The following is a 52,845-nucleotide window of genomic DNA, read 5'->3' as shown; positions in this document are numbered from 1 at the left end:
AACTTGGGACCAGTACAAAATTGGAAATCAATCAATAAATAATAAGATAATAATTTTTTTGAAACCCCAATGTAAATATATTAGTCCCAATAAAACTATAAATTAATAATTGCTTAAATATTTTAAAATTCTAACATTGTCTAATTTTTTTTTTTGGAACATGGAATCTATATTGAGTTCAACTTTAAATATTCTCATTACATTTAAGAGTTGAGGCATTGTCTTCTTGTATTATAACAAAAAGTTGTGAAGTGTTGTAGCCGATAATCTCTTGAGAGTTTTTGATATTGTAGTTTGACTAACTTTCTGATCGAAAGTTTTGTCACCCCATTACACCAAATCTTGTTGAGTACACCATTGATGATCTCTCTTATACTTGCATAACAATTTTCTTTGTTGATTGGTCATGGTTGATTTCTTTACACCTTTTAGTTTATAAGCCATATTTTATGTGATTTTAAAATTTATCTGTTGGCATATTATAATGAAAAATCTAAAATCATGTACATTGAACTATCTATCTTTAACTTAAAACAATGAACTTGACAAGTTCATTTAATTTTATGTATGAACATAAATTGAAAATGAAAGTTAAAAAGGGAATTTTTGAAGGTCATACATGAACATCTTTAAATTAATAATTTATTAATTTATCGATATAGTAATATCTTGATAAATTTATAAAAAACATTGGTCCCGTCATTATTAATTTATAGAAGTTTTACTGTAGAAAGAAAAATCATTGATGACGGTTGTTGTCCCAGTTTGCGACTATAATCAAATCTCCTCAATATGGGAAGAAAATCCATTCAAATGAAAGCCACCTTCTCCATCAACTTGCATAGTACAATGTGTTTCTTCAGTTATGGGATGTAAGGAAGACATCACGGTGACTTGAGTCTGATGAATAGAAAAGAAAAATAACAGGGATCAAACTTGATAATATGGTATTTCAAAGGGATATAATGAAATTAATTCTTATTTTTTTTATACACATAAAATAAAAACCTAAAAGAATAGACTTAAATAATTGGTGGTTACAACCGAAAGGAAAAAGGTAAAATCCCTTTTATCCATGTTTTGGGCAATCCGTAAAAGGCAAAAAGCAAAAGTTTGGCTTTTTGTGATTTTGATATATTGTTTGTAATGTATTCGTCTACTATTGAATATCTGATTCAATACAGGTATTCACCTATCTATAAAGGTATATTTTCTAATTAATCAGATAAAATTGGATCTTGGTTAGAACACTTTAATTTTAGAGTGATCGACACAAATTGTTCTTGTGGTTTATACAAACAGTCAGGTTTCATCCTTTAACTTTTGAAACCTCTGAGACAATTCTTTATAGGCGGATAGTGTTCACATTTCGTCCTTTATGATAACAGACGTCAATTGGAATCTGTTAAGTCCCTCATGTGCATACCACGTGAGGGTATTCTCGTATTTTCGACGCCCATCGACTCCAGTATCCCCTTTTTTCTTTCTTCCTCTAAAACATATATATATGTAACACCCCAAACCTTTCAAGTTTGACTTTTGACGTTGACCGTTAACTTGTCGTTGGTGACTGTTAATTACTATGTGAATTATATGTAATTGTGTGATTTAAATGATTTACATGAGATATGTGTTAAAGTGATTTAAATTAATGAAGTTAAAGTTGAAGATGATTAATAAAGTCAATTAATGTGATCATTAAGATATAAGCGTCGATAAGTGTTCACGGTGGCGTTAAACGAGTCGTTAAGTGCCTAAACGAGTTATAACGAAGTGCGAGGGCCTAGATGTAAAGTTGTGAAAGTTGTTTCAGTATAAATAGGACTCAAAATTCGTGCATAAGGCTGGAGAAACAGATCTGAACCCTAAGAAAGCTTCACACACAAACCCTAGGTTAATTCTTCAAGTTCTAGGCGATTTCGGGGGATTTCGGAAGGGTTTTTGCTTGGTTTTCAATCTGTTGATCAATCGACAGGTAATTGAGGTATTATTACATGGATTTTATGTCCTTTCAATCATATAATCAGATCCATAACTGGTCTAGGTTATTAGAGGATCAATTGATGTCAAAAACGTGTGTTTTGATCGATTCGGTAACCTAAAACGTTTGTTGTTATGATGCAAATCAAGTAGGGGTTAATCAATGATTTCATTGCATCATTATGGTCTTAAAATGATGAAATTTGAGGTACAAAAGTCGTTCATAAGGTTATGGGTCGTTTGCGATGTGTTTGGTTAGGTTTTGGAGTTGTTTTTCACGTCTGGTCGTCGTAACTCCCGTTACGATTGTGTAACTCCCGTTAGCTGGGTAACTTGTGATACACCTGCACTGTAACTCCAATTACAATTTTCGTAACTCCCGTTATTCCTGTAACTCCCGTTACAGATTTTCGTAACTCCCATTAGGGACTAATTTTGTTAACATTTTTAAACGACCATAACTTTTGAACCGTAACTTCATTTTTGACAAATAAGCTATCCACGAAATCGTGAGAAGGTCTAATCTCTAATGGTAATGGTTTTAAAAGATGATTAAAATGTCAAGTTTCCACAAAGGTCTAAGGTGTCTTTAAGTGTCTAGTTGACTTATGATTTATTCATACTCGTTATAGGTTGTCAGAAACACTTGTCAAGCACGGTAAACTCGATTGTGATTGTTGAGTACTCCATTGAGGTAAGATACATAACTTTTCTCACGCTGGAGGCACAACAAAATGTGGTTTTCTATAAATAACCTCTTAATCGGATTATCTTATGTGTGTTGGATTTTTCGGGTTATGCGGGGGGTTATGTGGTAATATATGCATGTTGAAACGATTTATGTTGATATGATGACGTTTAAAGTAGAAGTATATATGTGCATATGAAGTATGATGCTTATAATGACGTTGCTATGATATGTTTAAGATATGTGTTGTTGATAATGTCGTTGATATGCCTTAATGTTGATATGTGATGGCTTGTATGTAGGACTTAAGTATGACATGTCTAGTTCACTAGATACACGTGGGAATTGCTATGAGTTGTGCACGTTAGTGGGATTAAACGTTAAAGTAGATGTGGGATTACTTAGGTAATGAATATGCCTAATGTTAAAGTAAAGTGTGAAATGTGGGAAATCGTTCTAGCCTTAGTGTTAGTGCGTAAAAGTAAGAAAGAGAAATACGTGGGAAATGCTATAGCTAAATACATGAGATTGACGTGGGAAGTGTTAAGCTTAACCCATGCTAGTTGTAAAGCTAGTGCGTAAGACGTGGGAAACTGTGCTAGTTGTAAAGCTAGTGCGTAAGACGTGGGAAATCGTGCTAGTTGTAATGCTAGTGCGTAAGACGTGGGAAATTGCTCTAGTTGTAATGCTAGTGTGTAAGACGTGGGAAATCGTGCTAGTTGTAAAGCTAGTGCGTAATATGTAAAGATGTAAGACGTGAGGATAAGTCGATTAAGATAGATATATGAATATGTGAGAAAGATGTACATGTAATTTAAGACGTGGGATTACAAGGTGACGTGGGATTTAATAAGATATGTTGAGACGTGTGATAAGAACGATGCATAGGCACAATTAGGAGTATATGTCCTACATGTGCTATGCATATATGTGCGATGTGTTTATGTGTGATATGTAAGACGTAAGATGAAGCTGATTAAGATAATAATAAGATATGTGTGGAAGAAGTATATGTGCTTTACGTTGTGAGACCACCATGTGATGTGAGAATATGTGCTAATATGAATACGTGTGACAAGTTTATGCGTGATATGCCAAAATATGATATGAAGTTACGTTTAAGTGGTAAGTCTATGTTGATATGATATAAGATACTCATTAAGATGTGGGTATATGATAATATGATGTATATGTTGATATGAAATGAAATGTGATGCAATGTGGGAAAAGGGAAGTATGGGTTGATCTATGATAATTGTGAATGAAGTGTAATGTAATCATGTTTTGATAAGTAAGATATGACGAAGATTTATGAAAGTAAAATGAAGAACGTTTTATCAAAATGTGTGTATCTTACTTAGCTAATTTTATTAGCTAACACTTGCTTTTATGAAAATGTTGTGTCCTTCAGGATAAGCAGGTTTGAGCTAGGAAAAGATTAGCTCAGTGAGATGGGTAGATGCAATAAAGAAGACTAACATAGTTTGTTGAATGCTTAGACTTCCTCTTTTAGCCTTATGTCTTGGCTACTTTCGTTCATGATTTATGAACATGTATTAATGATGGCATTTATGTTGGTGCCATAACTTGGATTTCATTTATATTGTTTTGATGATGCACTTTAGTAACACCATTTTATAAAGGTACCATTCGGTTACGGATGGAGTAGTTTTAAAGTGATCCTTTTTCGCTACTTTTTATACGCCGTTTGGCAAAGTTTTTGAAATCCAGGTTTTTTAAAATGACGGGTGTTACAATATATGTATATCTATGTACATTTTCCAACCCTATCAAATGGATCGGAGTTACAAACACATGGATCTGAGGTATTGTTGCCATTTAAGAAGATAATAATTAAACTTAAAAAGAAAGGTCAATCTAGTGTATCGGTTGACATTTTTTTTGGTTGGGGATAAAGAAAATCCGTAATTGAACTTTCACATATACGACAGAAAAGTCGCAACCTGTAGCCTTCGTCTTCAAAGCACTAGATACGAGCTCCGCGATAGATATATATAGATCGATATATCTATCTGGATGGTGACAACGAACATGGGGAGATTGGCGATGTGGTAGCCAGATTATATAGATATAGATCTGGATATAGAAATCGATTCTTATTTTAAACCCGTTGCCATTCACGCCATCGCCACACAAAAATCGATTTCATAGATGATTCAGAGCATACCAAATCTCTTTTATGTTCTTGTGTCGTGAAATCACCATACAACAATCAAAATTCTCCTATCTATATTTTTGTTTCTCTTAATTTTGTATATGGCTAGGTATATGCAAGTATATATGTACATGAGAGGTATATATGTATTTGAGGTTGGTTAAGTGGTTATTGAATGAATCATTGTGGCGATGTTGATACTTATGTACAATTTATTTTATGTTTTTTTCTTAGCATAAAAAACACCCCACATATGAGTTACCGGTGTTGGTGTTTACAGCCCATGACAGTATTTCTGATCCTCTTTTGTCCGGTTTCAAATATATATGCAGATCTAAGCCTATGACCCCCAAATTGGTAGAATAAAGATCTAGATGGATGAATGGATCCATGATTTATGGTACACATGTATATCAACCGTAAGTGCATATAAGAATTGTGGGTAAAAAAAGATGAGGAAAGAAGAAAGAAAAAAAAGGAAAGTGACGAAAAAACTATCACCGGTAGTCCTTTAAAGGTGAAAATGACCATTATACCCTCACGTGGTATGTACGTGAGGGACTTAACAGATTCCAATTGACGTCCGTTATCGTAAAGGACGAAATGTAAACATTATCCGCCTATAAAGGATTGTCTATGAGGTTTCAAAAGTTAAAGGATGAAACATGACTGTTTGTACAAACCACAAGGACGATTTGTGTCGATCACTCTTAATTTTATGATGTAAAACAGATAGAATATACTTATTTATTTATTTTTTTGTTTATAAAATTTAGAAGTATATACGGTTTTTCTTCTTTATCTTTATGTTCCTTATACAAGGTTGTTTGTTTCATATATGAAGTCATTATGACTTTTGTATGTCTCCTTGTTCAATCCTTCAACCAAAACATCCACATTATTTATATTTCTTTTTCTTAACAGTAAATCTTTACATCGCACATTGAAAAAAACAAATCCAATGAATATATCTTATATATGTATATGTTAAAACTTGACCCGGTTGTTAAACCGGGCTGGCCTAAGTCGGCTGATTTAGTGTCGTTCAATTCCATTTTCTACAAGTTTGACTAGCGGATGTCTATGCACCATCAGGAGAAGATATGTATATTGTCAATTACGTACTCTCACGGTCTCATTAGAATTCTTTTGTTTTGAGTTTCTAATTTTTTTTCCAACTTTTATCTTAAATATATATTTTTATTATATTGTACGAGACAAAGTACCTACACGTTGCGGCAATGAGATGGTGGGGGTGATAAGTCATACAGTATGATAGGTCATAGGAGGTTATAGGTCATAGAGTGTGATAGCCAAATGCCTTAGCTGTACAGGCTTCGCCCCCAGATTTAAAAATTCGTCGAAAATATATGGAATGACATCTCTAATGAAAGACCATAAAATTTTAGAACCACTAATATAACTTTTATAACTTACCGATGTATGGTTTTTGAAATAAAATTTTTTGAATGGATTAGATAAATAAAATGATCTATGGAAGAGAGAAAAATGAGTGGTTGATATTTAAGGAGATAAAAAAAATAAGTGGTTGAGATTTTTTTTAAAGGTATTATGAACAAGTGACAGAGATATTTTGGGTTGAAAAATGGAAAGAACAATCAAAAACTCAATAAATTTATATAACTTTCATAAAATTATATAACATTATTAAAAAAGATAGATTTTCAAAATTAATATTATAGATACTAATTGTAATAGTGGTAGTGAATTCAATAGCTTTGTCATGAATATAAATTGAATAAAAGTGGAAATTTGGGAAAGATAAGTAAACTTTCTTGCCGTGGGGTGCAAGTACTGCCTCCAATAAATACTCCTTATAAACTTCACAAACCGTTACATCAATTAAATCTGCAGATACATATTACTTGAATTCGATTTCACTCAACAAATCGTTACATCAATTAAATCTGCAGGTACATATTACTTGAATTCGATTTCACTCAAAATCTATCGATGGCCATGAAATTAAAGGATGGTAGTCAATTACCACGAAACTACAACCATCAATTTTATGTCGACAAGTATCGCTCGTTGAGTACTACTACTCAACGTATCAATGGAGAAATTGACGAGTTAAAGGTTCGTACCTACAACTTCCTTAATTGTCTACATATATCTTCTTCTTTTTTTGTTTAGATCAGTCAATGACTTAATGATGCAAATACGAGTAGCTAGTTGAAAACTCACATTATATATGACTATTTACGAGTGTCTTAATAATTAAATTAATAAAAACAGGCACATGAAAAAGAGATAAACCAGAAATTAGCAGCCATCCGCAAATGAGTGAAAAGTGAGCTTATTAAAAAGTGGAGTTTTGTTTGGGGGAGGCGTTCCAAAAATTCAATGCCTATAAGACCAGGTCAAAAACGTTGTCAAAAAGGCTGATAAATAATAAAGGGCAAATGGACATGAAATATTTGCAAGAAGTTCAGGAAGAATTACTTTCCTCAATAAAAATTGGTGGTGGAATGACCACAACGTCTTGTGGTACACAAGAGCTTAACGATATGGTATATATATATATCTAATGGTTTCATTATATGCATATGTATGAAAAAGTTAAATTAGGGACTCCTTATTTTAGAGACCATTAGGGACACTTTTAATCATTCATTTTTGACCATCTCCGACCACCAGTACCACCATCATCTCCGATCACCACCATAATCCTCCTGCGACGCAACCACCGTCACCACGACTTACACATATGTAAGTACAACTTACACATGTGTAACACATGTGTAAGTTATACAACCACCACCGCTACCACCACCACCATCATCTCCAACCACCACCATGATCCCCGCCGACGGCGGCCACCGCCACCACGATTTACAGATGTATAAGTTACATGTCCCTAATGGTTCCTAATTTAAGTAGTCCCTAAAATATATATAGACTTTCCAAGAAATTTTTTTGAATAACATTCAAAATAGCCTTTTGTGAACTTGTGAATGAATATGTTCACATTTTCGTTCACATGTGATTAAACCGATATATATAAGGTTATTAAAAAAACTTTCTTCTGCAACTTATATTTTTATAACGTTTCACATGTGAATTAACAAAAAAAAAACATGTGATTAAAAACATAATTTAAGAGTTTTCGAGAATCTTTAAAAAAAAATCTCAAAATAAGGGTGCTATATATATATAATAGTACTAGATACTTTAAGTAAGTAATTAATCACATTTTTTTATAATTTAATTTTTGGATGGAAAGATCAAAAGCATGGCTCAAAGGATTCAACATGGGAGCAAAAATAGGAAAGAAGAAATGAAAATTCATGACAAACTAAAAGAGTTAAAGATAACAAAGGAAAAAATGTATACAGCACCAGAACCACCCATAAAATATAGTTATGGCAAAGGGTATATTTGGCAAGGCCCTTATTGGGGAGAAGAAAGAGCACGTGCACGGAAACAATCTCTTCGTAGAGAGTTTAAGGTAACTCATTTCCGTCGTCTTCATATGTAGGTACTACTTTTTGGATGTTACTAACAAAATCTTAATTCATTTTTAGAATTACTTATTTGACGTTGAGGTACTTCATGGGGATCAAATAAAAGTCATGAGACTTGAAACAAAGTTGCGTCTTGTGAAACAACACATTAGCTCTTTACAGACTTACGATCTTAAAGAAGTTAATTCCGAGAGGAGAATAACATACAATCTTATTCAAATGCTTCGCCACCTAAAGGTACGTGAACGTATGTAGAAAACACGCAATATATGCAGTTTTTTCGTTTCACACTACTAACTATGAATGCAATTCATTATGTATGTACTGGTTGATTCAGGAAACATGCTATGATGCGTATCAATCGCTATCGCCAGGTAAGAGATATCTTGCAGAAGATATTCCAAAAGTAAAACAACTATGTGGTATCGAGGTTTGTTCTGAAACAACCATAAAGCGTTATATATATATATATATATATATAGGTATGTCCAGCAGGAGCTTGCATTCACCTTTTGCAAACACTTAATTGATGTTATATGTAAATGTAGGTTGAAGGGTTCATGGCAAAGCGGAATGAGAATGAAGCATTTGGGGACAACGTTTACTGATGGGCGCTTAAATAGTTAAATCACTATTGTTTGTTATCATGAAAATTTGTTGTTTGAAACATTTTCCTGTGGGTGTCTCGGTGACCATCATATTTTACACTTAAATGTTAAGAAGCAATTGGGAGAGTTTTACCAATGCACACCTAAGTTTGCACAACAATTCCTCTTCTAAAGTATTGGGTTATAGTTTACATTTAGAAACTTCGTTTTAAGTACATATTCTGGTAAGTCTATATGCATAGACCCATCATGTATAGAAAGAGGTGGAAACATGGATGGGTTGGGTAATGGGTAGTTTTGTCTCTAAATTGTTATTTTTATTTGAGTTAAATGATTTTGAAGGTTTTGTACTCTAGGTATTCACTAGATAACTTTCTACTGTTTGACCAAGTTGACTCATTTGACTAATTACTTTAGACCGTGCGGAGTAGCCTGTCTCTTATCGAAAATGTCATCCGGAACGCCTGGTCTCGGTCCCAGGGGGCGTTCCGGCCGTTAAAAATGAGAGCCCTTCTGATTTTGAATGCGTCGATTTGGCCATCCTTTTTTTTGTTTTTTCCTGCCTTTTGCCATCCCAATGCATTATTTTTTTTTAACCCCTAATTAAACACTATATATACATACACATACCATTTAACAAATCAATCCTCATTTTATCTCATATTCTTCTTATTTCCTTCATTCTTCTCCTAATATTTATACACTCAAACAACAAATGGCTAGAGTTTGGACAGCAAACGAGACTATGAATTTAGCGAGAGCTTGGCTTGACGTAGCCGAAGATCCAAACGCAGAGACTTACGAACAACAAAGAACATTTTGGAGTCGTGTAAGGGAAGTCTTTATTAATCTTGAAAATCATCAAGGCGAGCAAAGGAGCATTGAGAGTTTGCAAGGGAAATGGCGGAAGATGCACTCCTCAATTCAGGCGTAGGAGCACATCTATGCTCGTTTGAACAACAAAGAACACGAGATGGTTCTCGAAGCTGCTATATAACCAAGTACAATAACACGCATCCGACTTTTATGTACATCACCGAGTGGGGATTGCTACGAACCAGTCCAAAATTTATGATGTGATTTTACCGAGTATAATCTATGTTTTTTATGTACGTTTTATCCAATGTTTTAGTTATTTTGTGTGTGTTTTAAAATAAATGTATGTTTTATCATATTTTATGTATGATTAAAATAAAAGTGTGTTTAATGTATATATGTTTTACTTGTTTTATTTAATATATCACACAAAATTAAACACAAAACATAAAACATTACATTTATTCTTCACCAACATTACATTTATTTTAAACACATCACATGAAATTAAAACATTACATAACACTTAACACAAAAAACATTAAATAAAAATTAAACACTAACACGAATTATGGGCTCAAACACCAACCATAAAGGGAAATGTCATTGTCACCGTCATTACGGCGCTGGTATTGTAACACCCGTCGTTTAAAAATATGGATTTCCAAAAACTTTCGTCTAACGGCGTCAAAAGAAAGCGGAAGTAAACTTTAAAAGTCCAAACCAGCAAAACCTGTTAGGTTTATTCATTTAATGGCGTTACTAGCCATATCATCAAAATAAGTTCAAATGGAAACCCAGCGGTTGCCCAACATTAAACAACCGACCGCATCATCAATACAAGTCATTATTATCTAAACATAAAGCAAATGTATAAAGCGAGCAGCTACTATGGGTAAACTATAGCTAGCTTTAAGATCATCTACCCATGCCTCACATCTTCTCACATCAACCTGATCACTAATGTTGGACCTGAGGGAACAACACATTTTAAAAGAGCAAGTGTTAGCTAACGAATTAGTTAAGTAAGATAACACATAGTTCATAAAACGTTTGTCCATTTAAAACATTATATAAAAGTCATATTAAGTCGTTAAGGCACATATCATCAAACAGATCATGTCACATACATATCATAGCATCCACATCTTTTATATTAGGATGAGTCATCCTAAATGTGCCTAGTCATCTTTTGCATCTCCACATATCACATCCATACATCTTTATAGTTGTGACATAAGTCACGCATCTCATATAACATATGCATCTTTATAAGTGTGACATAAGTCACACCCGACTGGATGGACAAACCTTACGGCTATACATAATTGTCGTTAAGGAATGGCAAGCTAATCCCTGAGTAATCCGTATGTTCAAGACAAGTGGGGTTGGTAAGACCTCTCGTATTACTCTTCACGTTGTACCTCGTTGCAAGGTGTCACCCAAGCAACCACATCAAACGTTCTACCCTGGAAAAGGCACGTACGGGTTAAGCTTAACACTTTCATCTCTGTAAAATAGCTCGAGCATTTTCATCACATGTAGTTTAGGTTTTCATGCTACCTAAACACTAATCACATATCACATCACATCTCATTAACGTTTGGGCCCTTAAACGTGCACGTGTCATGGCAACTTACAAAGTCTAGTGAACTAGATGTACAAGCCATGTAATCATCATATCTCACATTCACATTCACACATGCACATTTACATATTAAGCATCATTACATATCAAGCATGGTAACATAACGTACATTATCATATATCTCATATGATCATATCGTTATTCATCATATGTCATTGCATTGCATATATAATTACATATCATCTTTCATTGCATAACACATTTAATTACATATCGTATTTCATAACACCTCAAGCATTGCATAGCAGTTCATGGCCTCTCATATAAGAACACATTATCTCATATCATTGGGGTAGCATTTCAGGCATCAATATACATTTACATAGCCCATATCACCTCCCATATAATCCCGAGCATCCATAAGCAAACAAGATATCATTAGGGGAAGTTATTATATGAAAACTATGTTTTTGTTGAACTCTCAGCGTGTCAAAGTAGTGTATCTTACCTTGGTGCTGCTTACAATGAGTTATGAGTATCTTATTGTGCTTGCTAAGTGCTCCCGACAACCTAGAATGAGTATAAGATCGATCTATAAGCTAAACAAAACTTAAGTACCAACTGGACCCATTTGTGCTCCGCACAGAAATCCTGTGCGCCGCACAGAACCAAAAATAGCATTGTGCTCCGCTCAAAAAGTCTGTGCTACGCACAAATCGACAAATTCTGACACAGAAACTTTGCAAAAATCTGAGAATTGCATCTGTGCACCGCACAGCCAATATGTGCGCCGCATATCGGGCATTTATCTGAAAACTACTTTGAAAACTTGCTTTTGTGCGCCGCATAAAGCCCAGTTCGACCAAAAACCAACTTTTTAACCCTTTAATCAAAATCCATACGAACACCAAGCATTAATCCGACCTGGAGACATAAAATTAACCTTTTTGACAACACTTTTATTTACTTTAATCCATCAATCAATCCTTTAATCCTTTACAACTTAGATCAATCATTGAATCACTCGAATAACATGAAATCGATAAACGTTAAATCAAATAACCCAACCCACACCCCATGGCCTGGGTTGAATACCAACCTATGACTTTAATAATCAGATTTCAAAGAGGATTGTACCTATATTACCTGTAGATGACTTAGGGGATTGAAGATCTAAACAATACTTGATCAAAATGGCACGAAACGATTGAATCTTGAGGTAACTTGCTTGGAGAGGGAAAGGATCAGCTAGGGCTTTTCTCACACACTAGTTACAGAAGATTTGTGACAATTAGGGCTGCCTAATTGCCCTCTAATCCCTGGCCAGCCATTACAAATCTTACACCTTGGACCCCTCAACTTCTTAACTTAACTTTCTTAGCTTATCTTTCTACCGGGAGTCTTATCACACTAACAAGCACTTAATTACTTAACGTCACTTTGATTACTTTCATTAAACATCACATTTACATATTTATATTAAATACATAAGCATTTAATCATATAATCACATATAAGGCACATTTACTTAACGAACCTAACGTTAACTGACGGAGGTCAAATAGTCAAACATGAAAAGTTCGGGATGTTATAGGTATTCGTAGTGATAATCTTCCTCTTCTAAGGGAAAATCGTTGACGTATTCTTCAACAGGGTTGGTCTCGTATCCTTCAGGTTTCCCGTCATCGTGAATTCGGTTCTGACCACATGTAACTGGCCCAAGTTCTTTGCTTTCAATTCGAGCCATGGTATCATCAAATGCCTCATTGAATTCTTCATCAGTCATGTCGTTCGTTGCTTGCAAGTTTGGTCCGACAGAAATTTCCGCCGTCAGGGTGAATTGAAGGTGTCGTGGGTGTAGCCGACGAGTCAGGTTGATGCTGAATGGGTGATTGAATGGGAGTACGAATGGGTGACTGAATGGGAGTACGACTTGATTTGCCTCGTGTTTTTCCTTGCCCGGTTTGCCCTCGTGCTCTGCCCCATCCTCTGCCTCGCGTGGGTTGCAATTGTCTGATAGGACGGGTTGGTTCATTTCGTGCTCACCCTTGCCCAAAGTTCATGGTTATAGGGGTGTGTGTGGTATGTGGATTTTTTTAAATTTTTAGTTGTGTTTTTGTAATGAGATGGTGAAAGTACTTATAGGTGAAAAAGTATAAATTTGAAAACTAGCCGAACTGTTCAATCTATCCGTTATTATTTAAATTTTGTATTTATTTTTAGATTTAATTACGAGTACATTACTGCAAAAAATTAATTAAAAAAAATAAGGGGAATGCCCTACTCCAAGGGAATGCCCCAAAAAAAAAGGGAATGTCTCTAATAATTGTAAAATGTCACATGTCATCTTGTGAGTAGTGGAGGGGCATTCCCAAAAAAGGGGAATGTTTCCACTCCTCATAGTCTTATAGCTAGTTTTTATAATGTCACCTATTCGACCCATTTGAGTGAAAAGATAAGCTAAATTGGTTCACACATAAATAAGTCTAACCCACAACCTCCCCTTGAAACCCATACATCCATTTGCTGCTTAAGTGACTAAAGAAGATGTTTGCTCCTATGCCACAAACCACCCATCCCCCTACAAGTCATTCTCTTTATTAAAAATAGAAAAAATTGTATTAATTATGTAATTCTATGCAGTTTCAAAAAAATTATGTAATTCTGATGACACATAGCTTAATTGACCTATATTGACCCATTAACGCCAAATAATAAAAACTTAAAAGAATGAGGTGGTGACCTTGAATCTTCATCCCACCAATTTTAAAATACAGATAGTTTTTCTATAAATGTTTGATTTTGGTATACCCTAGTTCAAGTCTAAAGGGACAGGACCCCTATTAATCGTCAGGTTTTCCCTCATTGGTTATTTGAAGTAGGCATTTTTACTTCAAAGGGACTCTTTAGCGCAGAGTCAGTTAAAACAATGTAAATTAGACCTCTTACTGTCGAATCACGACAAAAAATTTCAAGCCAAATTCTAACTTAAAAAAAAAATAAACACGTACTCAACGAATCTAAAATAACATATCCTTTTCAATAATTACTTTATACTTTCTAAGACTATTACACATTTCCTCATCAACAAAAAGCAAGAAAAAAAATCTCCCATGCCTAATCCCCATATCCCTGAATAATATAATATCTATATACACAACCTATACATATACACAGATCTGTTCACTTCTACCACCAAATCACCGCCACATTTTTCATTTCTTTGATGACGTCACCCTCTATTTAACCCCCCCTCCCACCTATACATATAAAAAAAACTGTATCTATATCTGTAACTGTCCGCCTATACATACACAAAAAACCTGTAACTATATCTATAGATCTATTTATCTACTTATAACAACGAAATAACCGTTATGCATTTCCATTACAGTTTCAGTATCTGATTGAGTTTTAGGAATTAACTAATTCCGTACGGATGACGTCACCGCCGGTTGAGAATTCCGGTGACCGTCGGCCGGAAAACTGTTGTAATCCGGTGAAGAAGCCAGGACCGGTATCAATTGATCATGTATTATCGGCATTAGGCGAAACGAAAGAAGAACGCGAAACACGGATACGTAGTTTGTTTAATTTCTTCGATACAGCAAACGCAGGTTATTTGGATTCCGTACAGATAGAATCAGGTTTATCAGGTTTACAAATTCCAGCGGATTATAAGTATGCGAAAGAATTGCTTAGGGTTTGCGATGCGAATCGAGACGGTAGAGTCGATTTTCACGAGTTTAAGAGATATATGGATGATAAGGAGCTTGAATTGTATAATATTTTTCAAGCTATTGATGTTGAACATAATGGATGTATTTTACCTGAAGAACTTTATGATGCTCTTCTTAAGGCTGGTATAATTTTATTTTTCGCTACTTTTTTCGTTTATATGATTTCGATGTTTATTAGTTAATATTTGAAGATTTAGTGGTGTGAAGTTGGATATAATGTTGATAAGATTGTGCGCTTACTTTAGTTTATGAAGTGTAAATATGTGAATAGATGGGGTTTATTGCGCGAAAATGTAACCATTTTTTGCACTTTATGGATTTTAGTTTAAGTTTGTGAATGAGTAGTTTTGAAATCGGATAATATTGATAAGATTTTGTGCTTTATTTAGTTTATGAAATGTGAATAAGTGGATAGGTCGGGTTTATTGCGCCAAAATGTAACAAATTTTTGCACTTTTGGTGTTTGTTACTTTATGCATTTTAGTATAAGTTTGTGTATGAGTTTATTTAAGATTGGATAAGGTTGATAAGGTATTGGGGTTACTTTGGTGTATTTAGTGTAGTGTGTAGAGATGTAGATAAATGAGATTTATTGCACCAAAATGTGATCAGCTTTTGTCAAATTGTAACTATTCTTTTCTTTTGACCTTTTGATGCTACAAACTTGTATTCCATTACTAGTGTACATAAGTGACTTTATATACATCGCACTAGTATATTGGTGACATGCAGAGTGCCACATCAGTTTTCTTTCAAAATACGGTCATTAGGTACATTGCAGTGAAATAACATAAAAAGGCATTTTGGGGAAGTGACCCCATTTTAGGGTTGATGATGATATTGTAGCTTTACAAAGTGATTCATAAAGGGCAGAATTTTTGTTTGAAAGTTATTTTTTTTGGGACCTCAAATTGTTGGTTAATAGTTAGTATGTCTATAGCTATGTACCTCACTAAATGTTTTCACTAGTCTGACCGTGACTATGAAGATAGGAACCTCCTACATTGCATAATGATGTATTTAACTAGACCAAACTGGCTTGATTCTTTTTTTGTCGATACGTTCTCAATTGCATATTTGTAGTGGTGACAACTTCAACCCTCTTACTGACCTAACTATGAAATTGGATGGTGCTATGGAAGTATGGAATTGATCAAATGGGCAACATGGGTTGGAACTTTTCGAGAATCATTTGATTCTTTTCTAATGGATTCAATCTGCTAAATCGTTTATTTAAAGAGTAAGATCATTACTGTAGCATATTATCTTTGTAATCATAATTGACACACTGAAGTTAAAAGAATGGAAAAAAAAAATTGTGGGTCAACTCAACCTGGATCATTACCCGTACTGGAAGATGACTTGATTCACGTTGAATTCCTCTTGACTCATAATTTGACCTGGCTGGGCTACATATTTGTCACCTCTACATTTCTATGCAGTTGGATCGTTGTATGCTTATGAATGCTTGTGTTGGTATACTGAGTTCTAGCAGTGCTCCTTTTCATTGAATTGTCTACATCTTATAAGCCATGGCAGCTTTTCTTCCGCAGGGATAGAACTTGATGATGATGAACTAGCTAGTTTTGTGGAGCGTGTCGACAAAGATAACAACGGCATCATAACTTTTGAAGAATGGCGAGATTTTCTTTTTCTTTATCCTCACGAAGCTACAATTGTAAACATCTACCAATATTGGGAACGGGTTTCACTTGTTGATATAGGAGAACAAGCTGTAATACCAGCTGGTATTAGTAAACATGTTCACGCAAGCAAGTATTTGATTGCTGGTGGGGTGGCAGGAGCCGCTTCCCGTACTGCAACTGCCCCTCTTGACCGCCTCAAAGTGATGCTTCAAGTTCAGACTACTAAGGCTTCAGTCGGTCCTGCAATCAAATGTATATGGAAGGACGGTGGGATTTTATCGTTTTTTAGAGGTAATGGATTAAATATTTTGAAAGTCGCCCCTGAGAGTGCAATGAAGTTCTACACTTACGAGTTGCTGAAGGATTTCATCGGAGGAGGAGATAAGGATGATATAGGAACTTCTGGGCGGCTCCTTGCTGGTGGTTTGGCTGGGGCGGTTGCACAAACTGCTATTTATCCAATGGATTTAGTAAAGACCCGATTACAGACTTATGTTTGTCATGATGGAAAGGCTCCTAATTTGGGGAAGCTATCAAAGGATATATGGATTAAAGAGGGACCTCGGGCTTTTTACAAGGGAATTATTCCTTCACTTCTTGGAATTGTTCCTTATGCAGGAATTGATCTGGCGGTGTATGAAACGTTGAAAGAGATGACAAGAACATATATTTTCATTGATAAGGGTATGACTCCACCCTGCAGCCTGTGCACATGAATATCTTGGATATTGAAATTTGATTTTTCTTTTTTTGGTTGTCTTCCAGACCCTGGACCTTTAGCGCAATTGGGTTGTGGGACAGTTTCGGGTGCCCTTGGAGCCACCTGCGTGTACCCATTGCAGGTTGTCAGGACAAGGTAATTGTTAATTTATACTAGAGATGGCGAAATGGGTGGGTGGGTGGGTCGTTTAACAGGTCAACAGATAATTTTGAATGTATTGGGCTTATCTGAAACATTTTCTGCACAAAAGATTAGGTTTGGTTTCTTTTTGTTGATACGAATAATTAGTTTGTCCAGTATGATTACAAATACTTCCTTACTACAGTAACACTCTGATCTTTTTAACAAAATGATTTCAGTGGTTTTGTGCTTACAAATTTCTGCTGATGGCTTTCTTCTTTCCACATGTTCTATCAACTCGAGCGCTTTTTTATCACTTAGTCTACTTGAGCAACTCATAAAAGAGGAACATTAATAGTCTATATTTTTCTTACAATATTTTGAATTGGTAATGTTTTAAATTTTTAGCTTAGCACATTTAGAATGGACAAAAAGTGTTCAACAATCTGACCCGCTCCTTTTGAACTACCTGTTTGAATTTTTACTCGTTTTGACTTAATACCTGACCCACCGGCCCACCCTTCTGCACTAGTTTTGCCCTTTTCATATCAACTAGTTAAAATTGCCCCCTCTAATCTTTGATGGCATTCTTGATTTTTGTTTTCAAGGGTTCTGAAACACTGAAATCCTTATGAGTCCTATAAAATGTTTAACTAAAGTATTATTGTTGCTTCATGGATGATGATGGAGTTATGCATTTCAGGATGCAAGCACATCAAGCTGAAGGAAGTACTGCATACAAAGGGATGACAGACGTCTTCATGAGAACCTATAGAAATGAAGGGGTTCGGGGTTTTTACAAAGGAATTTTTCCAAATCTTTTGAAAGTCATACCAGCAGCAAGCATCACATATATGGTTTATGAAGCAACGAAAAAGACGCTAGATCTTGAGTGATGCAAATGATGATGACGATGAAAATTAGAATAAGAAAGTAGATGATTAGGTGATGCCCATTGTTAAGTTACATGATGATTGATGATAATAGGTTTTCTACTTCCCACTTGGAAAGATGGGGGAATTTTGTAAAGGGAAGAAGCATATTAATCAAGGGGTACACCTGGAGCATTTTATTCTTGTTCCATGTATATGTTATGTTTCTCGAGATTATGTCCACAAATCGAGTATATTGGACTTGCCAATTCTTTGCTACATCGATACATGTTGAATTGTGAAATGCTTAACTTTAAAGGATTGTTTAATCTTGTTTCGAATCATTGTTGCATAGATCTGAGATTAACATCCTTTTTTCTTCGTGTTCTTACTACATTCTAGTGATTTGCTGTGTGGACTGTGTAAACGCAATGAGGACAAGAACGCATTTGTATGAAAATCAACTGAAGTAGTCTAGCAAATTTCTTTGCCAAACAAGGTTGTGTTTTGAAACATGAACACGGAGCTGATATCTTTGGGAGGGTTACTTTTCCATAGCGATCGAACTGCTTTGTCTCAATATTTTGGACACAAATAAGTGAATAACCAACAGAAATCGAAGCTGGTGGACAACTTCCAAGTTCAAGAGACTGGCCCGAAAAGGGGCTGGCAAACGAGGTTCCACCGGAGGCATAACACAACCTCAATCCGTATGAGCATAAAACAAGACCAAAATGAATTGATAAATGTTTTGGCTCTTGATATACTAATTTGATTTGATTAAAAAAAAGATTTAGTATCTCTATTTAAATAAAACCCATTTGACAGATTCTTTAACCTTTCGATTTCATAATTCTGATTTTATTATTCTTTATTAATTAATTGATTTTGGTTTTAACCCTGTTAGGTTCTAACCTAGTAGAAGAATCATTGTTCCCATCATGGCCTACAACTAAGAAATTCAACCCCAAGTACTTTGTACTTATTTTTCAAATGTGCATCGTCCATGATAAGAACATGGGATAATTGATTTTTTAAACCTTTATTGTACTGTATATGATGTTTAAACTTTCAACGTTACATTCTTTAATTCGCAAATATGAAACGATTTTTCACAAGTTAAAAGATTTCTTTTTTCTAAGATGAGCAGGATGATGACTATTTTGGATATATCCCCGGGATAAATTTCTAACGAAATTCTCACCATAAAAGAATAAAGAAAAATAATAGGGGAAACAATTGGTTCTACTAAGTGATCATAAGAAAATAAAATTTCATATTGTCCGGGAAGATTTATTAAATGTATACCTTTTACCAATTTATAAACAAATGATTACAAACACACGTGACATTTTTGTAGAAAAAAATGACTTGATTTGATTGGTTGAATATTTATTTATAGAATTTTATTTGCAAATTATTTATCAATCTAACATTTTTCTTATAAAAATAACAAATAAAAAATAAATATTGCATACATCTTTTTATTTTGAAAGTTCAATTTTATTTACACAACCCAACAACTTGCTGGCAGTCAATATACTACACTTACATTAGATTGAAATGACACCATTTCATCCAAGTATCCAACTAATGCTAGGATTCTTCGCTCTGTATACCAGAGAGACCCAAAAGTCCTAATGTTTTAAGTGATCATGTTTACATTCACAGCACCATTCGCGAACTTCTTCTCGTTTCTTGATAACCAGATACACCAATAATAATGATGCCTTTAGGAGCTGCCTTCTCCTTCCGATTCAAACTCGACAACTCATGAAATTCCAGCAGGTCTTTGATGATGAAGATAAAGAACGGCGGAGCAAGACACCAATTACTTACAAAATGCCACACCTCCGCCGCCACTCGACATTCACAGAATAAGTGTTCCACGTTCTCAGCCCCGTCCCCACATAGCACGCAATCAATAACAGAGGAGACACAATTACACTCCAGAAGTGCCGGCATGGTAGGGATACGGTTCATTGGTAAGTATGGATACATCTGATCCTTGGTATGTAAATGTTTTGCCCATAATAATAATAATAATATCAATACAATAATACACCAAAAGTCATGGGATGCTTTTGTCACCATATTACATATTTTCCTCTATGAACACATTAATAAAAAATCATTAAAATTGATAAATAAACATATAATTGAGCATAATAATACAACCTTGTGACATATTTAGTTCATACATTTCAACAAGGAGAAATTAATCTCAAATCATTCATTGGACTAAATTCATCTACATTTGCAGTAAATTATATGGGATCAACTTTATACTGCATTTGCATCATCCCATACTATTCTCTAAACAACAATTTACTATTCAATTGACAACAAAGATTAATTGAAGTTTATGAAAATTTCCTAAAAATGAGATTTAATATATCTCGCAACGTAATTAAACCCAACACAAAGTGCGTGCCGGCATCAACAACCACAATGCGTCGCATCCCTATTTCAAAATAACAAAAGTTTCAACACATACAAGTAATATGGATTGTTTTGATGTGGATATGAAATCAACTATAAACAATACAACCGTAACGTTGTTATATATTGTTAAAAGTACTTGTACTAAAAAAGGCCAATTAATTTTCTATTAACAATAAAGAATCACTTTATCCAAACACTTGTTGAATGTTTTACCTGGATTAGAAAGAAGACTGATAACCCTGTACAAGGAATCCGAGCGTGTGCAGATGCCATACCTAGCACGGGCATTTGTGTCTACAAGCTGTAGTGCCTATATCACATGATACAAACCAAAAATTAATGGAAACTCTTGTTTGATTGATGTTCGGTTGTAGATTTGATAAAGATAAAAACAACGCTTACTTGCGATATTGTTGTCTGGTCAAGTTGAACACGAACATAGGCATTACCCTTCGCTAATGAAATGACATCACTGATAAGACAAAATAAGTTAAGTTTTTTCGGATTAAGAAAGGGCTACTTTCAACTCATTTTTATCCATAATTAGTCAGCCTGAGTTATACTGTATATCCAACAGGCCAAATGGGCAAAACTCAAAAACTAAGCTTAAAATGGAACAGGTTGAATGGGTCAAAGAGATCGCTGAAAGTGTATTGAAGTGCTTACAGCCTCTTAAATGACTTTATTGAAATCAGAATGGAGCGTGTGCAGATCGGGTATTAGTTCAAAACAGATAATTCTTTGGTTCAGGTCAGGTCTAATTAACCAGAAACACTTTGTTTTGGTCTATATTTCAAAGTGTTCATAAGAAATGCATTATATATGACCATGCAAATTATATTTTTTACCCTTAATAAATATTTACAGGAAAAAATGATTTCAGAGGTTGTATGATAAAAAGACATGCACTTTGGACGATAAAAAAACGATACTGTATTATGTAACTCATTTCATATGTAAATGGGTCAAAAGTGCCACTGCTGGTCGATTGGTAAAGGGTAAGAAGCTACCTCCTGCAAAAAACATTAAGAAGGGCCCCCTTATCATCAACAATAGGCACCGAGCTTATATGTTCTGTGGAAGACCATAAGAGAGACTGAGATATAGTGACTTAAAAGACATTAAAAAAAAGTAAGTTGAGATGTAAGATAATTGGGACTCACCGTCTAGTAACAGTCTATAAGCATCACCAAGAAGATAATTAGGGGAAAATGTTTTTAATTCCCGTGCACCACCGATTTGTCTAATCCATGTACCAACTTGAAGAGCACCAATCGAATGTTGTAGAAGAGGCAAATATGCCATACGGTGTTCAAAATGCTTTCGTATATCTACGCTTTCAAAATGGATGTAAATTTAGAACATATGATCAGCAAAACGGAGGGTAATGCTTCAAAAACCATACTACGTATCAATAACTTAATATCCTTTCAGATAGGGCTCAAATACTCAGTTTCGGATAATGTGTTTCATGCCAGTTGCAACCATCTGATTACCACAGGGTATAACAAAATTACAGAAGTAGAGAGATTTTTATACACATCTCAATAAACACATCTCATTTTTTCACAAGTATGCATTTTTGGTCATATTATGTATTACAATTAATTATCAAAACTACGGAAGGACAAAGTGCATTTAAACACTATCTGAGAGCCAGTTTTGTTACAGCAATGATTTTTATTATTCATAATCATTTTCGAATTGCATATCCAAACACCCCTGTAGCTACTTGAAGAAAGAAGCTTACGTTTTAAAATTCCACTAAGGCAAGCGACATGAAGCAACTGTGGACAAGTTGAACCTTGTAAAACATATAGGACAGGAATTGCAGATATGTTATTTTGCAGGATCCGAACGGCAACATCAATGAGAGAATCATCAGGACCAACCTATGATTGAAAAGAAAATCAAGGACTGTAAGAAAATTAACAGGACATGTAAACTTTTTTGAAAACGTTATAAAACCATCACGCAACGATATGAACTTTTTCTTCACCTCTACGTTAGTGGATTTAACTGGCTTTGTTAAGATCGGTCCAATGGTAATCATTAAACCAGTGCTTTTGACCTAAATCATTCATTCTTATTCCTATTTGGGTTATGTTTTTCCCAACTGGGTCAAATACAAAAATAGCTGAAAAGGCTCAAATGAATTGCACGCATGAAATGGGATGAAACTGCTTAATGTGTACAACTCATTTACATTATTATTGTATTGATATAATTTTTTTATCATTTCTAACACAAGAACACTTGATAAAAGAAATAAAAAGGAGGACCAAAAAGTCTCTGCACGTAAACCTCTCTCGAGTCTCGACTTGCACAAAAAAATTACCGTTTCAATCTAGACGCATTACCCAACCCAGCTGACCGGCCTATTCTGCCACTTCTAGCAAATATAGTAAACAAGAAAAACTGATCACGGTATTCACGTGCTTCTGCATTTGTTACATCCAAATGGTACGGAGAGTTTTCCTACAATCCATTGACTTTGTAGTAATACATATACACGATCAAGAATAGAACCCTTTTTACAAGATGAGCAGACATCAACGGAACAAGGTCGTTTGAATGTGCCTTTAAAGTGATCATAACCACAATAATCAGTTTTTAGTGTTTACCAAAACTCACGTACGATGATGAACGTTTTTAAAATCTCCTTTATATTTAGGGTCAAAATACTCGTATTATAAGAAGCACACAACTAAGAATATTAGTTATGCAGACACGTGTAAATCCCCTAACTAGTTTACATCCAAAGAAGCAATGACCATATTAAGTGAAAGATGCAGCAATACTGCTTACATGGATCAAAGGTCTTCTCTGAAGTTGAAGCTTCCCTTCTTTCCATGCAGATATTGTAGATAACTGATTTACATTATTAGTATGGTTCCTTTGGAGCTGTAAGATTAATAATATTAAATTTACCTAGCAAAAGGAACAAAAAACTTATTATAGAACTAAAGTTAAATAGTTGTCTTATACCTCGATTAGGATCATAATGAAATCAGATGCAGTTAGCATCCCTGAGATCTGTAGATTGGCTGCATCCCAAAGGGGGGCTACAGTAAGACCCTGAAGTAAGAAAAAATAACCACAATCATACACAAAAGTCCAAGATATTATGATCATACTATTAATAAAAGCAGAAATCTGATGCCAAAACTGGAGACCTTGTAATATGCAGTATCCCCTAATAACTTCTTATCAAGGTTTCAAGTTTACTTTTCGTGCTGAACATTTATAACCAAAACTTTTGCTATATAATTTATGTGAATAAAATTAAAAGCAGCTTCGGTTAAGCATGAGGTTGATCCCATTACCAATAGCCATGTCGATTTAAATCTTCAATGAAATGACAAAACACAGCACCTAATGTCAGAGCCACGGATGATACCCCTCCTATATTTTGTAGCATATATTATTTATTTAAAACTTTCACAAAAAAAAAAAAAAACAATCAATATGGAAAATTTCTACCCTTTTCATAGATCTTTAGCCATGCCGCTTAAACCATCACGAAACGGGCGTGTGGGGTGAGTCCAAAGGGTGTATAGATTGAAGTCGGTCATATTTTAGTCAGGGCCGTCCCCCAAGTTAGGCCCTGTACGAAACAATAGAAACAACCGCTAATGTGGCTTGGTGGTTACGTATCTTAATGTCCTCACAAGAGGTCAAGTTCAAATGTCTCTCGTTTAAACATCTTGAGGTGGCTAGGGAAAGGGTTCGGAAATGATCATATATTCTGATGATGAAATTATATGTAATAGTTTTTGTTTTGAAAGCTATTCATTATTCCTAGAGTAGTTCAATCATTGATTGAGTTTCCTTGTTTCCCACAAAAGCAATTTACTAGAGAATTATTATTATTATGGGATAGTAAACAATGTCCTTAGGCATAACAGTAATGGGATATCTTTACTAGATTTTAGAGGGGCCTGAAACATGGAAGCCCAATGCGGTGGAAAAAAGGATTCAATTACAATAACAATATTAATACAATAATAATCTACAGCTTTGAACAAAACACCACTTAAGAAGGTGCCAAATTCCAGGCGAGTCGATATGTTCCCCTTTTTGCTAAGTAAATTGGGTTAACAAGTTTGAGATATATACACAACCCAAATCAGTAGATTCCAAAGTAAATGAGTTTAATTGACATCCATGGTACAATGTTATAGACTTGTAGTGCCAAGACATACCTCTTCATGCATCACAAGAAATGCCTCTTCCACGCTTATATTATTATCCAATGCATAAGCCTAATTTTTCAAAGAGCATGATGACGATGAACAACTAAATTGAGCTTTCTTTTCAAAAATATATCAAAGGGAAATGCATTCAAACCTTTCCTGAATCGGGCATTATATCATAGGCCTTATAAGATGACAGATGATTAAACAATTGCCTATGAGTAGTGGTTACATCATCACCCGTTAAAACTAACTCCGGTTCATTAGAAACACCACTGCCTGATGTGGTAGCCTGAATAATTCAGTAAGAAAAATAGCAACGTCATTAGAACTCGCTAACTTATAGGTGTCAAAAAGGTTACTTTTGGTACGTGTTGGTTCACAACAGAACATGTTTTATCAAAAAGATCTTTAAATTCTTATAAATAAATAGTGGAATAAATATGATTAATATTATATAAATTTTATAAATATCAGCTAAGAAAGTTTTATGCATTTAAAATGACGACTTTCAACGTATTCATCCCATTTGGCTGTTCTATGAGAAATATTCTTATTATGAGATTATGACTCATTTGGCCCGTGAGAAATAAAACATAACCAAAATCAACCCATTTATGACTAAATGGATCAAAATTGCAGCCTCTACACAAACTAAGAACACGATACTTACATCATCAGCAAGATTTTTATCATCAAAACCTACACTGTCATCAAGATTTCTATCACTGGAACCATCAATATCCATGAGCCGTGGTTCCGCAACAATAACATAATTATTTACACCCTGCTCATCTTTAACAATACGTTGCCGTTCATCAACCCTCCATTCACCATCAACAAAAAATTTGAACTTTATCCAACATTTGCCATCCAATAAAAAAACAACAACAAAAGATTAGAATCTCTAATGCCACAAAATACCAACATACTTTCAGCTTTGTGCAATATTGACTATTGTACTACTTTTTACATCCATTCATTCATAAATAGATAACTTCGTGTTCCATTTTGGTCATTGCTTAACCTAGAGACCGGTTCAACTTGTACACTGACGGAGTCGCACTGCTTTAATGAGTTGCCATTCTTCATGGTCATTAAATATCACAAAACTAACAACCTACATTGTTCTTCACATATTTTTCCAGGTCAACCGTTCATCAGGTTACCAGATGACCAAAATGGAACACGAAACCATCTTTTAACGACCAAAATAACGGATCAAAAAATGTATTAAGTACATTTCCCAATATCTTTTCATAGAATAACCCCTCAATTAATCAAAGTTCATCAAATAAAACTAAGTATTTTTCACAATTCATTCCGGAAGAGAGTCTGTCTACCCAACTCTATCCTCAGGTAGAATTACGACTATCCACATCCCTATCTCCCTAAAACCCGACATTTGCGGGGTTGGGCATCATTTCTGTTATTAATTTCACAATTCACATTCAATATAGTATAATTAAACTAAAACATACAAAAATTTACCTTATGCAAACCAGGTGTCAGATCACAAATAGTCATAAAATTAGTTGAAGAACCTTCAACATTAACCATCTGATGACAGTTGCTCCACCTGCACATATGTATACAAACAGAAAATTATATAAATTAGTACACATCTATATATACATATATATGTGTGTGTAATCACTATGTGTTTGACAAAAAAATAAAGTCAATTTAAAATTAAAAAAAAAAAAAAAAAATCAATCAACTAACATAATACCCAGTAAAATCACCACATAAAAACACTTGATTGCCACCGTGACACCACTCAAAGTAATGGTGAACCATAATTTTCCAAGATAATTTAAACAAAAAAAAAAAAAGTTATATCTTAGATAGTAAGGCTTTTTTTAAAAAAATAAAAAGTGGGTATTGATGGGAAATTAGGGAAAAATATGGGATTGTAATAAAGATGAAAACTTGGTGATGATTTGGAGGGGATCTTGGCCGGAGAAACTTATGGGAGTATATAGATATAGATATAAAAAATAATTTGTTTATGTATAGATGTGTGTATTGTGTCTGTATATATATGTAATGTATAATCTAGGAACAGAATTTTGGGGGAGATTAGCCCAATTAGGAAACAGAAGAATCTCTCATTGGTTTCTCAGAGATGTAAAATGAAGGCACAAAATATTTTACTAGTGTATAATATTATTTTATTTGTTTTCATTTGTTTTTTTAATTAATATTTTGTCATCATCATGTTCCATCAAATGATTATATTCAAATTTTAATTTTAATTCGATTCAATCTTGTTTTTAGACCAGGAAATGTATATTTTGCAAACGCATTTTCTGATAATCCTTCTAAGATTATTATTATTATACATGATAAATTAAAAGATGAAGTGATAACAATAGCTTAAAAAATTATAATATGTGTTAATGTGTAGTATAAGGTTTTAATCTTAAAAAAGATATATTAAAATGATTTACTATTTTCTATCCAATATCAAAATGATATAGGCATACAATTGAACATTTCTAGATATATTAATACTTCGATTCCGCCATTTCTAACTATATCGTTTGGAGTATATATATGTGCTTTTATTGTGTTTGAAAGTTTATATGAAACTTTGACAAGTATGCAGTTTGACTTTGTTTAGTCTATCAAAATCTCTATGAAACTCAATTTATTTAATAACACTTTTTTTTTTTTGACACTATTGGGCATTCTAAGCTAATTATATATCTTTGCGTCTAATTTTACACATGACCTATTGACATTATTTTATTATACTATATATAAAATATAAAATACTACTAACATGTAAAAGCGTGTTCAACAACGATTTGAAAATGAACTTTATAAATCTTTAAAAGGTTTTCAAAAATTTAATTTTAGTGATGAATCCTTTGATGCATTTGTGATTTGAAAAATATTCAAAATATTGTACCGCTTCAAAATTAGCTGAACTTTTTTTCCCTATGTTCTTCTTTTACTACATTTTAAGGGGGTGTTTGGTAGGACAGAATCATAGAGAATGAAAATGTAATAAAGAATGAAAATAATAAAAAAGAAAATGAGTATATGAAAAGAGAATATATTCAGTTATTTGGTAGTAACAGATAATGAACATAAGAGGAATACAAAAAAATAAACAAAATTAATTAAAAAAATATCAAAAAATATACATAACTTAATAATTTTATACTTTAAGAAATATATATGAATAATACAAAAACACTATAAACAAAAAAAGGTTAAGAAAATATAAACCATTTTCATTTTCACCATTCTCTCCAATTTATAAAGAATGAAAATCATTTTCACTTCTCTCTTTCCCTTTTCATTCTCTAATGCAACCAAACTAATGAAGTAATTATTATTCTTTTTCTCTCCTTTTTCATTCTACTCTACCAAACATCCCAATTTTTGAATTGTTGAACCATAGTGAAAATTAGTTTATAAAATGGTTTATGACATGAATTGTTAATGTCATAATGTGACATGAATTTGACAACACTATAAAATCTTTTAATATATACATATATCATTAGAGATATACCTAATATGATTTAGTTAACTTGACTTTTTTTAGAACATTGAATTCATTGATTGCATGTGCTTGTACTTCATAAAGTACAAATTATCAAACACATATGTATATGTTCTATGTCAACGTAAGCAAGCTCTAATCTCTAATAGTTTAATGAAGCCTATAAAAACTAGACTTAGGAAACTTTTGATTGTTTTTAGTTAAAAAATGTTAAAGTGTATTTGGTAAAAATATTATATTAAACAGCACACATCAACATGTCGCAATATATCGAAGTATATATAACAAGACTGTTGTTTAGGTGTCATCATCGGCCATATCCCTTTCATGTGTTTCTTTCAAGGGAAAATTCTAACTTTGAAATTTTTCAAGACATTATTATCATATATATTAAAATTAAAACTATCTAAATATAAGTAATTTAATGGTAACTTAACACCCAATAATTCAAACACTATTTCTATTTTCGAAACAAAAAAATTGATCACTACAGAGTTTTGTATAACATATTCTTGACTTGGTTCCAAAAAATAAGTGAATAACACACATAACATTCGTAATATAAAACGACATTATTCCGAATAATATTTATCGATCTATAATTATAACTTATCATCATCATCATCATCATTGTATCGTTTACTTTAAGCCAATATTACATTAACTCGTTAATTTTCATTAAACATACCCTACCATAGTATTATGAACTATGAAGAGATAAATTGGTTGGGTTTGATTCCTTGATGGGTTGTAGATAGTGGATACTTTCATTGTGATGGTCCTAGTCAAATTATTTATGGAATGGGTTGCCCACCAATCAGTTTTTGTTTGGTCCGTTGGAAAGAATCCAGGCCTTTAAGCCCATATAATATAATCCATTTGTGAATCGTGATCAAATTTTATTTTGAGAAGGAATTTATATCCGTACAACTTCGATACTTTTTTTTTTTTCAAGAATCATTTTTTATTGTTTCATTCAGCTTACACGAGTAGAAAGATGAGGAAAACTAAATTGGTAATTGACAAAGAAAGCAATCAATAACATCACGAACTAGACACTAACCTGTCCATGAAAATTGACAACACGAAATGTGCTATCATATCCAACTTTCTAATAACTACAAGAGGCTACCCAGAAAACACTAAGCAAATTACCAGAAGGCCTAAACTACACAATAAACCTATACACATAAAGCAACCTTTTGTTTTATTAAATTAATTATAGAAATCAACTTTCATATTTTTTAAAAACTAGAAATTATATATAAAATTTATCTAAATAGAAAGCCACTCAAATATTAACTCTTACAAAAAGTTTTTACAATTGATAAAAATGAAAAATTGTTTTTTTATTTGCATATAATTTACATAATTTCTCAATTTGAGAATTAGTGTAAAGTTCGTTATTACTTTATATAAATAACTCAAATTTAAAAAATTGACATCACATGGTACCACTATGTTGTTATGATTAGTGACTTGGGCGACCGGCTAAACGGAAGGCTAATATGTTATCCATTGGTGGGCGTTGTAGTTGTACCCTTGTTTCTTCGGTCCTCGACTCTTTGGGAACTTACTATGTGTCTTGTTTTCGTATGCCAGTTGGGGTTAGAAAGAAGACTCAAATCTATGCGGGCTAACTTTTTTGGAGAGGTCATGAAGATATAAATAGAATACATTGGATTAGATGGGATCATGTTATCTATATCTATCCCTACATTATATAAATCTCACTTCAAAATTTGTTAGTTATTGCCTATGTGGCATGCTTAAAAATGCACGAAAGCCCAAAAATCATTACAATATTGTTCCTTGGAAGGTCTACGGATTAGTTACTTTTATAAGAAGTTCAAATTTTCGAAAACGGATTAGTTATGCTTTCAAGAAGTTCAAATTTTCGAAAATTTGAATATGTAACCGTTCGTGTATTGCTTGTGGCGGTTTGCATGTCTATGTCTATATAAGGCCACTTTCATTCAGTTTTAAGGCATTTCAAAACGTAAACACATAACAGATCAATTTTAGCATGGCTTCACTAAATCATGTTTCAATTAGAAATTTGCGTCCAAATAATAAGCCATGTACGATAACGTTAGAATTTGCGGGTATGGAAGCAACCTCTATATGGAGATGTTAATAACATAGGTAGTATTGAGGATGATCCTGATGGACGAACATGTAAGTATTCATTGTTTGTGAAAATTCTTTTTTGATTAGATTACTTTTTAACATAACTTTCTTTCGAATTTATAACTAGCTTTTTAACATTCTAATGTATAAACATTTTCATTTTGACAATTTGATAAAGTGGTTGTTGTTGCAACAATCGGTTTTATTCCAACCGACCAATTATGATATTCAATGGAATGTGTGAGTTGTTCTCAAGAAGTTAAGTTGACCGATCTCTACATGGATGCAGTCGACATTATTGATGTTTTAAGGGACAACAAAATGTGGATTTGTTGTTCATGTAACAAAGAAGGAGTTCTCATCAATCCTATGTATATATTTATATTTCATATTAAAACTCTATAATCATTAAGTTGTGTGATAAAATTGTATCTCTGTTTTTTTTTTGGTAGGTTTAATGTGCATGTTAGGATTGTAGATGCCACTGGTGCTATTGGAGTTAAAATTAATGATCAACAAATTTCAAATCTTATACAAAGAACAACCTATCAAATTTGTGATGAAAATTACGAGGTATATTTGGTTTATTTTAGTGCTAAATAAGACTTTTCTATGCATTTTAAGTCATTAATTTTTTTTTAAATTGTCATTAGTTGTAATAGGAGTACATTTACTTCGCTGCATGCATGCTTAAACTGGTGTTAAAGAAATTATTTAAGGTTATAACGCATCTACATGGGTCTATATATCAAAGTGGGGGAAAATTCATAATACCTATCACATCCAGATAACCAACATAATCCTTCTTATATGCGCCTACTATGGGCAATCCATTTTATAATTTCTCTTCGGCGTGCAATGTACGCGTTTTAAGCCCTCGTGTATCATTAATAAATCCCAAGGTATATCTAGCATTCTTCTTCTTTAAATTAATCAACTCATAAGAATATTTTTATTATGTCCAACTCAGTTATATTTATTCATACAATATTAAAATAAAGTTTAAAAAAAATTATTTAGGGTTGTCCGTGCATCGCACGTGGTCTAAGCACTAGTACTATATTATAAAGCAAATAAGGTTTCAACTTTCAACATTCAATTTCAACAATGTACACATGATAATACATAATGTACCATACATCAATGCCTATAACTTTCTCTCTCCTGCATAAATCATTTTATTCCTCTAATTCTTTCAAAATCTTTTATCTCAAAAACCGTACATCGATAAATTATAAAAATTATATGGGTGTTCTTAAAATTTTATGCTCTTTCATTAGAGATGTCATTCGATATACTTTCAACGAATTTTTAAATCTAAGGTTGAAGCACGTACGGCTAAGATATTTGGCTATGACACTCTATGACATATCATCTCCTATGACCTATCATAGACTATGATCTATCACCATCATCATTTCACCACCACAACGCACGGGTACTTGTTCTCGTTACTTTTAAAATGGCGATGAGGCTTTGTAAATTCTCCGGATGCTTTGTGGGTTGAAGTCCTTAAAAGTCTTTAAAAGCCTACATTTTTTTGGCACCGGACGAATGGGAATGGGCCTAATAATGACATTGGCAGCAAGTGTCAAAACTAGCAATTGAATTAGATAAAAAAACGTCCTCTCCACTCATTGAAGACCAAAAAAACAACTTTTGTATTTTGTTTAGTTGTCAACTTCTTTTTTGTTTATTATGTATTTTTATATCTATATTATTTTTATAGTTATTATTTCTTAAAGTTTATTATTTTATTTTAGTTGTTATTATTATCACTACTATTATTATTATTACTCTCACATATAAGTTTGATATAATTTAATATTATTTTTTATTAGTCATGTTTTAATATATATATATATATGATGTTTATCAAATATTGATAATTAATAATTTTATTAGATATCAATTCTGTTAATCGTCGACTTTGTAACTCCGGCTTAGATGACTCATTTGTTTGTTGATTGTGGTCTCATGAAAGTTACTAGAAGTATGATAAGTGAATGGGCTCATGTCAATATACCTGAAGTCGATATCAGCAATACCATTTCATGGATTAAGACTCTCAACTACAATACTGAGTCAACAAAGGTTTTGGAAGCTATCATCTTCATTTGGTGGTGGAACATATGGAAGGAAGGAGAGAAACAATGTTGTACATAATGGTATTCAAGAGAACGTTACTAACATTTTCCATTCTATTGTTTCGTTATCATTCCTTTGGATTTCTAATAGAGACCGGAAGCATGCGTATAGCTGGAACAATTGGTTAGTGAATCCCATCACTAAAGGATGACTCGGCTCGTTGGTTAGGTGTTTTCTGCTCCATTGTAGTCCTTGTAGTTAATGTTGCGGGATGGTTATAGATTTGTTACTTTGTATTTTTCTGGAACTTTGTATCTATTTTTTAAGCAACTAGCTCCTTGCTAGTGGCTTCTTCATTAATAAAATTATGCCGTTCTAAAAAAAATAATTTTATTGGTTGTAATCAGATAGTTTTTAGTAATATCATAAATTGTGAGTAATATTGTAACTATCAATATATTTTTTTACTAACATCTTTGGTAAATTTTTATAACATGCGGGTTTAATCAAATAAGTAATAAAGATGGACCAAAACCTCATATCATTATTTTAGTGATATACTATATTTTAGACCCCTGTTCAACACTGAACACGAGGTTTACGTTATTATTAATATTAGATCTTCATACATTTAATTCATAAAAGCTTATAATCTTGAAGATATACGATTCTATGTGTTATACTTTGCAAGTTGTAATACAATAATCATATGTTCTTCACTGCCATTGTTAGCTGAGACATATTGATGGAATTGCGTAGTCATTCCATAAGGCACATGCAACAATAATTTCCATATATAGAACTTTTTGGAACCAATTGTACTCATAATGTGACATTATTATGAAAGATAATTAATAATTAAAATATAAATATACTTATGATCTTGTACTTGACATTCAAGTATATGTATTTGATCATGATGCAGGCCATAACACGAATAGGTTTATTTTCAATCACTTGTCATAGTAATAATTAGATAACAATTAGGATTGCTTTCAGGGGCGAAACTTCATAGGGGTAGGGGGTGTCCTGACCCCTCCAAAAGATTAAGGTTTAATTAGTATTTATCTATAAAATATGAGGACTGGATTACTTTTTGTATGCTATGATCTCTCCAAAGTACAAAAAGTTCATTTTAGCCCCTCCATGTGAACCTCTCAAGTTCCGTCGTTGATTGCTTTCATACTTTTTGATAACAATTTAGACTCTTGATTTGAGTGATAATTGTAGATTCAAAAAATTAAATATATAAACACTGTCGTTCCAAAAAAAACTTCTCAAGTTGATGGTTAAAAGTAAATATATATAAAAAAATAAACTTCACAAGTTGACGGTTAAAAATAAATACAAATTAAGTATTCATGGCTAAAAGGTGTAAATTATTGATGAAAAAAAAGAGTGTAAACTAATGATACTTTTTCTACAAATCAAAATAAATACTAATATAATAATATATATTTGGATAATGATTATTAGAAAATTTTAATTTATAGTTAATCTAAAGGGAAATGATATCCTCACAACACAAATTAGCCATCCACAACAGTTATTGCTTTACACAGTTATACACTGTGCAGTAAAATATATACATATGTTGTGGATGGCTGAAAAATGTTGTGAGAATATCACTACCTTAATCTAAATGATAATATAAATAAGAGTCAATTTGAAAAAATTAAATAATTTAATTAGTTAATAAATCATTAGTTTAATTGTTTTATAGTATATATTATAATTAAGATTAGGATAATGGACAATAATAAATGATTGAAGATCAATCACCATGACAAGCCCGTCAAGTAATAAAAGACAAATTTCGATATTCTAAAAATCCTAACCACTTGATCGATCGAAATATTCCAAAAGTCCTAACCACTCACATATCCCCTCATAAGCTGATTTGGGGTTTTCTTTCTTTTATGCTATTGATGATTAACTTGGCTTAAACTTTTAACTACTGATTAAAAAATGGATATCAGTTTTCAAAAAATTATTTATAGTTTGACAGTTATTTTAAAGGTAAGCAATAAATAATACGAGTATACATCAAATAAAAAAAAATCTCAAATATATAATGTCATTTTCTTTTTAAACTACCAATTAATAAAACCGGTTACCTGAAATAACCCATTGGTGAAAGATAACCCCATAAACTAACCCCCAGATTTAGAGACAATATTGGATGACTCAAGCCACCTATAGCTCCATTCTAGAAAATCCAATAAAATCTTAGCCAAATTTTAAACACTGGACCTTTTGAGTAATATTTGAATGTCTCGCTACTGAATTTGTAAGTATTAGCACTCTAATATTATCTTTAAATTCCAAATGTATAAACGTCTTCTCCAACACTCTTTTAAAGTTACAATACTACCATCCTAATCCCCACATGATCTGGTCACCTCAAAATATCAAACTCGCGTCTTTCAAACTTCACATGTGGGTCTAAGTTTCATTGGTAACAGGTACTATAAAGAAATTATTTTTTATGTCAAGTCAGAATCGAACCTGAGACTTTAAGTTCACCAAATACTTCCTTACCACTAGACTAACTCCTTATTGGTTGCCAAGTTTCATTTATATATAGAGGAAATAATGTTAAGGTAATAAATATAGTCAAAATATAGAGTAAGAATTTTAAGGTAAAAGTTGAAAGATTAAAGCAACATAATTTGAATTAGTGGTAAACACTTTTGTTTATGGAGATGGAGGTTAGAGGTTTGATCCTCATCCCATGCAAATGTCAGAGGTCTTTTTTTACCATTTAGGTAGAACATGGAAGCAGACTATCTACCTATGGAGAGATAATGTCTAACTACATCTTAACTTTTCCTATACACCGTTGAGGTATTAGGGCCTAAACCTATAAAAGATGGCAGTAAGCAGCTCTTTAGTTAAGAAATTTGAAAGATTGTCTTTTAAAAAGAATAATATGTTGAAAACTATGTATACTTTTTTTTTATATAAATAATAGTACATTTGCATTTGGACGAAACAAAAAAAATATCGGTTTATAACGTATAAAGATTTTAAAATTCTTTAAAGCAAGAAAATGTTAGCAAAAGCAACATTTTATTTTTGACTCCAAGTGAGTGTATGTGAATTATTCGAAGAGTTATCTTTACAGAGGGGTAGAGCAGGAGAAATTGTTATTAATTCCAGATAAAACAATTAAGTCGTTGTGTAAGAATCAAATCAAATAAATGGGATGACGCAACCATTTTCTGACTAATCTTTAAGTTTTGCAATTATGCATACAACTAATATTGATACAAAAGATATCAAGAATAACAATAACTAATAACTATAGGCCTATAGCATATTATCTAGCCAAATTGAAAAAATATATAAATAATTTAGTAAAAGAATTCTTTGTCACAGTTTAAATATACAAAGTTTAAAAAAGCTTTATTACAAATTACAAATATATATACGTGAGTGACATTTGAGGTTTATCCCACCTATGGAAGGAAAACTTGTGCCACTCATTCAATCGGCCGAGTGAGCATCCCGTAGTGAGAGCTTGAGTAACGCCGGTTGCATTTGAAGGGTGGTGTGAGGGTAGGCCTCATTTCATTACTTCCAAGGGGTTTTAGTACAACAGGAAACATGAAGGATGATCACGTGTCACCCATTTTAATTTCGTTCTCATTTAATTGTCATCTTATATATATATATATATATATATTTGTCAAAAGCTCGACTCGATAGATAAGTCAGTTTTTATTGAGAAAAACACACACACACACATATATATATGATATCAGAAAAATTAGATATCTTTATATATAACAATTCTGTCTAATAATCTCTCAAAACACATTAATTCTCTCTAATTTATTTATTTAATTTTATCAAATGTCATTATCAAACTTTAAAAATTTATTAAATTGGTTTTTTAAACTAACATATTATTTTCTTAACGTCAAACATGTGAAAGTAAAATATTTTTGAGAAACTTGTCGTATCATATATTCATATGCTTTTTAATATAACACAATATTCGCGTAATGTGACGATGATGGTGGGGATGACGCTCTGGTGGTGAAGACGACGGGCGTTAATGGTGGCGCCATGATGATTATTGGTTGTGTGGTGTAGGTTGAAATATTTAGAAGATAGACCTAAAGTGTAAATTAGCAAGTTAATATTTTAAGGTGTAAATTAGTCATTAAAGACAAATTGGGTAATTTTAAATAACTCTTACATTAAAAGGGTCTTATTAAAGACAATTGGATCATTTCTAATGTAAGTTTCTTGTAACTATTTTTCAAATAAAGATATGAAAAAAAAATGACGTGACACATATATAGCTTTCAACAGCGTAGAACACATTATGAGAGATGTTGAAGGGGCTAATGCGAAACTATCAATATTGGTTTCTTGTTCTTCTTTTTGAACATTTATTAGTTTCTTGTGTATTCTTCTTTTCAATCTACTGATGACACAATAATTTGTAAGCGATATATTTGTGATTGCTACATTTTACGTGTCCAACAAGCCCCGTAAATGCATAGAATCCAAAAACTCTATTGAAGGTTGAAACGAGGATAATATTTTCTACATAATTCGAGAGCCGTCGAACAAGATTTAACCTTGTTACTCAAGCTCGATCATTGACCTACTAATTCTATCACCCATAAGTCGTTAGTAATTAAAAGGGTTAGTTTTTATTTATTTATATTATTATTTATAAAGAAAGTTTACTCTTAATCTACTAATTACAAAATAATATATTACTATTAATCTACTAATCACAAAATAATCTAAACTACGAGTATTTTTTATGCTTTGAGTTATGATTGAATCTGATACTTTCTTTGCAAAAAACATAAGCTTTTATCAAATAGATATAGCCCTACATTAATTAGTTACATTAGATTATATGGTTTTCTACTTTTCTTTACATATTCTACCTAGTTTTAAACTTATGGATACCCCATGTGCGTCATGTTGGCACTAATTAAGGTTTATTCTCCTGTGTGGCTGTGTTTTTTCTTTTCTTTTCACTTCTTTATATATTTTTTACTCAACTTCACTTTATTCCATTCCAATTTCATTACAACAACTCCTTATATGTAGCCAAGCCACAACTATTCCCATATACACTAACTTAAAAGTTTTCAGAAAGACCAAGTGCAACCATCCATCCATAAACCACTTTAGAGATCGAGAAATGAAGTTCCAAATGCTTGCATTATTCTTCTTCTTCATTCTCCTATGTTCTCAATTCACATCCAATCTTGCTCTTGAATCCAAAGGTAATTAAGTTTCTTCTTAGATATAGTTATTTGTTATTTAACATATGTTAACATGCAAACGATTTTTATAAGCATTTTGTATGTTAATTATGTAGCGGAGAAAGACATTATTGACATGAATGGGGGTAGTCATAGTAGAAAAGAAGGCTTGAAACAGGAAGAATTAGTCGTGTCGAAGGCCACTGGTGGTAGGGGTTCAAGTGGTGGTCAGAACAACCGTCCTTCCGATACTAAGAAAAACAAAGCAACATCAATGCTCATAAGATCATCACCTTCAAACATTATTATTATTGGGGCTGTTTTCTTAAGTATGATCCTTGTTTTAAACTTCTAAGATCATGGATATACACAATCCCCAATATTATTTGTGTTGTATTTTTCATATTGTTAATTTCCATGCAGTTTATTTTATGTACTAGCTAGATTTCTTTTAATTTCTACATGTTTTTTTTTTTAGCTAGATTAGGTTTATACTAAAGATTATTGAATGCATATCATGACTATATGTTGGTTATAGTATTGTGGGTTTGATGTGATATTTATATTCTTTAAATTCGATTATCTATAATCTGTAATACTTTAAGTTATTATGGCCTCAAATCTCCTCTTTTAATTTTAAGAATCTTAAAACTATAAAATACCCTCTCACATATTACATCATATATCCTCTATCCCCTAATTAAAATATCTACAATAATCTTTCAATAACATTATTATAACTAGATAAACCTAACCCTAATCTCACCGCCGCCTCAATCTCACCGCTACCATCAATCATCATTCACCTCCAACATCTTACCGTCGCCATTATTGCTTCAGCGTGCTGCGCGAGTAACGTGCTATTAATGATTTACAACCAATATGTAATTGGCCTTTTAATTTAGGCTCGATCAAAGATTTAAATTCAAATTCAAATATATATTATAGCGGAAACCAAGTTGCACCTCAATTTTTTTTTCTTTACTTTTCTATACGTACTAATTCCTGACATCCACTACCAAAAAACCACATCAAAATAATGTAAGAATAACAAAAATTATAAACTATTTAATTATCCGGCAATATATACTAGTTCTTTTTATTATATAGTTAATAGTACGTGGTTATTAGAAAATTGATGATTTTTGTTAAGCTTTTACAAATAGTCAAAAGTTTCTTTTTTGTTGCTTTGTTATTTTTAATACACTCGTGTCGAAGCACAATCACCACAATCCTCCTTTTGATACATTACCAGTTTAACACCAAGGGGTTTATTTAATGTCATTTTCAATTTAAAATTTTCCCGTCCGTCTTTGATATGGTTTTCGTTATACTTTTTGATTTTATCTTATCTATTTCGTTGTGTACTATGTACATATACTATCAGTTATCGTTTATTTGATAGCTCAATTTAATAAAGTTTATTTGATAGCTCGTTATAATTTAAAGTTGATGATTTTGTTGTCATCAGGCTAGTTACTGTAATCGTGTGATTTACTGGAAACCCAAAAAATTTCATGTTATGTTTAATAAAGAATTAATAATGCAACATGCACAATCCTTCCCAAAAAGGCGGTGATCCATACATGATATTTTTTTTTAGCCGTATAACACCAAATACACTTCACATAATTATACTGCATAACAACTTAGGCCTGTGCTTATAAGGGGAGCTTCTTGGAACTTCTTGTCTGCCAACTCAGCATCAAATCACCAAGACTCTACCCAGGACACTCACTGTCTATAAAGAAAAGCTTCTTGAAACTTCTTTCGACATCATCAATTATTTTATAATTTATCTCACACACAAAAATACATCTATATATACCCCACACATATATAAAACAAAAAAAAAAGATAGAAAATTGCTGCCGACCCCACACATGTCCGTCCTTCATCTTCTTTGTGAGGACTCCCATCCAAAGACGCTCCACAAGGACGATTGGTGTCTATAACTGTCCGCGTCTTGGAGCTTCTTGGACGCTCGCCAAGACTCCCTATAAGCACCGGCCTTACGGCTAAAAGATAGTGGATGGATCACGATCTTTCCCATTCCTGAAATTGTCTTTTTTTTTTTTGGTGAATTATAGTCTTCCTAAATACAAATGCTAATGATTTGAAATTTTGAACATTTTCCTTATAAGTTTGAAGTTATATTCTAGCGATTTAATAAATCTTAGACCTAGATGATCATGAACTGTAGCCCAGTATTGATTAATAGGTTAAACCAACTTTATTCAATGACCTGTAGCCCAGTATTAAATAATAGGTTAAACCAACTTTATTCAATAAGGCTGGACTTGAAGTCTACCAGCCCTATTCGGCCCATACTAAAATCAGCATTTCAGCAAGACTGTTTTTGTTTTCTACAACAAAAGACAAGAAGAAATACGTAACAACTAACAAACTTTGTTAAAATAAACAACAGTAAAGGGAAAATAATGGTCTATATGGCATAAAAATATATAATCTTTAAAAATAAAAACACAAATTGGTAGAATCATCATTTGAAAAATTTAGTAGTTCTAACTTATAAAAGCTGTTTTTCTAATAAATTTTTATGAATAAATATTGTTTTGATGTCAAGAACTAAACATGAAACTTTGGGTAGATTTTATGGGTATATCTGGTAAACTAGCTAGTTGAAAGTTAGAGTTGTAAGTTTGTAGTCGGGGCTTTTACTTTATTACTTATTTTATTTTACCTAAAACTTATATAATAATAATAATAATAATAATAATAATAATAATAATAATAATAATAATAATAAAATAATAATAATAATAGTAGTAGTAGTAGTAGGAAAAATGATAATGACAGCCCTAAGAGTTGTCACTAACAACATATTACATGTTTAAAAACTTGTACATTATATATTAAAAACCGTCCCCTGATTTTTCTAACAACAAGGTACAAATTTTAATGCACCCAATTAGTTTTTACTGACAACCCTAAGGGCTGTAACTAACAAAACCCATAATAATAATATAAAAGGTTAGCCATCTTTTAAATATTAAAATTAAAACTAAAATTAAAGTCTAATAATTTTATTGCCAGAAAAACATCTTTTCCCCACTTCATATTTTTACTCTGTCAAAAGATTGATATCCTTGTGCTTAATGTTTCAATTAAAAAAGGCTTATTCGATTTCTTATCGTTTTTTCTTTCTTTCTTTCTTACTCAACTTTATATTATTCCCATTTTAAAGAGAACAAATACCCATGTGTGTTCACATTCCACAATTATTTATATCGAAATCAAAATATTAAGTATCATATACTAGCAAATTAAACCGTATGCATCAGCCATATTCTAAACATGAAGTCCAAAATCCTTGCATTCTTCTTCCTTGTTATATTTTCACAATTCATATGTGGCCTGGCTTTTCAACTCAATGGTAAGAAATTTTAACTTTTTACTTTAAATAAAAAGTAAGTTGTTTACCAAAAGGTTTCTTATATAATCAAATCCATTATAAGGTATTAATTAATTCTATGTTTACATCATGTAGAGGAGACACATACAACCCATAAGAATGGAAATAGTATTGATAGAAAAGATGGCGTGAAACGAGACGTATATGTATCATCGAAGGCGAATAAGGGGAAAGGTTCATATGGTGGTCAGAATAATCGTCCTCCCAATACTAAGGAAAACAAAGCAGTTTCAATGATAGTTACAAAGCCTGCATGCATTTCATATATGGGTATGAGTGTTATTTTGATGTGTATGATGCTTGTTTTTGACTTCTAGATAGTTGGTATGTGAACACTGCAGTTATGGTCTATTCTTGGTTTTTGGTTTTCATGGTGTGTTGTATGTTTTCATAATATGCTTAATTGCTTAATTGGATGGTATACTTAAGCAGATATTGTGATTGCTTATGTGTGTATACAATCATATTGTGGTTGTGATTGATTTATCATGAAATCTACCAATAAATTAAAACATGATTGACATGTTTTTGAAACAACATGTGGCATAATCCTTGATCGATACGAGTATTTTTAATTTATTTATTAAATTGGCATTTTTAGTTGTATATAGCTTCAATTTCCTTATTAAACTTAGAGTTGAACTGTAACTCTTGACTTATAGATACAAAACACATTATAACGTATCTTACATGATTGATCATTTTTATTAGTAAGATTATTTCTTTTTCTTTCTCAATTCTTCAACTCCTATTACTTATATTACTACTTCAAATAAGTTATTAACATGAATACTTTAAAGTTTAGAGGTTACGATCCAAAATTCACAAGGTTATAATTTGCTGTTATCAACTACTTACAAGTTCCGATTTTGATGTGATTGTAAAAACTTAAAATAAATCTAAAACTTTAACTAAACATATATATACTTATCATTACTGTTTATTATAACTTAGCTTTGATAATTGATTTACTTTAACCACAATTTATTTCATTCTCACAAATTAGGAGGCATGCATATTCAAAATTTCTTTATAATACAGTCTATATAGCTACCGTACGTACATCGTACGTGTATTTGAACTAGTTTATATGTAGGGAAAAGTGAGTGTGGGGTTATCACACACTTAAGTTGAGTGAAAAACCTTTCACATATTAATATTTTAATATTAATGAATAAATGATGAGCCCTGATTTTTATGGAATAAAAAATTAATATGTGAGAGGTTTTTCATCTAAGTTAGGTGTAAGCCAATGCCACCTTCACTTCCCCCTTATATATATATATATATATATTAGCATTATTATTTATGTCTTCTGTCAAATCAAGAATTCGTAAAACACAATTTTGATAGAAAAATAAGCTGTTACAACTTACAACCTAAGAAATTTTAGGGTATGTTTTGGTAAAGGAAATAGAATAAGAGATATTATTTTCTTTCATTTTTTAGACCATATAACAAACAGAATAATTCATTGAATTTTTCAATCAATTTTATTATTTTTTTTAAAATTTATCTTTTGGTTTCATTTTAATTCACTTGAGTTTCTCTCTATAGCAAATTGTCCTAATCAATATAACATCTTAGCTAGATTTAGGATGACATTGATATATATATATATATATATAGGGGTGAGATATTTTGAGACCACCTTTTATTTTAGAACCAACTAGGACCATTGATTTTTGTACACCATCATCATCTACTACGATATACAAGACTTTTTTATAAAAACACTAAGACTTTCCAGCGACGGGCCCACCATAAAATCATGTGTAAGTTAACTTACACATGTGTAACTTGTGTAAGTTACTTACACATGTGTAACTTACACATGTGTAACATGATTTTTTTGTGGGCCCGTCGCCGGAAAGTCTTAGTTTTTACAAAAAAGTATTGTATATCGTAGTAGATGATGATGGTGGTGTGTAAGTTACGAAAATCAATGGTCCATTTTGGACTTTTTTTAGTTGGTCTCAAATTATATTTCCCATATATATATATATATTCCTTTATAAAAATAATAACACTTTCTTTTCTAAATGTTGAATGTTACACATGACGAAATTACACATGTACTCTCTTTATTTCCTACTCCTTGAACACATACAATCCACACCTTGTTAGTATATGTATAGCATTGTGATTTAAACATGCTCCATTCGGGGGAAAAATAAGTGTACATCGGATGATTTTATAATGTCAATTGTATCTTCCACAACGCGCGGGACCATGATAGTTTTTTTTCATATAGAAAATCAAGTTGGAACTAAACTAGATAGACACGATAGTGTAGGAAACAATTAAAAACATTAATAGCTAGGGAAATACATATGTAGTGTGAGAGTGAGACTGTGAGCAGTACCGCCAGTACATAATTACATATGCTAGGTAATGTCATTCTTAAATCATTAGGTTAATTATTTAATGGTAAAGAAGTCTTTCATGATGGCTTAAATATAAGGAGACGTATATTCAAGTTTAAAAGTAAAGTTTTCTCTTAATATGTTATCATGTTTTTGGGCGGACTATTAGGGAGTTTTTCCTCCTATTAGGTATTGGGTGAGAAACCTCTTTAGCATGAACTCAGTTAAAACAATAAAATCTAGACCCTTCGTTGTAATATTCAATCCGCATCTTTCAAAAAAAATAATAATAAAGAAAAAGTAATGTCATTCTTAAAGACCACGATTATAATGTGTATATTTAATAAAATCCATGGTTAAATACAAATTTTTTTTGTCTTCCTAACAATTTCGCAATAATTATACCTTTATAATTGGATGGCAATTTAATAATATGATATTAGCCCATTCTCAAGTCCATTTTACATGGTCAATTACTAACGAGAATAAGCTAAAATTGCTCTCACACTCACGTTTAGTAATGCCCAAAAGCTGAGTTTTGGTCACATTAAGAACTGTGATTGACTGATAAGTTATTAGAGCATTTTTTTAAATATATTAACATAATCTAATGATACAAATAACTAAATAAGAAAGATAGATAAACGCGAAAAATATACAAAGAAAGCTGATTAGCTGGAGAAATAAAAAAAGATTTGATATGCAAGTATTAAAGCTGGACCAAAAATTTGGGCTAACTTATATAATCAAAAAGTTGCACAAAAATTTGGGCCTATCACAGATCTGGCCGTTCAATCGTTATCATATGACCCATTATTGACATATACAACTTTAAAAATACTTTGGTCAAACACTTACATAAAAAATATATAAGTATCGATGTAAATGACAAAATTTAAAATTTGTTAGTATTATATTACATAGTAATGTAGCTTTCATCACTAACTTTCCAACACCCATAGGTGACATACATGACTTAGGTTTCATCATAACTAGCTAGCATTACATAATATTTGGTAGCTTGGACATTGGAGTGCTATTACAAGAAAGGAGCTAGCTAGAGACAAGTTGCAGTTCAAAAAATAAACCAAGAGACAAGCGGCAAAAAGTCAATTTTAGATTCCATGTGTCAAGCAAACATACGATGATTCTAACGTTATATATCTCTCTGGTAAACGAGCACGATATGACAATTATAAGTGTGCATGTGTAAATTACCATGTATTTATATGGAATATATCCTTACCAACTTCATTTCCAATGTCATTTTTTTTTCTCTTTTTATATTTTTTGATTTTGCTTGTGCCTCTGCCCCTTAGTAACTAGAGGAGGCATTTTACTTTGAGATGGTGCTAGTCGATCAAGGTGAAAAATCGTGTAACATTATTGAGCATATAAATACACGTACCTTGCTAGTATTATCGGTGCAGTGTGCTAAACTAAGATAGGGCCGGAGATACACAACAATGCTCAAAGGTTTCCAATATCGTAGTGCAGCGCTGTTTGGTAGCACTAAGATATTGGAAGCCCTAGAGCACTGTTCAAGATCTCTATCGTTCATCGGTTGTTCTCTTGGTGATGGTAATTAATCATCTAAAGTTTTTTGATTAATCATCTAAAGTTTTTGGACATTATTTACAGCTAGAGTTTATTTCTTTATAAATCAACGTATAGATTATGATTATCTTACAAAACCCCTTTGAATAATTCTGTCTTTACATCAATTTATTATAGAGATATGTACGATGTTTAATTGTTCCAGGATTCTAGGTTACATATATGCGTTACTATGTGTCGATCACTAGTCACTACTAATATGTTTTCCCTTATTCTTATAGCTTTGGATCTTATATATATTGGGTTTATGCGAAAGGATGATGAAACATTCGAAGCTAGTAAATGACTTTTCATAATGAATTCTATCATATCGATTATTTAAGGAGAAAGTCAGTTAATTAAGCTATGATTTTTTATCAATTGTTCGTTGGTTAATTAGAACAGATACATTTCGCATAACTGAACTATATCAAGTTGCTTATTATGTTTATGCTTATAGAAAAGCATTCGATCTACAATAGTAGCAAGTGTAATGTAATTAAGCTAAAAATCAGCTTAAAACCTTAACAAATTGATACGTAGTGACTATTTCTCTTTCCTAGTTTATCTATTGATTATTCCACATCTCATCATCATATCTTATGATTAATTATAATTAAGTTGATTTTTAGGCATACGAGTTAAATTGATTTATCATTATTGTTTGAGGCCAGTAGATTTATTTTTAAGATCCTGACCAAGATATCTAACGCTCCTTATAATCAGTTTGTTATTTTCGAAGTATTGACAGCTTGCAGGATCCCGAACTAAGGATATTGAAAACGGTACAACGGTCACAATTTAAGATATCGAAGACTTAACAGCTAGAACTGGATACACCGCACGTTTCAATAAACAATTCAACTTTTCAACAGAATAGAGAAGCTTGAACGCGTCATTTACTTGGTCATCCATAGAAGTCGGAGTCAAAGAGAACAACCACATGTCAAAAGAGACTCAACGTTCACTTAGTTAGTCCATGCACGTTGCTGAGCAAGACCCGGAGGATCCCAGAAATTCCCGGATGTTAGTTACTAGGCTTTATAGCTTATAACTACAGTGTCACTGATCGATCTAGGCATACAATTTGCTCTCACTTGTGCTCACACACTTGCTTATTATTACTTACTGCATTCACATAGTTATTCGATAAACCACTCATTATTCATTTTCTTGTAAACTATAATGAATAGTAAAAGAACACAGATAGGAACGATTGTTTTCTCTCGAGTTTCTTTTTTTTTTACCTAAGATTCCATAATAGGATCAACGGCTTTTTTCTGTAAACACAATTTCTGTGTCATTTTCTTTATCGCATTCTCTTTATTACGAGTTTTCTCAAGATCACAGTCTTGATCTTGGGTCTATATTGTCTTGATCTTCATTATTCTTGCTTAATCTTTTTTAAAAACTATTTCTAAGATCTATGTAAAGGTTTTTTAATAAAATCTTTCATTAAAATGATTTTTTTTTAGCATTTATCTTTGTTTATTTCAAGATCACAAGCACCCTCACTTACAAATCTTTGATCACAAAATTATTTGAAGTCTTTATAAAAAATTATCTAGAGTAATTTTTGTTCAAAACAATTATCCATTTAATTACCTAATCTTTTCATACAGACATACAGTAACAGACTTGCCCCTCAACTCTACTAGAAAGTTAACACCATCGGATAATAAAAAATAATGATATATTTTATCAAACCATTTCTATCTTTACACATCACTAGCTATTTGAGTAATATAACTAACTGTCTTAATTCCTACTCTTGCATCACGTACAATCATTGACCACGATATAAAGTCGGCGATAGGAGAAAATTAAGTAATCCACTGTCGTGCATCGGGAAAACACGCTTTTTGTTATGCGATTTTACGTTTTCAATTCCTTCACCATAACAAATTAAAAATAAATGCAATTAAAATCGAGAAACATCATGTCATAAAGGTATTGTTAGTTTAATTTACCTGCTTATCATAGAGGGTTGTTTAGTTTGAAAATTTTGGAATATGGTGACTTTTTAACTAATAATTACCATCGGTCTAATGAATAGCATTCTGAAATTATTACAAAGAGTTTTCAAATTCAAATCCTCTTAGCCCTGATTTTTTCACATATCACCATCTAATAGTTAAGAGGATTTTTAGGCTATTTATTAGAAGGTTTAATCACTCCCCTAGTCCCCTTCATAGACTTATAAATATGTTTAAAAATCTGGTGTTGACACTTCAGATTATATGTGAAGTCCAGATAAAAAAAAAAAAAATTGAAACTCATGTGTCTAACCCAAGATTTTAGACATGTATCTAGGTTTAATAAACGTACAATTGTCACATAGTATATCATTACATTTCGGATTACATCATCACATAAAATAGTACGGACCTTTATAAAAGCTAGCATGTCATCTTTTCAAATAATTCTAGCCAATATATCTTGATTCTTTTTCAAATTCGTATATAGGAATCTTAGCATTCGGCTTCCAACCCTCGTACAAACAAACCTCATTCTCCATCTTTGTTTGACATTTAAACATAAGAACAAATTTACCAAACTCAAGTCGTCCGTATCTTATTGTACTAAAGCAAAATGTGTTTGATGGATGAAAAAGTTAACTCATAATCAGCCAAGTTTCTGTGGGGTCATAATCATTGTTCTAGCAGTCTCGTTAAGAAAGGTGTAACTTACATATGATTGCTCGGGCTAAAAGACTGAGAAAACGTAGTGTTTTCTACATCAATACGAGTAATATTCACAAACTGTCAGTTTAAACACAATAATATATTTATATAAAATAGAAAAGTTGGAGGTAGTTCCGAATTTGGCCATTCCCACCTCTTTACCTTTTCACATAGAATGCATTCACCTAATTAAATTGCATTAAATATGGCATATATGACTTCAATATGTACGTTTTACGCATAGATCGAGTCGGAACCTTTTCAAATGCATCTTTTCCAATGGCACGAATTAGGGCATATCCAGGAAACCATCTCCATTTGATTGCATAATTGTGTCTTCACAAGCTTCATATAATCATATTAGAAAACAACATTTATATATCTTACGTTTTTGACATACAAAAGCGAAAACCCTATGGTTTGTCGTTTAAAACCCTATGGTTTGTTTAATTAGTTCGAATAATGATTTTGAAAAAATTGAAATATGCATGAATTAAAATATGATAGAATGATAATTTGCATGAACTATAATCTGTTTGTGTTTTATTGTTGACCAGAATGCAATATAATTAATAATAATAATGTTCAAAAATAAAATAAAATAATAATAATAGTAATTATAATGTCAACGGGGTTGGTCGCTTATTAATAAGGTCTTTAATTTTGAGATGATTCACATGAGTTCGAGTTTTAATTTTCACATTTTTGGGGATAGAATATATAATAGGGTTTTTTAAGAGTCTTAAGTATCATCTCAAATATATGTATAATTTAAAAGTAGAAGTAAGATAAAATTATTAATTTAAAAGGAATAGTAATGAAGAATAATAATAATATTTTAGTAAATTAATATGTAAGTAGTTTTGGAAATTCACAAGAAAGGTATCATCAATTGCTATAGCTAGCATTACATGATATTTTGTAGCTTGAACATTGGAGTGTTAAGTTACAAGAAAGGAGCTATAGCTAGAGGCAAGCGGGCAAAGAGACAAATTTAGTTATTTAGATTCTATGTGTCAAGCAAACATACGATGATTCTAACGTTAATATATCTCTTTGTAAACGAACACGATGTACTTGACTTCAGTGCGCATGTGCATGAACACATAGAATTTTAACGGTGTCAATTACTATATGTATTTTGGAATCCTTACCAACTTCATTTCCTATGTCATAAAATCTTCCTTTACGTACTATTTTGATTGCTTTTGCCCCTTAATAGACCAGCAGAAGAGGCATTTTACTTTGAGATTGTGCTAGTCGATCAAGGTGAAAATCGTAACCTTGAGCATATACACTACTACACAAATTTGGGATTAGAGGCCGATTAATAGTATAGAGATTAGTTGTTATCTAAATATATGGTCTCTAAACTTGAGTAACTGGTCAATATTTTTAGAGACATATCAGTTTATAAAGGCGGTTGAATTAAAGACACGTTTTTGAAATTAGCTATTTCAATAAAAAAAAAATAAGTGTCTTTAAAGTTTGAACTTTTAGAGAAGGTTTTTTTTTGTTTTTGTTTTTTTTAACAGTCAGACATTATTCGACATTAAGGGACACCTTACCGTATAATGGTAAAGCCTTTGCACGTACACTAGACTATGAGATGTAGACCATAAGCCGTTACAGGTAATTTAAAGGAAAAAACCTCAGGACATGTCACTTTAGAAAGTCGAACCTATAACCTGAAGTAAACCAGAAATCACTCCAGCCAGTTGATCTAAGCCTTCTTTGTCTTTTTTTTTTTTAACTAAATGGTCTCTATTCATGGCATTAAATGCAGCTCACCAACCCCGAGTCTAGCGGAGCTACATTTTTTTTCCATAAAAGTTTAGAGACCGATTTATGTTTGATAGATTTGTAGGCATATTTTTAAACTATCAAATTAGTAACATATGCATCGTATATACTGTTGGAATATGATTACGTTATAATAAACGCATATCCGATATTTATTTAAGTCTACGGGGTTACACAAAATGACACGTTAACTTTATATATTTAATTAGTATATTATAGTAATATACTAATTAAACGATCACTTGAATTATTAATTAAACTATGTTAAAGGTTTAATAGTGTTTAATTAATTAAAGAGGAAGGATTAAATTATAAATTAGAAGTTTCCTAATTATACAAAGAGGGAGGGGGGGGGGGGGGGTTCGAAATCTTTGAGGAGTTTCCTAATCCTACTCTAACTTGTTCACCAAGTTAGAAAACCCTTATAATTAATCCTTTTAAATAGAGATCAAGGGTTAAGGGTTTTTCATTCATTTGAAGACAATTAGTTTTGAAAACCCTAAACAAATCTCTCTTTCTCTCTTCTCTCTCTCGTTCGGCCGTGAGCAAAAACCCAAAGGGTTTTCGGTTTTGGGGTTCGACATCAAGGGGAAAAACACAACGGGTTTGTGAGTTCGTGATCGGGTACTAGCATACGATATAGGGGTGTCAAGTGTTCGATCGTAGAGGGGTTTTAGTTTAGACCCTACAATAATAATTATTATTATTATCAACATTATTTGAAGTTTTGCACAAAGGTACACATATTCTATTCATTACTTTGTTAATTAATATGATTGCATAAACGTTTCTTTTTCGCTACGTACTCGTGATTTGTTATGTGTTTATGTTCATATATTCCAACATATACATCATCACACATGATAAAAGAAACCGTTAGGAAAACATGTCATCTTTTCGAATATTTCTAATGTTGATTCTTTTACAACATTTGAATACGGGAATCTTAGTATTCGGCTAGTCTTCCAAATCTATACAGACAAACCTCATTCTCTAGCTTTGTTTGACATTCAAATATAAGAACAAATTTACCAAACACAAATCGTCCGTATCTTATTGTACTTGACTACAATGTGAAAAAAAGTTAGTTTAAAATCAGCCAAATTTCTATGGTGTCATAATCATTCTTCCGGCAGTCTCGTTAAGAAAGGAGTAACTTGCATATGATTGCTCGGGCTAAAATACCAAGAAAACGAAATTACTTGTAAAGTACATAAGCTTCAACGACGTCTTACACGTGTAATAAACATCTATAATAGTATAAGAGATACATTGTTTTGACGACAAGCAATATGATTGGATTACCCGAATATATTACCATACATGTCGTCAAAACAAAAAGTCTGTAGTTTTAGAATAAACTGTAGCTCCTTGAAGTTATCAGTGATGAGTAGATTTTGCGTATACTTATGATACTATATATATAAACCATCTTTGTTCATTGTCTACTCTGCTCCCATTAATTTTCTTGTTTTGAGTTTGTGACTGCACACTCGGTATTAGTATTGAAATCCAACATTTTCTGAACTCTCTCCCTCAGAAGAAAACATATATATACTTCTTGTTATGCCTATTTAGCTTGAAGGAAATGTTACCTTCTGAGGGAAGGGGATCAGAAATTGTTGGCTTTTAATTTGATCAACGTATATTGGAGCATACCTGAACCATATATGATACTAAGGCAAGTTCTACTACTACTACTACTACTACTACTACTACTACTACTACTACCGACATTTCTAATATCGTTAAGATTTACTCACCCCCTATCTATCTATTAATCATTTGTCATATTCGTTCTAATATGTGTGACTAGTTTTTGCATATCTTGTTGCTGCAAATGCAGAATTTGGAATCCCCACGATTGCTATGATACATAGACCTTTTTTTACGTTTAATTGTTATTGATGCCTTATCATACCAGTTATTCGATCAAGAATATTAGATACATGCATAGCTGACATCAAGAGCAAAGACGGTCCGTGGTAAACATAATACTATGAAAAACAGAATTATTTTGGTAATAATGTTGTATACAAACACATGAAGACAATCACCAAATAATTTGTTGTTGTCATAGTCAACAACTAATCACAAATCATTCGTCTGTATGACCAATCAATGGAAGCATTACATATTCTGTCAATGCACACTTGAACCGACACAAAAAAACATATGAAGTACAAATTAACTTAATGGCCAGGTTCACAAAGTAAGAAGTTTTCCCTATTTAGAGACCTCTTTCAGTTTTGTGTTCACCAAGACATTCTTAAATATGAGATGTTGGAAAATGACTTTTTTTATGTCAGGAACCTCAATGGTAATTTTTATGCTAATATCTATGGCAGTGACTTTTTTTTTTTTAAATGCATTCAATTATAGTTTATGTTATATGAATAAGTTATATTCTGCTTATAATGATATCCCGTAGAGTCTAAAAATTGCCATTATTGAATTAAGGAGACGTGGTTAGAAGAATATGGATTTTTAACCTGGTCCGTGGTATACCTATTACTTAGCGCACTAATGTTCTTGTTTGTAACATCTTTACATATATCTTCTATATACGTCGGTCTAAATACTGTAAAAATGTTATAAGCATGAGATGCATTAGTTTAATTAAAATTTTTAACAACGGGCATATTTTCGACCATCTAGCCCCGAGCATTCAAATTCCCTGGGCCGGCGCTGAATGCGTCTTGACCCATTACCCAACTTCACCAGTCTATTTTAGCTATATTTCTGTTTATGCGGAAACAACTGTTCAAGCATGTATTACAGTCCAGTTAATAGTTAACCTTGATGACAAAACTCCTCAATAATAAAGTAATTTAGATAAAATATACTTATGAATTTGACATTAATCAACATAAAAAATTTAAGATAATAATTGTGATA

The 52,845-nt window shown here is 32.2% G+C and overlaps 5 protein-coding genes across 7 annotated transcripts; 4 read left to right on the top strand and 1 right to left on the bottom strand.

Annotated features, from left to right (window-relative positions):
• The first annotated feature begins 6,731 nt into the window (after nucleotides 1–6,731).
• Nucleotides 6,732–10,025, top strand: LOC122608575. 3 transcript variants are annotated; one of them, XM_043781669.1, is made up of 6 exons: nucleotides 6,872–6,944; nucleotides 7,104–7,378; nucleotides 8,092–8,316; nucleotides 8,393–8,569; nucleotides 8,670–8,762; nucleotides 8,881–10,025. In XM_043781669.1, exons 2-6 carry the CDS (start codon nucleotides 7,271–7,273, stop codon nucleotides 8,938–8,940), a joined length of 663 nt encoding a protein of 220 aa, XP_043637604.1. In that variant the 5' UTR covers nucleotides 6,872–6,944; nucleotides 7,104–7,270; the 3' UTR covers nucleotides 8,941–10,025. The 3 variants fall into 3 exon arrangements, with proteins under 3 accessions (XP_043637603.1, XP_043637605.1, XP_043637604.1); XM_043781668.1 differs by lacking the exon at nucleotides 7,104–7,378 and having other exon boundaries at nucleotides 6,732–6,944; XM_043781670.1 differs by lacking the exon at nucleotides 7,104–7,378 and having other exon boundaries at nucleotides 6,732–6,944; nucleotides 8,670–8,706; nucleotides 8,881–8,960.
• Nucleotides 10,026–14,425: 4,400 nt separating this feature from the next.
• Nucleotides 14,426–18,784, top strand: LOC122608316 (calcium-dependent mitochondrial ATP-magnesium/phosphate carrier protein 2-like). The gene is made up of 4 exons (XM_043781409.1): nucleotides 14,426–15,207; nucleotides 16,638–17,414; nucleotides 17,496–17,586; nucleotides 18,275–18,784. Exons 1-4 carry the CDS (start codon nucleotides 14,784–14,786, stop codon nucleotides 18,465–18,467), a joined length of 1,485 nt encoding a protein of 494 aa, XP_043637344.1. The 5' UTR covers nucleotides 14,426–14,783; the 3' UTR covers nucleotides 18,468–18,784.
• A 1,799-nt stretch (nucleotides 18,785–20,583) lies between these two features.
• LOC122607375 (sucrose nonfermenting 4-like protein) lies at nucleotides 20,584–27,200 on the bottom strand. The gene is made up of 13 exons (XM_043780338.1): nucleotides 26,817–27,200; nucleotides 26,576–26,663; nucleotides 25,758–25,937; nucleotides 25,239–25,376; nucleotides 25,094–25,153; nucleotides 23,877–23,966; nucleotides 23,697–23,792; nucleotides 22,639–22,780; nucleotides 22,052–22,219; nucleotides 21,899–21,962; nucleotides 21,291–21,360; nucleotides 21,102–21,198; nucleotides 20,584–20,907 (listed from the first exon to the last, which is right to left on the bottom strand). The coding sequence occupies exons 1-13, from the start codon at nucleotides 26,882–26,884 to the stop codon at nucleotides 20,807–20,809; spliced, it is 1,362 nt and encodes a 453-aa protein (XP_043636273.1). The 5' UTR covers nucleotides 26,885–27,200; the 3' UTR covers nucleotides 20,584–20,806.
• Nucleotides 27,201–37,893: 10,693 nt separating this feature from the next.
• Nucleotides 37,894–38,517, top strand: LOC122608743. The gene is made up of 2 exons (XM_043781836.1): nucleotides 37,894–38,083; nucleotides 38,179–38,517. The coding sequence occupies exons 1-2, from the start codon at nucleotides 37,999–38,001 to the stop codon at nucleotides 38,415–38,417; spliced, it is 324 nt and encodes a 107-aa protein (XP_043637771.1). The 5' UTR covers nucleotides 37,894–37,998; the 3' UTR covers nucleotides 38,418–38,517.
• A 2,791-nt stretch (nucleotides 38,518–41,308) lies between these two features.
• Nucleotides 41,309–42,032, top strand: LOC122608502. Its single transcript, XM_043781604.1, has 2 exons — nucleotides 41,309–41,459; nucleotides 41,574–42,032. The coding sequence occupies exons 1-2, from the start codon at nucleotides 41,381–41,383 to the stop codon at nucleotides 41,813–41,815; spliced, it is 321 nt and encodes a 106-aa protein (XP_043637539.1). The 5' UTR covers nucleotides 41,309–41,380; the 3' UTR covers nucleotides 41,816–42,032.
• Nucleotides 42,033–52,845: the final 10,813 nt, after the last annotated feature.

Source organism: Erigeron canadensis, chromosome 7 (genome assembly GCF_010389155.1).
Source record: "Erigeron canadensis isolate Cc75 chromosome 7, C_canadensis_v1, whole genome shotgun sequence".
Taxonomy (NCBI): Eukaryota; Viridiplantae; Streptophyta; class Magnoliopsida; order Asterales; family Asteraceae; genus Erigeron; species Erigeron canadensis.
Note: the sequence above shows the minus strand (reverse complement) of the source record. Positions and strands in the feature narration are given on the sequence as shown.

Bases quoted from the DNA above. Each gene is read 5' to 3' on its own strand.
- LOC122608316 (XM_043781409.1), top strand. From the start codon at position 14,784: ATGACGTCACCGCCGGTTGAGAATTCCGGTGACCGTCGGCCGGAAAAC. The intron at 15,208-16,637 runs GTATAATTTTAT...TTTCTTCCGCAG, and splicing joins TGATGCTCTTCTTAAGGCTG to GGATAGAACTTGATGATGAT. The intron at 17,415-17,495 runs GTATGACTCCAC...GTTGTCTTCCAG, and splicing joins ATATATTTTCATTGATAAGG to ACCCTGGACCTTTAGCGCAA.
- LOC122608575 (XM_043781668.1), top strand. From the start codon at position 6,819: ATGGCCATGAAATTAAAGGATGGTAGTCAATTACCACGAAACTACAAC. The intron at 8,317-8,392 runs GTAACTCATTTC...ATTCATTTTTAG, and splicing joins CTCTTCGTAGAGAGTTTAAG to AATTACTTATTTGACGTTGA. The intron at 8,763-8,880 runs GTTTGTTCTGAA...ATGTAAATGTAG, and splicing joins AACAACTATGTGGTATCGAG to GTTGAAGGGTTCATGGCAAA.
- LOC122607375 (XM_043780338.1), bottom strand. From the start codon at position 26,884: ATGGTTCACCATTACTTTGAGTGGTGTCACGGTGGCAATCAAGTGTTT. The intron at 23,967-25,093 runs GTATGTCTTGGC...TTCTTACTTCAG, and splicing joins TTCTTGTGATGCATGAAGAG to GGTCTTACTGTAGCCCCCCT. The intron at 21,199-21,290 runs GTAAGCGTTGTT...CATGTGATATAG, and splicing joins ACCAGACAACAATATCGCAA to GCACTACAGCTTGTAGACAC.
- LOC122608743 (XM_043781836.1), top strand. From the start codon at position 37,999: ATGAAGTTCCAAATGCTTGCATTATTCTTCTTCTTCATTCTCCTATGT. The intron at 38,084-38,178 runs GTAATTAAGTTT...TTAATTATGTAG, and splicing joins TCTTGCTCTTGAATCCAAAG to CGGAGAAAGACATTATTGAC.
- LOC122608502 (XM_043781604.1), top strand. From the start codon at position 41,381: ATGAAGTCCAAAATCCTTGCATTCTTCTTCCTTGTTATATTTTCACAA. The intron at 41,460-41,573 runs GTAAGAAATTTT...TACATCATGTAG, and splicing joins CCTGGCTTTTCAACTCAATG to AGGAGACACATACAACCCAT.